Source organism: Barbatula barbatula (assembly GCF_947034865.1).
Source record: "Barbatula barbatula genome assembly, chromosome: 15".
Classification (NCBI taxonomy): domain Eukaryota; kingdom Metazoa; phylum Chordata; class Actinopteri; order Cypriniformes; family Nemacheilidae; genus Barbatula; species Barbatula barbatula.
The window spans coordinates 16,688,663-16,744,308 of NC_136778.1; the positions used below are offsets into that span (position 1 = coordinate 16,688,663).

The 55,646-nt window shown below is 38.4% G+C and overlaps 2 protein-coding genes across 3 annotated transcripts; one reads left to right on the forward strand and one right to left on the reverse strand.

Annotated features, from left to right (window-relative positions):
- The first annotated feature begins 11,647 nt into the window (after nt 1–11,647).
- On the forward strand, nt 11,648–14,059 carry nfkbiaa (nuclear factor of kappa light polypeptide gene enhancer in B-cells inhibitor, alpha a). Its single transcript, XM_079474254.1, has 6 exons — nt 11,648–12,020; nt 12,495–12,600; nt 12,699–12,906; nt 13,006–13,094; nt 13,204–13,458; nt 13,628–14,059. Exons 1-6 carry the CDS (start codon nt 11,788–11,790, stop codon nt 13,658–13,660), a joined length of 924 nt encoding a protein of 307 aa, XP_079330380.1. The 5' UTR covers nt 11,648–11,787; the 3' UTR covers nt 13,661–14,059.
- Nucleotides 14,060–14,292: 233 nt separating this feature from the next.
- Nucleotides 14,293–26,929, reverse strand: psma6b (proteasome 20S subunit alpha 6b). Of its 2 annotated transcripts, none has more exons than XM_079474933.1 (7): nt 26,429–26,929; nt 25,600–25,694; nt 25,428–25,509; nt 25,147–25,302; nt 22,645–22,823; nt 15,280–15,374; nt 14,293–14,878 (listed from the first exon to the last, which is right to left on the reverse strand). In XM_079474933.1, the coding sequence occupies exons 1-7, from the start codon at nt 26,502–26,504 to the stop codon at nt 14,821–14,823; spliced, it is 741 nt and encodes a 246-aa protein (XP_079331059.1). In that variant the 5' UTR covers nt 26,505–26,929; the 3' UTR covers nt 14,293–14,820. The 2 variants fall into 2 exon arrangements, with proteins under 2 accessions (XP_079331059.1, XP_079331060.1); XM_079474934.1 differs by having other exon boundaries at nt 14,676–14,878; nt 26,433–26,585.
- Between the last annotated feature and the right edge of the window lie 28,717 nt (nt 26,930–55,646).

A 55,646-nucleotide genomic window follows, 5' to 3' on the forward strand; every position in this document is an offset into this window, starting at 1 on the left:
CTGAACCGCGGAGCGGACATGCTTTCGAGGGAGGGTCTTCAGCACGGGGAATGGAGGCTTCATCCCGACACAGTCCTGTTAATTTGGGAACGCTTCGGGAAAGCGGAGGTGGATCTATTCGCGACAAGCGAGAACGCACACTGCCCGTTGTATTTCTCGCTGATCCACTCCCCTATGGGGAGCGACGCGCTGACGGGGCGTTGGCCGGCCGTTCGGCTTTACGCGTTTCCTCCGGTGAAGATTTTACCCCTAGTGCTGTGCAAAGTCAGAGAGGAGACGGCGTCGGTGATTCTCGTCGCTCCGTTCTGGCCGAATCAACCATGGTTCCCGGACCTGAGGGAGTTGTTGACGGCACCGCCGTGGCGGATTCCCCTCAGGAGAGACCTGTTGTCCCAAGTGAACGGCACGATTTGGCACCTCAGCCCGGAGTTGTGGAACCTTCATGCCTGGCCGCTTCGGGGATTCTAACTGCACTCCCTCAGCGTGTGCTGGATACTATTTCGGAGTCTCGCGCGCCGTCTACCAGACGTTTATACGCTCTAAAATGGGGGGTGTTTGCTAAATGGTGCAGCAGCAACAATATCGACCCGGCGTCTTGCCCCGTGTCTGATATTTTGTCTTTCCTGCAGCACAGGCTGGACAGCGGCGGCCTCCCGTCAACGCTGAAGGTTTACGTAGCGGCCATCGCCTCGTTTCGTTCCCCGGTTGATGGGCAATCGATTGGTAGGCACATGCTGGTGGTCAGATTCCTCAGAGGAGCGAGGAGACTTTTCCCCCCGCGAACCCCTTCGGTGCCACCTTGGGACTTAGCACTGGTGTTGAAGGCTCTCTCTTCTCCCCCCTTTGAGCCTTTGGACGCGGCTTCGGTAAGAGAGCTCACTCTAAAAACCGTTCTCCTTCTCGCCCTTGCTTCGGCTAAGCGCATAGGGGATTTGCAAGCGCTCTCAGTCGGCGCTGATTTCATTCGTTTTGGGCCAGGCGACTGCAGCGTCACTCTCCGGCCAAAATCGGGTTATGTGCCGAAGTCCATGTCTACCCCTTTTAGAGCTCAGGTCATTTCCTTGCCCGCCTTGTCTTCCGAGTCGTCAGACCCACAGGATGCTGACGCTCAGAGAGCGGTATGCCCGGTAAGGGTATTGCGGGCTTACATAGATCGCACGGCCGGGTTTCGGCAGTCGGAGCAGCTCTTTATTTGTTTTGGTGGGGGTACTAAAGGCCGGGCTGTCTCAAAACAGAGGCTCTCTCACTGGGTAGTGGACGCTATTACCTTGGCGTACGAAAGCCAGGGTCAGAACTGCCCCTTCGGTATCAGAGCTCATTCGACTAGGGCTATCGCCTCTTCGTGGGCCTGGTCTAGGGGCACATCTATTCAGGACATATGCTGTGCAGCTGGCTGGTCTTCTCAGAATACTTTCGCCAGGTTCTACAGATTGGATGTGTCCTCGTTGGCTTCTCAAGTCCTCTCGGTGAGTGCTGATTAAGCTTATCTTCTACCTTGTAATGTATTGTGCTACACAGTTGTTGCCGCATTGCTGTTTACACTGTGCTTGGTGTACTTATATTCGCTATTATATCGCCCGGGTTTCCGTGCTGGTTCTACTGCTGTGGTGTCTGCCCTGTTCAGCGCAGCCCGCTGCATTCGTTGGGTTTGGATATGCAAATTCGACAAAAGACCAATCTAGCAGTTCATTGGCGTGCTCAGTGATCTAGCAGCTCATAGGCCGGTTTCAGCCAATCAGCGGTTAACGCTTGGGGCAACCTCGCGAATGGTTGGTTTGTCTGCTCCGCATACTGTGTACGTGTTATCCCAGTTATCGGGCTGTTTTTGCTAGCTCTCACGGCGGGATTGTACTACCGTTCCATATGCGGTCTCCGCAATGTCGAAGTGACCGCTCTCGAAAGGGAACGTCTCGGTTACTTTCGTAACCTCGGTTCCCTGAGAAGCGGGAACGAGACATTGCGGAGAACGCCGTGTTCGCTGCTTATCTCTGGTCAAGCGTTCTATCGTAGATTCTGAGGTATTGTCGTCTCATGCACTGTATTTATACTGTCTAGATTCGTCAGTATTTGCATACTGTGCATGTCTTGCGACAATTGGCCAGTTTTTTAACTGGCGTTATCCTATAGGACTTCAGGAAAAGTGAAAAAGAGGAGGAGTTTCATATGCGGTCTCCGCAATGTCTCGTTCCCGCTTCTCAGGGAACCGAGGTTACGAAAGTAACCGAGACGTTTCTGATGCCACTATAGAAATAGTGAACATAAATGAAAGTAAGTATACACACAATTACACATTAAACTAGCTCTTTGGTAGTTGATTCGTCTAAAATACCAGTTCTATGAAAGTTTACAGTTACATTCGGCAAATTCAGAGACGAGCAGTGGCGGATAGGCCTTTGGGAGCAAACAGACAGCTCCCTGTAGCCTGGCGACTTGGCCTGCTGACAGAACGCGGTTATTGCTTAGCCTATGTGTAGAACATATAGCAATTTGGCATTCGATAGTCAAGTCATCAATGTGTTTTACGTGCTTTCACGATGCAGCACAATTTGGCCGTAGACGGGGGAGGGGTTGGTGTTAGGGCAAAAGACGAGGCATGTGCTTTTTTTTTCTATACTCTTATTTTGTTTTAAACTAAATTATGCAAGAACATGTTTACAAATTCATTATTTGAACACTGGAATGAAGTTGCTTTACGTCGGACGTTGCCATTCGTGAATTTAGGGACGTTTTTCAAAGTTACATTAATACACGTTTCTAACTTTATTTCTGTCTAATTTTTAGAACTTGTATATGTTGTTCGTCTGTTTGGTTAAGCCACTTAAAAGTACGGTGGGCCTACACATGCACACATGTAGAAGATCAGGCTGGCACCACCTCCGCCTTAATATGAGCCAGGAAAAAATGTATGTATATATATATATATATATATATATATATATATATACAGCAAAACAAATAGAAACATTTACATATGATTTGACAGTTTATTGTGATAAATTTAAAAAGTCAAAAAGTGTACATTATAGCTGACACCCACATGAACTATGTTGAGCTGGTTTTGTGGTCATTCCCTTTAAATGCTACTGTAATTATTAAAGGGACCTTCCACCCAAAAATGACAATTTTGAGCTCTGTATTTCTCCTATACGCAAATTATGGTAGTTTTGGAAGCTTTATGACTCCTCCATGGATGGAAACGCAACCAAACTTCAAAGCGCGCGTTCCCGAGAGCTGTTCCCATGGCACTGTCATCGCCAGACGCATAGCTCTCAGGAAGGCGCGCGTTGGAAACTATCACTGAAATCAAGACGTTTTTGAATATAATCGTATATGACTTTTTAGATACATTACTTTAGTGTTTGGATGCATTACTCCAGTGTTTGAAAACATTTTTCACTCTGGATAGAGTAATGTTTCCAAACACTAGAGTGTTTGGAAAAAAATGTAGTGTTATCTCTGTCTAGTGACTCTGTCTATTTTGATCATACTATGCTACTGTGTTGGAAGAACATTTTGATTCACTACTCTATTGTTTGGATACATTTGGATTCAACCATCTAGTATTTGGATACAGTTTGATACTTCGTTACGCAGAGTTCACAATGTTTTAAACTAAAGTGTTTTATTATATTTTATTAAAACATTCAATGTTTTTGTTATAAAACTGTTTTCAATTGCTGCTGAGCCTAATATGTTGTTTATGCTGCTGTATTTAAGATTAGATTAGATTCAACTTTATTGTCATTACACATATACAAGTACAGTGTAACAAAATGTAGTTTAGGTCTAACCAGAAGTGTAGTTAGCAAGTGCAGGATATACAGTTAGAATAAATAAATAAAAAGCTGCTTTCTAAGTTACACAGTATAAAAACCCCAGGTGAAAAAGTTCACTCCATAATTAACTTAAAGTTCTCTATTTTCGCATATTCTTTTTGTACTTAATATACAAAAAATGGAGATAAGATACTCTTAAGAACATCTTAGTGTACTTAACTGTGCTATTTCTAGACAGCCTAAATATGAACTAAAATGTGCTTTTAACATACTGTCTCTGTATTAAAAATGTATTTTGTGAAGTATACTTGAACACACTTGGGTTGAAATGTGAAAAGTGGTAACTAAATATTTCTTTAAATTCAGAGATAGTATGTTAAAAGCACATTTTAGTTCTTATTTAGGCTGTCCGAAAATTCAGTTAGCACAGTTGAGTACATTTAGCTGTTCTTAAGATTATCTTAAGAACTAAAATAAGTTTTTGTGTATTTAGTACAAAAAGATTACGTGAAAAATATAGCGCTTTAGGTACATTATGGAGGGGACTTTCTGCTATTGTTTTTTTTATTTTGTGTTTTAACATAGGCCAAATTGAAATGTTCATTTCAGTTTAGTAAAGGTTACACTGTACACAGCATTAAAATGTGACACCATTACATTGCAACGTTTTGTGTATTTCTACAAGTTCTACATTTAATAATTTCATAGAAAATAGTACAGATGCAAATGTAAATCCACATTTCTGTCACAGTGTTTGTATATGACTTTTCGGATACGTTACTGTCATGTTTGGACACATTTGGAATTTTGGATACACTACTCTAGTGTTTGGTTATATTTGGACACACTGCTAGTGTTTGGATACATTTACTGTATGTAATGCTCATAAGTGTTTAAAGAGTAATTAAAACATTCAATGTTTATGTTGAATGGATAGCACTTTCTGCCAAGCAATTCTTTACTAATATGTTGTCTATACTGCAGTGTTTAAGGCTGTTGCTAAAGTCACAGTGAAATGTTGCAAAATGTTTGTTGTGGTTGTTATTTTGCGTTTTGAAACATGGAGGCCAACTTCTCAATTTATCGAAGGTTACACATCATAAAAACAAATTGACACCAACAGGTGGGTAACATTATGTGTAACTCCACATCATTTCATTAACACTCTTCAACTGTAGTAGATTATTAAAAAAAGCAAAGTGAAGGCTATTATGCTATAAAGCCCATATGCAGTACAGAGTACAGAACAGAACTCCTTGCATAGCAATCCCTTTATAGTAAGAACGTTAGAACGGAGCCGTTTTAACTAACTACACCTAAAATACTGAATGAGTGGTCGCTAACACATACAAACAAGGTTTGAGACCTTTTCAGGACACCACCTTAATTGTGAGAGTTCACACAGACAGCCCCCTGTAACAAACACAAAACCTTCTTCACACAGCTTTTCCTGACCCTTAACTCCATATGCCTCCTTATGTATCAACAGTCATCAGATTGGTTAGATTAGATCTTTATTGTCATTGAACAAAGTAACAGGTACTTGGACAACAAAATGTAATTCATCTTCTGTAAATTATTTACAAATGACCATCTCTAACATATCTGGTCGCACACCAGTCTGAACTTTCATAAACCAATATAAGTCATCAATAAATTAAATAAATTAAAAAAAGGTAAAACCAAAAAGTCCAAAATATCCAGATAATTTACAGAGGTCTTGAAAATACTTAGAATGTAAAGATATAAAAAAGAAATAGAGGGAAATCTTTAAAGTACTTCTCCTGAATCCCCATTTGGCTCTACTTTGGGAGAGTTAATCTATGTCGCCGCACTTTGAGGGTGGCAAACCTGTCAATGACCCTTTGGGGTTCAATTATTTCAAGCAACTCCTTCTCAATGACATCACAGCTAGGTGCTGGAGTCTGCTTTGGCCTGTGGTCCTCCTGAGCCATGTATGGAGCCGATGCAAGGCACAAAAATGTTTTAGTGAAGGGAACACGAATCTGAACTTTACCAGCCTCAGTCTTGCGCTTCAGTAAGAATCACTTCCACTGACACTCTGGTCCAAACGCCAGGGCGATCATGTTTCCATGACGACTGACCAGAAAAGACGCACGACGTCATGTTTACATGACTCCAGACTGTTAAAATGAGTATCAAATGAACGATAAACTTTAACAACAGAGACACAGGTCTGCAGTTTAGTTGTTTTTGTTTCACGCTCTAGCAGTTAATAAACAGAACTGAATGCGTCTTACGGAAGAACATATTAACCGGCGCAACTTCTCTCCGTTTATGACTATGGACGAGTCACCCCACGTCCTGTGCTACTCCACAGCGGCGGTGACCCGCTGGACTAAAATAGTCCGAAAATAAACACTTACTATAGGTGTACCAAGGTGATTCAGGATACTGACTCCAGTACTCACCGATATGGTTTCGCAATCGGAACAACTCATGTAAAAGGAAAGAAGTGTGATACAGCTTTGGAGCAACTAAGTTGACACTAGGCCTACATGACGCGTTCATCATTAACACATACATTTTAAACAAAAACTACGGAGTATGTTTTGGACATTATTTAACCGTGTAAAAGACGAATTGTTTTAGAATAACAACATTTCTTACTCCAAGTTTTAGGGGTGCTGAGCTTCTTTTTCTTGTGTGCATTAAAACTTATGTCTTCCAGCACGGGTCATGCGCGTTCCGATCCGTGGGGCGAGCGCGATCCGCGCGGATCACAGATCATTCTCTATCCATTTAACCATTATGTAAGATGTGTTGGAATTGTATTATCTGACCTTTCCGACTTTCGTTCACGTGAATGAGGGCAAATGTCTCAATCGACGGCACAGTCAGCATTTGTGGCACCGAATCTGCGTTTTGATTCGGTCCAGTTACATACCGGTATTGGTACCGGGTTTCGGTACCCAACCCTAATTATACGATTAATTTTACGGTAGGCCTATAGGCTACCTTACGTGTTTCCGATTACAATCAAATTTGTATTCAGCATTCTAAACGAACCCTATTTTGCTTAAACCAACAGATGACGCCATTTTACAACATTTTGATCGAGATACAAATTCATTGCAAAGAACGCGCAAATTTTTTTTTTAAAGTTGAGGGGTATGCATACTGAATTCTCTAATGTTTACACGAAGCTACTGAAGAATTTAAAATACTTTTAAAGACAGCATTCACAAAGATCACACATTCCACTGATTTTAATAGCCTCTGTGATCATTATTGTGATGAATCCTGTTTTGTCGCTTTTGTATGTCGCTTTGGTTAAGACCGTTAGCTGCTAATGTAAATATAACGTGAATGTCAAATGTAATTTATTTAAACAGACACAAGTAAAATTAGGGACATTATACATATTTACAGAAATAGCTTCATTAGAAAACACTTGCGAGATCCATTTTTAAAACTTACATATACTCTTTCAGGCTGTGTTCATCAAAATGACAGCAATTAAAATTCAAAATGGTTTATAATCTAATCATTATGGCGAATAGAAAGCGGCATTCTGAAAAACTCATCCCTGCGTTCCAATTCGCCTACTTATACTATCCCTAGGTAATGTTTTTGTGTTGGAATAGTAGGTAAGCCTACTTTCGAGCGCAAGGCAAAAGAGATTGCACCCACTGGGACATCCTAACAAGAAGCGGAAGTGGCCGTTGTTGCCATTAACTGTCACACACAAGGTGTTAATTCATTATTTAATATGTAATCTTTACTGTATACGTTACTTAGTGACGTATCAGTTATATAATTTATTAAAGGGGTGATTCGCCGGAAATACGTGTTATACAGCTGTGGCCTAATGGTTAGAGCATTGGGCTTGTGATCAGAAGGTTGCCGGTTCTAATCTCAGTGCCAGCAGGTCATGACTGAAGGGCCCTTGAGCAAGGCACCTTACCCCTGATTGCTCTGCAGTAATGTGCCACTGTATAAAAAACTACTTGTAAGTCGCTTTGGATAAAAGCGTCTGCCAAATGAATAAATGTAAATGTATACATTTATAGGATTCTTTTAAAGATGTATAGATTCTAAAATCTGTATAATTATAGCAGAATTATTTGATAAATCAGTAAAAAAAGACCACCTTTGTTAAACCAAAGTCTTGTTTTTGAGTAATACATGTTGATTGTTTCATATAACACAGGAATGAGAGAAGCGCAATCCTTACATAAATGCATAAATGGGGTCAAAGAAAATAGGTGTCCTATTAAAATCTATTAGGCTTTATAAATATAAAGAATAATCAAAAGAACTGATGATACACAAATTTTTTAATATATGAAACATATTTATCTGTTTTCTTTTCATGAAAATGAACATTACAAAAGATAAAAAGCTGGAGAAACATATATACCATAATATTACAGGATATTAGGAAATATATCAAATAGTATTCACAGTTTTTCTTCTAAATTTGTTGTCCTTTTCTGTAATTGTGTTCTGTTTTTAATTCATTACAATTCGGTAAAAAATACAGTTTTTTTACAGTGAACAGTATAAAATGGAGGCGTTTTTTATTTAAAGTAACATTAAATTAACATTTACATTTATTTATTTGGCAAACACTTTAATCCGAACCGACTTGCATGTAGGAGACCATATTAACATTTTGTCAACATTGTAACAGTACTGTTAGTTTACAATGCCATCTAGGAGCTTTAAAGCTGAGTAAGCATTGGAGGGAATGAACAACAAGATTTATTTTTCTTTTTTTTGAGACACAAGACAGAGAGCTATTGGTTAGTCAAATAAATGCGGAACAGGTATGTTTTGAGCAGTTTTTTGACAGTTGTGAAGGATGCTGCAGTTCGGGTGGAGGCTGGCAGTTCATTCCACCACATGGGAACCCATGAGAAAAGGTTTTTGCAAGCGATTTGGTGCTTTGTTGTGATGGAACAACCCAGTGTTGCTCATTTTCAGACTGAAGGTGACGGGAGGGGTTGCAGACCAGTGAGTTAAGGTAATGGCGTGGATTTGACGTTATTGTTCTGAAGGCCAGTGTCAGCGATTTTAACTATATTCCCCATGTGTTTGCTGTCCTTTGCGGAATCGTTTTGTATTGCATTCATCTCTTGTGATCCTGTTACCTTGTCATATTGATCCTGTGCCTTGTGTTGGGTCGTGAACTATTATTTTGGTCTTACCTTTTACTAGAAAGGCTTATATCACGTGTTCTCGTTTTTGCCCCATTTTAAACCCCTTTATCCAGTCTTGGGGTAGTGATACAAAAACTATTTTAGCTTGAAAATGACATCCATGATGGCCAGAAACAGGATCTCTGAGAAATTAATGTACTATCAAACAAATGCTTTTAATGATAAACAATGCAGGCTGTTGAGGATAGTTTGACCCCCTTAATGCATTATAGGGTTAAAACAGATTAACCAAATCCAAAAGGATTCTATCTGCTAACTAAATTAATTGAAATGTCTATTCATGATCTATGAATGATCACATTCATGATCTATATAAACAAACTATGTACTTATAAATCTGTTTAATTACTACCAGCACTGAACCTATACACCTAACCCACAGTAAGTGGATACCACTGTTGTATGGGTATAAGTATTGTAAGTGCACATACAGTATACTGCATGTGAAACCAAAACATGGCATTTAAAATCCTATTTAGTAGCAGCAGCAGTAGTAGTACAAAATATCGGATAACGTCTTATAAGATGCATTTTGGAACATTCACAAATCAAATCATGCAGATAACATTGGTTAACTGGTAATGCAAATGCCAGCTCAGGCTTTTCTTCAAGTAGGACAATAGCTGACAACTCATTAACCCTGTGCAGTAGAAAACTGGTATTTCTGCCAATGCATATGGTTTCTTGTTTAGTGAGGTTTATAGGGAGGGGACGGACTTGAAATGTGGGTGGAACCTCATACATCAGGTTCTGGAACAAGTGCATAAGGGTTTTCCAGGTATGTGAATGCTTAGGATTCTTGCTCTTTGTTTGTTTACAGATTTGCGTAATGTGTGGAATCCTCAGAGACACCCGAATGCCACCATGAACAGAAAATTGTTTATGACTCATCAGACTAAAAAAGGTCGACCCAGTTTTAACAACGCATATGCTGATCTTTTAAATGTTTAAAATACTTAGAATAGTAGGTCAAACTATTAACCTACCCAGGATGTATTCCAAATCAAATCTGACCTCCCAATTCTCTTTCTATTCAGAATGGAATTACATATTTGAAAGACCTTATAGTCATGACTGAAAATAATTTGTGTACATAGTGAGTAGCAAGCCTAGACTTTCATGCACATGTAATACCTGAAAGATACTGGGACCAGACAAGTTTAAACTAGTTACACCTCAGGGATTGTTATTTGTGAATCTCCCTTCTCTGAACTCTTAGCGAGGAAAAGTTTGAAATTACTAACCATGGAAACAAGAGTTTTTACTCACTTCAATAATGTATTTCTGATTGCTTCATGAGAAACAGAATATTACAACACGCCACAAGGTGTGATCTCAACACTCATCTTAACGCACGTCACAGTATCGCCATGGTGACATAAGAGTGTATTGTTGTTAGAAACAGTTGCTATTGTTATGCCCCTCCTCCTCTCATTGCAGAAAGCTTTAGTGGATTTCAGTTCAAATGTCAGGTCAAGACAGGTAGTATTACACTCGTTCATGCCCAGTTTATTTCTATAGTCGGAATTCCCAGTAATTATGTGGTCTGCCCCTTACTCTGTTTAAAGATGTGTCTTTCAGAAAGATACTAATAATTTACTTCTTTCACTCTTTAGTGAAAAGCAGGCATTTGACAAATGCAGATTTATTTATAACATGATTTTATAAATTTTTGCAGTAGCCTACCCAATTGCACACAGTTTTTAAGAACATTATTAAAGGGTTGTTCAGAGGGGACAAGCCCTAGGAACTCATGAAAAATACTTTAGATGGCTACAGATAAGATGTCTGATGCTACTAGATGTCTTCGAAGGGGGAGCCCCGGAAAAAAGACGCAGGGGGACTACCATGAACCCCCCAACCCCGCTTTCAAGTAGACGTTTGAGGGGCCTTCCATGTGGGACGTTTCACTTCAGTTTTACATTAAACTGACTCAGCTTTCACCTTCATATTGATGTATTTCTTAATTAATTTTTTTAATTTCCTTTAAGAACTTGCATTTGCTTAAGGGTCACACTGCCGCATATCAAATATAGATTTTTTACTAAAAAGTTATTTTTAATACATAGTTTAGTATTTTAATATATAAATATTGTGGTTCCAATAATAATTTGGACATGTTTGTCACATGAAAAAGGTCATTAAATTAAACAAAATAGCATATAAAACAATTTGCGTTTATAAACAAAAAAGTTTTTTTTAGCACATAAATATTCTCAAGCACTTTTTAGTGGATAAAAGTTCTTCTTCAAATAGGTGTTGCAGTAACCACAGGTGTGCGATAATCCTATTAACAATGTGACAACCACATATTTCTGAATATTTCTTTTGTAAATTCAAGTGTCAAGTATTTTTTTTATGGGGGGGGGGCAGTAGCATTGTGCAAAATAATTGTGCAAAAGCTAACAAAATGTAAATGTGTTGCTGAAAAAAAGAATTCTATACACTCGTAGCTAAATAAAACAAGTGCTGTCTATTTGTAGTATACACAGTGATTATTAATGTGCCTGATTTCCTCTGACTTCATTCACGCTCCCTTTTCATTCATTTTAACCAAAGGCTCAGCGCGGTACTACAAGGTACATTTGAATGTGTAATAGGAAAATACACATTTTCATTCTTACTTCGCGGATTCATGTTGGGGGAAATTCTCTCAATAAAAGCCCGCTTCGAGTTCCCCTTTTCAGAGTAAAGTCAAGATATCTTCACATGGAAATCCCCTCCTCCTCACCACGAAAAGGAGGCACTATAAAAGCTCTTTGCGCCGCCCTCCCAAGTACATTAACTGCTGAGTGCGATAGAGAGCAACAAACGCAACGAACGCAATGGATGTACACAGTGCCGCCATGAGTAACTATATGGATTGTAACTTTGATGAAATGGATTTGAAAAACAGGAAAATGCAACACTGCGAGGATCGCGTTGATAGTGGGGTGGATTCGTTAAAGGAGGATGAGTACAGAAAACTTGTGGAGGAGATGGAGAATCTGACAATGCCTCGTGACAAACTCACATACGATGAACCTTGGAAACAAGAAGTCACAGAGGACGGAGACACGTAAGTTTAACCCTGTCTTATACAAAATAAATGAACAATGCAACATTATCTCCAGGAAAGCGTGAAGGATTCAACTTAAAACAAACTTAATTTCAATTAGATTTTTAATTTGTGTATTGCTTTTCAACTTTTCGAAAGTGCATGCAATTTAGTTAGCTATATTTATACATAATAGTTCAACTTTCTTAAATTGCAACAATTCGGAAGTAAACAAATATCGCTCAAGTGCACTCTGGCGCAGTGCCAAAAGTGGGAGGCGCTTAAGAAACAAAGTGCGCAGGCAGGAAAGTCCCTGGCGCGCGGCCAAGCGCAGATAATGCATCAGATGTGTCAAGCCACACTGGTTGGAAATAACCTTAAAAAATCCATTCTTGCGAAACGCCCGCCTGCTTGCACTGTCTCTGCTAAACCACTTCCTTTGAGAGGTTTCTTTAAATACTGATTTCTAAAATGAACTCCCACCTTTTTTTCCAGGTATCTTCATCTTGCAATCATCCATGAGGCAGAGGATTATGCCATTCAGATCATCAAACAGTGTCAGAATGACTCCTTCCTAAACAGACAGAACAACCAAAGACAGGTAGTTATCTACATAGGGACACTCTAATGGAAATACCAAAGAGTTTTCTTGTTTCCATCTTAAAAGACTGTTTATTAATGTGCGATTTGCATCCACAGACCGCATTACATCTAGCCGTGATCACGGAACAGCCACAGATTGTGGAGCAACTGCTGAACGGCGGATGTGACCCCTGCCTGGTCGATCAAAGTGGAAACACAGCTCTCCACATTGCCTGCAAAAGAGGGTCTCTCGCTTGCTTCTCAGTGCTCACACAGATTCAGACCCAGCACCTGCGATCAATACTCACTTTCCCAAATTACAACGGTAAGTCAAGTTCTAACAATATACAGCTTTTAAAAGTCACATTTTGGCATTTGTAGCTTCGAAAATGCAGTTTGTGAAGGATTGTTATTTTTATCGCAGGACACACCTGTCTCCACGTAGCAGCCATCCAAAATTATCTCTCAATGGTGGAGATTCTGGTCCAGCTTGGGGCAGACATTAATACAAAGGTACGGTATGCAATCAAATTATAGTCCAGCGTCATAAATGAATAGTGTTCTTTGGGTTACTTCTTGTTCTTCTAAAGAGAACTAATTTGAGATTTGTTGTCATATTCAGGAGCTGTGTAGTGGCCGCACATCGCTACATTTGGCTGTGGACCTTCAGAACTTGGACCTGGTGCGAACACTCATTGCTTTGGGAGCTGATGTCAATAGCCTTACATATGGTGGCTACACGCCATACCACCTGACCTTTGGCCGACAGAACTGTGAAATCCAGAGGCAGCTTTTCCATCGGACCGCCCAGGAGCTCATAGAAATGACAGACAGCGAGTCAGAGAGTGACGAAGAGCATTCATCTGAAGATGATTGTGTAAGTTGCCGTCAAATGGAGCTTTCTCAATTTTATTTTTTACGTGAAAAATTGTGCAATTTAGGGGAAATACATTCAGAGTCCATGAGGCCTTACATTTCCCTGTAGTGTTTAGGTTGTAAAGTGTAAAGAACAGATCTCTTATCATTTATCTGATGTTCCTTTGCAGATGTATGATGACATCCAATTTTGTGGGAGATAAGACTGGTTGTCAGAACAACATTACTTAAATGCAAAGCAGCGACAGCCAGAGATGCTGTTTCGGAAAGTTCGAGCTGTGGTATACAATTTCCCAGGAAGCCATTAGGATTGGCAAATCGTTCTCGGATGACATATGATTGTGATGGTGCTACTAAACGTGGAAGAATCCCGGAGATAGCTTAATGAAAATCCTTTTAATAAAACACCTGCTTTTGAAGCCAAAGACATTTTGTATAAAAATATGTATATTGTGTAAATTAAAGATATATTTTTATATTTGTAAATATGTGAAACAAAACACTTGTAAATAATGTTCATAGATTATATAACACTGTGATATTTTTACATTAAAAAATGATAGAAATGAATTCTGAGTCTAATTGTTTCTTGTGCTGATATCAAAATGCCTAAACACTTCTGAGTTGTGAAAGAACATTAGTCCTGGTAAATTACCAGCATATAGTGAAGGTTAGGTGGGAAAGGCTCTCAATGTGTATTGTAAATGGTATCTTTAACTTTTTGTAACTCATGAGTCACATAGATGTGTCACTATATAAAATTCCGTTGGTCTGCTGAAGCAGAGTCATGAATCATTGACTCATGCTTGAAGAGAAATCAAAACTCACTACAATTGTCTGTTCAAACTGATGTCTTTACATCACACCAATCACTGTTGGAACAGTGTTAAATGTGCAGAAGAGGCTGAAAATGCATCTAAATTAATCACATTTACAAACAGAAACATTTTACAAAACAATAAAATTCAAATTCAGTAACAATGCCATTTTGATCTCTCTAACCAAGCAATGTGGATGAGTCACATTATCAAGTATATGCATTAACCACAAAAGAATGTGTTTTTAACTCTCCTTGCGTGAACACCTCTAGAATCTACAATACAAAGTAGGTTTTTATTTCCTGGTTAGGGAAAACACAAGATAAATGAAAATGTAAGGTACACATGTCCGTGATTCCCCTTGCAAAATGTTCGTTTCTCAAACTTCCTGATAAACATGAAAAAGACGGGGTATAAAAACAGCAGGAGTCTTTGAAAATATTTTTCTCAAAATGTTTTAATGGAACGGGGAATTTACATGACAACAAGGGCTCTGACTGGAATTCTACATATTCCAGGACTTCCTGAGTATCACAATGGAGATATCAGTCCCTCTCAGACAGAGAGACCAAGTGAGTGTCCACCTCTGCCTCTGACAAAATTCTAAAACATAGGAAACAATTAAGTCCAACAACATTTCAGGTGCTACAGCCATAAAAATGCAATCTGTAAACTATGCAATTACAGTTCTTTTTAAAAGAGAACTGTGTTTCTGTAGCTATACTGTACTAGCAGCCTTAAGGTCATAAGATCAATAACATTTATGTACTTAATGTACCGTATGCTGCCTATATAAAAGCCTCATAATGCAGAAATGTAGAAATTAACTACAGTACATTACCACACAGTGCCTATGCAACAATTGCATGTGACAACACAAAGAACATTTTATCAACAAATGCATAAATATAGTACATAGTAATATAGTATCGTAAATATCTACAAATGTGCATAACACAGAGACAGCGAATCTCTGTGTAAAATGGTCACTGTATGCCACCCACCTGAATTTTGGATCCTCTGCTGTTATTACGCCTACCTCTAACTCAGAGGGCTTGAAATCAATCGACAGCACAGTTGATAAGCAAGTGACTGCTGTCTGTGGAAAGAAAGGTTATGTTAAAATAGTAATTTAAGTGAGACACCACAGTTAATTGTAAAACAAAACTGGCAAAACTAAGAAATTGTAAATAATTTTTACAGAAAAGATCCCAGATTTTAAAATAGATTGGGAACACCCACGGTGTGTGTGATACATACAAATTGTGTAATCAAAAAGAACAATATTTCAATGAACTTCCCATTTAAAACAAACCAGCTGGTTAAATGCACTGGAAACACATGCTCAGTAAAAAAGTGAAGTTATTTTTCCGAAAATTTCCAGATTACACTTGGTTTAGATCATAAATGCTGTAACATCTGTGTCTTTGTAAATGTATTAAATATAAATGTAAAATGTATCTAAATACAGTTAAGTGTCAGTAGATTGCATTTCCATGCACCACAGAATGCATAAAGTTTAGATATTTAGGATGTATTCACATCAGGGGCCTGTACCATGAATGTAGCTGAACAAACTCAGGGTAATTGGATTAGTTTTGGGTTGACAAAACCAAACCAACGTGATCAAGCTTTGTTGGTACCATGAAGCAGCTCGTGGAGTTTCTTTGTCAACTCAAGCTTTGATCCTGAAGCTAAGATTAGTTTGCGCGCGCGTGCACATGAACGAGTGACGTCAGCATGGCTAAACCAATCACATTATAAATGGATAAAGCGATTTCTACAATATGAACACAAAAATGAATTTCAGCCATAGAGTGATATGTTTCTGCTGTCTACGCAAGAGAGAAGTGTTTCAGAAACACTGCTGATTGCGTTAATGCGCAAGTTAAACGACTATAAAGTACACACATTTACTGTAGTGCAAACAGGATCCGCGGGGTCCTCGGTGGAACTACAAGGGGTCCGTGTCCTTGCGGGCAACTTTTTTTATGTAAGGCATGGGTACAGAAATATTACAACAAATGTTAATTGAAGCTCCCGCATATTGCAATTTTAACCCTCGTGCGGACAAAAAACATCCATTCAGGCAGCAGAAGCAAAAAAGTTAACCTTACATCTGCTTCATCATTTCCCTTCCGAGTACACATGAGAGGAGTTGCGTGCAAATAAAGTTCATTCTCATATATTCTGAACTTCTGTACAAATTTGTTAAAGCTGTAAACGGCTAATTTGACAGGCAAATGACACCACAACGCTTCTGCATTGTAAACTCTGACATCTTACGTGTTTAAAATCAATGAATGCGTGTCAAACAAGTTGCCCAAAAAATAACGCGGACTGGTTGCATGTTGGTCTCCTTTTAGTCTGATATGATGCTCTGCAGGAAAAAAACTAGTTAATTTTTTGCAGAAAGACAACGGAGCTCAGAATTATAAATAGCGGTGTGTTCTGCAACACAGAGAAGCGGAAGAAAATATAAGAATAACACTTAATAAAACGGCCTGCTTTTACAACAGAATGCATAAGCCTTTACCTTCAATAGACTAGTCTTTGCGCCATTAACCAGGGTCAGTCATTTCATTGAAGCCTTAATAAAAACTACGGTTCAGAAAAATGTCCTAATACAGTGAAACTGAAAGTGTTTCTAGATGTTCTGCACCACAGACAAGAATGTAAAAACTGCAATGCAAATACACGTGATACAATAAAAGTGGACTATAAGTAAGTAAATTGAATTTCATGTGAGTGTAAGGGAAAGACAGCAAATCTGTAAAATCAGATTTTACCTATATAGTAAACAATATTTTATTTTATATTTGTAATATATATTTTTATATTAGTATTTTTATTTTATTAAACAGTATAAAAAATAACTAGCCCATCTAACACGCACTGTGAGTCAATTATGTCACCTATATGTTTCTTTGCTCACAGCTGATTGGTCAAACTTCAGTCTGAGATCTCGAATCCAGAACATAGCCTGCCCCGGAGCAGGTTAGCCGTGCAGCGTAAGACACCATGGCGACGAACACCGAATAAAGCCGAGCGACTTTTATGGTACCTAAAACCCAGGGTTGCCACAAACTAAACTGAAACATAGCTGGCTAGCCACCTAAACCAGCTTCATGGTACAGGCCCCAGGAAAGTCTGCTAGGTTACTTTGCTTTGGTCCGGACCAAATGGAATGTTGATTTTTTTTGTTTGGTGAGGTTCGCTTTCACACTGCTCTTTTTGCAAGTGAACCTAAATAGTTAACAAAACCACATGTGTGCTAAGGTCCTCCATTCATTGGACAAATTGTGAGGCAGGGAAAAGCAGGAAGGTTTTCGTGGAGATCTTTTTAAGTGCAGTTTTCAATTTATCAGCTACTAACACAATATGCAGAAACGTTAATAGGATCCTATGGTACAATGTCTTCTATATGATGCTTTAATTAGGATTTTGAAAAGATGAAGATGTGCTGCAAAACTGGGTATCATAGATTTTACAAATACTGCTTTGGTCAAATCGGTGTACTTGTCAGTTCTCTTTCATATTTGTTTATTTTTATGCCAATAAGAAAAAACTAAATAAATAAAGTAACAATACAATTTACACTGCTTTATTTTTAGGGATGTGCCTTTTCAATGATATCATATTTGAATATTCCAGCTCATAAAAATGAATATTCAAATATTTATTCTTTTAAATTAAGTTAATAAAATAGTTTTTATTTTATTGCAAATTCACAGCAAGCTTATAATTATAATTAAATATTCATAACGCACAAATATTATATCCTGTATATGTGTTTTTTTTGTTGAAAAGATCAGCAACGTTAAAAAAGAAAAGAAAAACAGGGCCTACATAAAAACCTGCGTTTAAACCCACGCAACTGCATAAAAACAGAACGTACAAAACAGAGTGTATATTGACAGTCATTTATCATATGGTTATCTTGTTTATAAAGCTTTAAATGTTTCTGAAAAATAAGCATATAGCCCTATTTTGCTCTGGTGAAAGTATGCTGTTTATTAGCCGGTTAAGTCAAGTCAAGTCAAGTCAGCTTTATTTATATAGCGCTTTTTACAATTTTCATTGTTACAAAGCAGCTGTACAAGAAAACATTGACTATAAGTAAAACATAAAAGGTTATGGAAGTCAAAACACAGGTCAAATATCAGACACACAATAAATTCCTATATGCAGTGTTAATTAAATAAGACTATCAAATTCTAGCAGCCCCCCCGGCCAGGCAAACAGTGCAAAACACTATGCAAACGGTGGCGAGGAACCCAAAACTCCATTGGAGGAGAAAAAAAACCTCAGAGGGAGACCAGGCCTAACCAGGGGATTCCAGTTCCCCTCTGGCAAAAACTGCAGCCTCTGCACAAGCTCGACAGTGCTTGCACAACAAGGCAAAATAAAAAACAAAGTTAGATTTAAAATTATATTATTAATAATCTAATAGCGACTGAAGTTTTGTAGAGTCGCCACGTCCTTCGTCCAGCATTTGTCAGGTCTGGGAATGGATTGCGCCCTGCCCGCTCTGGTAACCTTGGACTGCGTCCTGCCCGCTCTGGTAACCTTGGAACAATGAGACACGACTGGCTGAGAGTAGAGTACTGTTCTGCACTCTTTGATGCAACCAATGCATCAGTTGTTATTGTAAGAGTCCCTGGTTTCGGTTGATCTAACTAGTGCACCCTAGATCTTTGAAATATTTATATTATGATAGTCTAGTGTATGCAAGAGTAAAAAGATGCGTCTTTAGTCTAGATTTAAACTGACAGAGTGTGTCTGCCTCCCGGACAGTGCAGGGAAGACTGTTCCAAAGTTTAGGCGCTAGATAGGAAAATGATCTGCCGCCTGCACTTGATTTTGAAATTCTAGGTATTACCAACTGACCTGACACCTGAGAGCGTAGTGCACGTGATGGACTATAATACGTTAGAAGTTCTCTCAATTAGTGAGGAGCTAAACCATGCAAAGCTTTATAGGTAATAAGCAAGATTTTAAAGTTAATGCGATGCTTTACAGGTAACCAGTGCAAGGTTGACAGAACCGGGCTAATATGCTCATACTTTTTTGTACGTGTAAGAACTCGAGCTGCCGCATTTTGGACCAGTTGGAGTTTTTGTAATAGGCCTGCAGGGCAACCACCTAATAGTGCATTACAGTAATCTAGTCTTGATGTCATAAAGGCATGTATAAGCTTCTCTGCATCTGATGGTGACAGCATATGACGTAGTTTAGATATATTTTTAAGATGGAAAAACGCAATTTTACAGGTGTTGGCGACCTGGTTCTCAAATGACAGAGTACTATTGAATATAAAGCCAAGATTCTTAGCTAAAGATGAGGGTTTTATGGAACATCCATCAATAGTTAAGCAGTATTCTTGGTTGTTACGTAGGGCGGTTTTCGGTCCGATAAGTAACACTTCAGTTTTGTCCGAGTTCAGTAATAAAAATTTTTTACTCATCCACTTTTTTATATCGACTATGCATTCCACTATTCGATGGAATTGCTGTGTTTCATGAGGCTTCGAGGAAATATAAAGTTGCGTATCATCAGCATAACAGTGAAAGCTTACTCCGTGTCGCTTTATTATATCTCCTAGAGGTAGCATGTATAATGCGAAGAGCATAGGCCCTAAGACTGAGCCCTGTGGTACACCGTACTGGACTTTCGATTTGCGTGATACCTCATTGTTTATTGCTACATATTGAAAACGGTCGCATAAATAAGATCTAAGCCATTTCAAAGCTATTTCCTTAATACCGACATCATTTTCGAGTCTATATAGGAGCATGCTGTGGTCAATGGTGTCGAATGCAGCACTAAGATCTAGCAGCACCAATAAGGAGATACAACCTCGGTCGGACGCCATAAGCAGATCATTTGTAACTCTAATCAGAGCAGTCTCTGTACTGTGATGTGCTCTAAAACCAGACTGGAAATCTTCATTAATCTCATTCCTTTGGAGGAAGGAGCATATTTGAATTGAGACTACTTTTTCCAGAACTTTAGATAAGAAAGGTAGATTCGAAATTGGTCTGTAGTTAACTAGTTCCCCAGGGTCCAGATGGGGTTTTTTGACAAGGGGCCTTATAACAGCCACCTTATATGCTTTAGGCATATGTCCTAATGTCAGAGATGAGTTAATAATGCTAAGTAGAGGATCTAATATTTCTGGGAACATCTCTTTCAGTAGATTTGTAGGTATAGGGTCTAACATGCATGAAGTTGATTTAGATGATCTAATGATTTTAGAGAGTTCATCGTGATCTATAGTAGAAAATAAACGTAATTTCTCGTTAGAGGCGCTGTAGTTAGTCGTTTGTTCAGCGGGATTCACTTCTGGTTGCATAGTTATAATTTTTTCTCTAATATCTTGGATAACAATCATGTAGACAGTGCCCATCATTTGAGGAAGATATTTACAAATTCTACTGATCACCATGGCATATAAATGTTGTTCTCTTTCTGGTTTCATTGTCAGTGTCTGCCTTATTTAGCTCTGCATTGTATCAATGAATAAAATCAACTAAGGTAACAATACAGCGCGTTTTAAAAAAGAAAAAACATCCATGCAAACTCCTGTTAGAAATTCATTTACTGGTTATAACTTGAAGGCGATGAACCCATCAAAGATCTTAGGAGTTCTAATATGCTCCTTAAATTTAACCTGTGCAACCTCAAAATATATTCAGAAGCAGTTGTGTGAGTGCACATTTTTTTGTGGTGTGACCTGTTTTCATTACTTTACAGAACACGATAATAACTGCACAAAGTATGTGTATACCGTGCTGTGAGCTACAGCAGTGGTTCCGAACCTTTTTAGAGTACTGTACCCCTAAAACACTTTATCTTGTCTGAAGTACTCCCACAAGCTTATGTGATCAGTGTGATTTTTAGATTTGGTGTAAATTTTAGGTTTGAAGTGTAACAATGAACTGCGTCATTCAATACTTCATGTATCTCAGGACTCATTCTCTTAATGGCCAGTGCCTCTCTGTGGATGATACAGTGATTCCACTGAACGTTGGGGTTTAATTTCTTAATTTGTGCTATTAATCCTTTCACCCTCCCAGTCATTGATGCTGCACCATCCGTGCACACATGAACACAGGACTTCCAATCCAGATTGTGCTCTGAGAAAGAGGTGCGATAACGTGAAACACATCTTTACCGGAAGTGCTGCCCGTTAGCTTCTTGCAGAATAGAATGTGCTCATTAATTTCAGAAATGTCTCTGTATCGCACAAACGCAATAAGCTGGGTTTCCCTGCTAACATCTGTTGACTCGTCCAACTGCAGCACGAATAAAACAGAAAGTTTTAACTTTTCCACTACTTGATCGACAATATCAACGGCCATGTCATCATTCCTACGGCACTCTGCGTTATCGGACAATGGTACCGTTTTCAGTGCATCAGCTGCTTTCTTATCAACCAATGTTTCTGCAAGAATTACAGCTGCAGGCAAAATTAGCTCCTCTGCAACAGTAAATGGCTTTTTGGATTTACACCTACAGAAGTAGTGAAACAGCATATGATGCCTCCAATGCTTTGGTTGACACTGCAGTTGCTTTCTTTAATTTGTCTTGACTTCCCTTAAATTCCGATCGTTTTCTTTGAAAAAACTCTGCTGTCTTACCGACACAGGAAAGATGCTTGGTATTCAGGTGTCGTTGTAAATGGGCTGGTTTCATGCTATTATTAGAGAGCACATCCCCGCAGAGGAAACACAGCGGCTGAGGCGGTTCAGTATGTGTGGACGTGAAACCGTAAATGACATACTGTTCATGAAATTGCCGGTACTTTGACTTTATCAGCTTTCTTTCTTTTTTCCATGGGTTCACTTGAGCTGCAGTTAGAATTGCAGCTGCTTGAAACGGCACATTTTTTTAGCCATTGATTCATAGCTAGCTAGCGTTCTAACGTTACTCAAAAAGCTAGAGTCTCTGCCTGTTGCTATGGTGACACTACCACGGACATGTGACCTAGGAATCAGTGGGCGGAATGACAGGGTGACTTAACTGAATTTATCTTTTTTTTTTATATAAACATTTTATGTTTGAGAATCATCCCACGTACCCCCTGGGGACTGCTCACGTACCCCCGATTGGGAAACATTGAGCTACAGCATTACTGTCCCATCGTTTCTGTATGTTAACACGTGCTAGATGGACGGTTTCAACATTCACGCATGTCTTTCGCGTCTGCAGCGCCTCGCGCATTAGTGTTTACGGTGGTTCGTGCTACAGCAACGGACTGTACCACAAGTAAGGTATAGCCAGTGTAAGTCAAAATATATTTACTGAGAAAGATTTAGACGTGTTCAATAGTTATTTTACCCACTTTATATTGACTGGGATTGTACCTCAACTGTCTGCTCGAAGGTCCAATCAAGTTTCTTCTTCACTTTTTTCTCCAGGAAGCTTGTAGCCTCTGTCTGTTTTACACCTGCAGATGTAGCCTTGAATCCACAGTAATAACCTGCTGGGTCACATTTATATACTTGTGGCCCCAACTCCTCATCCAGACCAATTACAATCATGCCTGGAGAAGCAAAAACACATTATAAATACAATTCACTAAACAAAATATGCTTTTTATTAATAAAGTATGATGTTTGCAGTTGTATTTTCAATGCTCTACAAATTTCTCTTCCTTGGACCAGAAGTAGTACCTTTGAAACCACAAAAAAAACACTTTTTTTTTTTTGACAAGAGTCCGAGACTATAACATCTAAAAAAGGGAAAATAACATATGTCATACACATACATTAAACAACTAATAATAAAGTGATAGTCCACCTACAAATGAAAATTTGTCATCATTTACTCACCCTCTTGTCATTTCAAAACTGTATTACTTTCTTTTGCAGAACACAAAAGAAGATATTTTGAAGAATGTTGGAAACCAAACCAAGGCAATACCTATTTACTTTTGTTGTATAAACACAAAAACAATCCAAGTCAATGGGTACCCCGGTTGTACGGTCGGTTACCAACATTCTTCTTTTGTGTTCTGCGAAACAAAGGTCATTCTGGTTTAAAATGACAAAATGGTGAGTAAATGATGACTTTAAGGTTTGTGTGTGCTAAACATTACATGGTCAGCATAAGGAACATTCCGAATTTAATTTAAAGGTGTCATGAATTAAGAAATGCATTTTAACCTGACTTTTTATTACATTAAAGCTCATCGTATTCAAACGAACATCCTGTAAGTGTCAGAACTGAAGACGTTCTTGTTACTGAAATGACAACTTCTATTGACACCAGGCCCAGTGAACGACAGGTCCTGGAATGAGGTCATTAATAGGTTTAACACCGCCTCCACAGAAGAATATCAATGACTACTTCTCTAGTCCCACCCACTGGTTCGCGAATGACTTTAGCCATTTAGTACACACTCCCGCATTTGTGATGATTGACAAACTGGTAACCATAGGGACGTATTTTTCGGCTAAAGATTTGCTTTGTCCCGCAGTTTAAACTAAACCGCTGATATGTTGTGTTGTGTTTATGCTCGGAAGGCTGCATCACACAGAGCTCTTTTGCAGTGTTGCCATGTTCGTTATTAATAATCGCTTTTATGATATGTTGTTTGGTCTTCGATCAAAAAGCCTCGGCACTTAGGTATTAATAAATGGGGAGTTGCAGATTTTGAGAGTCTTTGGTCCTATAAAATGTATAAATAATTAGCATTTTAAGGTTTATTTTCCTCTTGTCGTTGAAGTATATTTTTAAAGACGTTCCAGCATTGAGTGTCTGTACGCTTCATTTCACCGTGGATTCCCTTGTTAACAAGGCCAGGGCCGCTGCTAGCCATTTTGGTGCCCTAAGCATAATTCCATTATGATGCCCCCCCCCCCTTAAAGGTGCAAACTTTTCTTCAGTAAACAGAATAGCAAAACAAAAAACGATCAATGTTTAACAGTAAAATCTCAATTCAGATTGCAAGCTGCACCGAAATTAAAGTTGTTCGCCCCGCTCTGCACGGGCTTCAAACCAACGTCGGTCCGAATGTGAGACAGGCGCTCTAACGAGGAGGCTAAAGCGTCTCTGTTGGGCTGGGATCTGTTGGCATTACAATCATTAGCAGCACTTCATGCACATTTCCCGAATTTAATTTGATCATGCACGGGCATCATCTCGCAGTTTCTTCTTCTTTCTTTTCTCTGATCCTGACTCCTGCTGTCACATTTTTGGTGCCCCCTCAGCACTTGGTGCCCTACGCACAGCGCGTGATTCGCGTGGTGGGAGCGGCGGCGCTGAACAAGGCTCATGTCTATGCTGGATTTGCAGAGAGACTGAGATTAAAAAGCAATGCAGTGCCGTCAATATTGAATCCGACCGGAATCTTATGCGAGTAAACGATACGTCACTATTGTTATAGATCGCTTTATATGTCCTGATTATGTGTAACCTACGTGTCTAACAAAGTTAACAGAAGGTTCCAACTAAGCACGTAGCTTGTCAACAAGACACACAGAAATGTCTGTAGCCTTTTACTTATTTATTTTATGTTTTTGAATGTATAAACCACGTAAACATCATAAGTAGACCTCAGACAACAGTATAAAAGAATAGACCTATAAGTTATTGCTTATGTGTGTCATGATGTTGACTACAACAAACATATTTATAACTCTTTCCTAGTTTATTTACAACTTCAGGCAAAAGTATGGCATGACATGGAAAAGTGAGTACAGAAAGGGGCCAGACAGCCCATAAACACTAAATTACACCAAAAACTTAAGTTAAATCCAAGCACACACACACACACACTATGTATTAACACTTATGGCTACACTTTTGAAACATTTACTGACCAGTCAAAATATGGTAATAAGGTGTATAAACAGTGTCCTTACAGCAGCCGAGAGGCCTCATCTCAGCATTTTGTGTGTAAACCTGAGAGATGTCAGCGATCCTTTTACAAAGCATGTCTACTGGAATCTCATAACCATACTTGTACTTCCAGTTTGCTGCCTCATAGCGAGCTCGTTGCACTTGAGACCTGCTGTCAGCTGAATGCAAAACACAAGATACACATCAACTGTAATAGCATGCTTAATACAGACATCGTATCAGCGTTCTTGTAAGAGAACTGTGGATGTGATGCTTACAAATAATGGGAAATTCAGTTCTGTACCTGTCATTCCTGACATGACGCAGCCGATGCTCTCTGTGATTCTGAATAAATGAGTAACCGTGGATGCATCTAGAAGCTTATCCTGAACAAGAAAGGCATCTCAGTTCACTTGTACCATTGAAACTGAACTTTTCAATGACACCCATATAAATAATACATAAGACAAACTTACTGGGACTTTTTTCTGTGTGACGACTACTGCACAGTCCTTCCCCCGAACAGCGACTGATGTCAGACCACCTTGATTTATGGCCTTGAATGCATATTCTGTATGAATGAGTCCAAAATGTTATTTAATATATTTGAAACCGTTTGGTGAAATCCTCTGTTCTCAAATGACAAAACACACCGAAACCCCACCACAACTTCAACAAACAGTTGAAGTAACATTCAGATACATACAAGTTATATCACAGAGATCTACAAAACCTCTATAAACTTTTATGTATCCACTTTACTTACTATTTATATGGTTGAACACATTCTTATCATCAATTACAGAGCATAAAGCTTTTTATAATATTTGGGGTTGTCATTATAGCAACTGTAGCATTTTGGTGGAAATTGTGGTTACCATGGTTATTTAGTGAGGGAAATAAAATACTGTTGTGATTGTACTGTTGCATTAGGTCATTTGAAATACACTTTTTAAGTTAAATGTTTACATACCCCAGTAAGTAAGCATTTGCAAATCAGCGTTACTCAATTTATTAACGTTAGAATCCCAGACACACATACGTTACTTTATAGCCTAACCAGCCGGCGGAACTCCATCGTTCACATTAGCTACTGCTAACGGGCTATATAAGTTAGCAAACTACGAAATGCTTTAATATTCATGAAATCGAGAACAAAACACATGAAACTATTTTGCTAATATATTCATAGGTGAGATGAATGATAACATGAGCGGCCAAAAATGACTGACGTAAGAGAGTGGATGCAAGCTGCACTGAAGGCGACATGACTTTGCACTTATAAACTGTTTCGTAATTACTCACCTACTTGATAAAGTCTTCCCTCCGGAGAAAAAATTGTAATGTGACGGTCAAAACCCGCGCTAGAACCCCGGGACATGTTTATAAGAAATAATATAACCGTATAAACAGAAAACAGTTACAAGATGGACTAAACAGCAAAATGCAGAATGATCCGGAAACTGTGTTCGGGACGGCCACTGTCTTTCCGGGTCAACAAAACACTGAGAGAATATGTGGGATTACATTTAGGCATTTGGCAGACGCTCTTATCCAAAGCGACTTAAATAGCATTTTCCTACACATTTATTGCCATGTATGTACTTTCCTCTGGGTTCGAACCCCAACCTTGTTGTAGTTAGCACCACGCTCTTCCCACTGAGCTACCTGAAAACTGCAAAGCAAAACGAAAAAAACTTTTAGAAAAAAAACATGTAATTAGTGTACAACGGTAGTCCAAAGTTTATAAATTAGGGGAGACCGGGTATAGTTGTAACACGGGGAGAGTTGTAACAATACCAATTCTACGAATCAGGGATACGATAGGTGTCATGTGACCATTTCAGTTTAATAAGGCTTCCTTTATGATCCCATAGGGAGATTTATCAGTCTGTGCTGCTATCTTTCCAGAAGCTACAGCAGAAAATCTAATTCTGAGGTAAGAAAGTAAAAAAAAAAGATAATATATTTTTTAGTACTCCTACTGTTGTAGATAATGTTGTATGAGTTATATCAGGTCAAACTGTAGTTTCTCTAGTGAAGAATGGTGTATCAACCTCCTGCCAATTTCAAAGCACCATGCTAATACAGCTAGCTAAACAATGGGTGACAGTGGCGGGGTAGGTTGTAACATGTGTTTTGAAAGTGTTACAACCATCCCCTTTCATACAACTAAGAATTTTTTTGAGATTTTAATAATTCTACAGAATGCCTAGAACTTGGCTGAAAAAAAAGATCGTGGAGTCGATGCCAGTCTTTTAAAAAGAGCAGCAGAGGAGGTTAGGACAGGAAAGTCTGTTAGGGCAGTGTCAAAATCCCACCCACTCATGCTGTCCACCTGCACTCTGATGAGATGCCGAGCACCAGTCCATCACTCATTAGGCCATTTCCAAAAGCAGGCCCAAGGAAAGAGACTGGTAGGGATAGGAAGAAGAGTCGCTCGGAAATCCTCACTGATACACCAGTGATGCTGGCATTGGAAGAGGAGGAGCGTCGAAAAAGGGAAAAACATCAGAAAAAAAATCTTGGGGAGTGAGAAAAGAAAAAACAATAGGTAAAAAAACCTGCCGCGAAAAGGGTGAAGGCTGACTACTCCTCTTCAGAAGAGGAAGATTTCTGTGTCGTCTGCATGGAACCATTCAGAAATTCAAAATCCAAAGAAGTGTGGGTCAAGTGTGTTTTATGTAGCTTTTGGGCCCACCAGGCATGCACTCCAGGCCTGACCAATTTCATTTGTCACCATTGTGACTCTGATTAACAATGCTTTTAATTAGTTTGTTCTTGTCACCATTGTGGCTTAAGTATGCATTTAATTCGTTTGTTTTTGTCACTATTGTGACTGAAAAAGAATGCATTTCATTTGTTCATTTTGTGGAGTGGGGGTAAATATGTTTGTTAATTTTCTCTTTCTCTCTCTCACTCTCTCTCTCTAATGTACATGCACAAAAACACACAATATGCTCATGCACTCCCGATATTTTATTGTTGCAGCCATTCATTTAAAATAAAACTGTTGTTTTGGCATATCACCTGGAGTACCCTTAGTTTTTGTGCATTTTGTCTACCTGTTACAATTTACCCCAGTATGTGTTACAAACTACCCCTTGTATTTGTCATCATCTCACAAAGTCTGTGATGTAGTTGAATAAATTTAAAGTGTTGTCATTTGTAGTAGACAACTGTGGGTACTTTGCCTAAAAGTTTCAGATGTGTAGCCTAAACAAAAAGGTAGTTTTAGGTGCTGAAGAAAAAAGTGTTACAACCATACCCGGTCTCCCCTATATAAATAATTTGAAAGTGTTAATTTCCTAAAAATGAAAGAGAATTAATGTTTGATCAATTATAGCTAGTCTCATTCAAAACGACCTTTCCACACATAGTCTTTTGCTAGAGTTAACTGTTAAGTTAATATGTGTGAACAAACAGTACTCCCAATTTACCAGTAATAGAAGATTACCGGCAATTACCATATGAGGCACTGTGTGAATAAGGATTACCGGTAAAAGCGTGCACTGAAATACTGTTCACTTTATTTAAACAATTCATTTTTAACACTATTGTATTTCACTATAAAAACAGCAATAAATCCAATGTCGGAAGGGCAAAAATAGAAGTCAAACCAATATTTTTGTTCGGGTTTAGTTAGAAAGACATTATTTTAAATTAGCATAAATATATTTTAAAACATTAAATTAAGGGTTACTTTCAAATACCAGCAACATTCCGAATGGTTTGAACTAATTAAGACAAATTTAGTGCATCTAGACTACACCCACACTGTATCGCACGTTGCGCAGCAAAATGCCCATAATACTGTTATTTGGTCAGGAAATTTAGTTTTAAGAGTTGTTCAGGCGAGAATGGATCTGTTTTAATTTCAAGTATCGTATAAAAATAGCGTCTATTTGAAAATTAGCTTGGACTCTTCATTTCTGCATTTACTCCTGTATTTCTAAATTTTCTATTTATGCACTTTATTTACACACTTTTTATTAATTAATTTCTCATCATCCATATGAAACTATGCTCTGATGCAATACATGCACAATTGCTGATGTTATTTATGTAATGCGTTTAAATGTATCTAATTCACTGTAAAGCAAAATAGTAGTTTAATAAAAATGCACAGGAAAAAGAGAAAATTCCACTTGGGTCCTAAATTAATCACCTGAAATCAAAGTGCATACCTATGAATTAATGCAGCCTCTTTCTGTGATGTCTGAAGTGGTTCTAGAACCCGGGTCTTCCTGTTGAGAGCACAACCTAACTACCTCCAGACGACTGTTGACCCACGTGCAGAGGAAGAAAGAACCACTTGTACTTGGCATTGCAAACAAAAGGCAAAATCACAGAGCAACTAAAACAAAGGTATCAAATGCAAGAACTCAGGTACTCCATACAATGGGTAGGCTCAAGACTGAACGAGAAATAAAGCACTGGCCAAACTTAAATAGGCAAACATCAGGTGATGCAAATTATAACTAATGAGCCTCGCTTATAGATCGTGGTTGGTGCAACCTAGTGGTTATAGGGTAGAAGTCATGCAGCACCACCTGGTGGTTGGGAGAGTCATTGCAGACAGATCCTTACAGGAGGCCCTCTCTCAGGGACGCCTCCTGGCGTTCCCTCGATCATGGCTGGGGCCTAGAACGGTGGAAGTCTCTTATAAGGTTCGGATCGAGAATGTCTCCTGCTGGAACCCAGCACCGCTCCTCTGGGCCATAACCCTCCCAGTCCACTAGGTATTGGACCTTGCCCCGGACTCGGCGTACATCAAGCAGTCGACGGACGGAGTATGCTGGTTTCCCACCAATGAGCTGGGGTAGGGGGGGTTTCTTTGCTGTGGATGAAGAAGAGCAGACAAAAGGCTTTAAACGTGAACTGTGGAAAGTGGGGTGAATGCGCATGGACCTTGGTAGAAGTAGCCGATAGGATACAGGGTTGATCTTCTTAAGGATCTTGAAGGGCCCAATGAACCGAGGAGCCAGTTTCCGAGATTCTTGGTGGAGTGGAAGGTCCTTGGTTGACAACCACACCCTCTGGCCCTGGCGTAGTGATGGCCCAAGTCTACGGTGCCTATTGGCCTGTTTCTGCTGCCGTTGAGATGCTGATACTAGGGATGTACGTGCTCTCTTCCAGGCCTGATGGCACCTCTTGACTAGTAGGCTTGCGGCTGGTACATAGGACTGTAGATCCTGCTCAGGAAACAACTGGGGAGGAAAGCCAAATTGACACTCGAAAGGAGACATGCCCAAGGATGAACTGTATAATGTGTTGTGTGCAAACTCAGCCCAAATCAGACGGGAGCTCCAGGTGCTGTGATTGTTGGAGGCCAAGCACCTGAGGGTCTTCTCGATCTCCTGGTTGACCCGTTCTGTCTGACCGTAGGACTGGGGGTGGAGCCCAAAGGATAGACTGATGGATGCCCCAATGAGATGACCAAAAGCTCTCCAAAACCGAGATGTGAATTGCGGTCCCCGATCAGAGACCATATCCTGAGGGAACCCGTGGATTCTGAAAACATGCTGCATCATGAGGTCTGCCGTTTGGGAGGCTGTAGGGATCTTGGGCAGAGGTATTAGATGACAAGCCTTTGAAAATCTGTCAACCACCACCAGAATGACTGTGTTACCTTGTGATTTGGGAAGTCCAGTAACAAAATCCAACGAAATGTGAGACCAAGGGCGTTTAGGGATGGGTAATGGATGAAGTAGGCCATAAGGGTGGGCCTTACGATCCTTATTCTGAGCACAAACAGAGCAGGCTGCCACAAAGTTTCTAACATCCGATTGCATGCCCTGCCACTGCAAAACATCAGATCGGACAACCTTCGGAACAAAGAGACGGCCTGGGGGTCCATTACCTGGGTCAGGCTGCCGTTGTTGGGCCTTTTTCACTGCCAACTTAATACTCCACTGGACTCCTGCCACCATATTTGTACTGGGGATAATGGGCTCAGCTCTGTCCTCTCCCTTCAGCCTGTTGAATTGTCTCGAAAGGGCATCTGGCTTTGAATTCTTGGAACCTGGTCTATACGAGAGAAGAAACTCGAAACGATTAAAAAACAAAGCCCACCGGGCCTGGCAAGGATTCAACCTCTTAGCCTCCTGGATGTAGGTAAGGTTCTTGTGGTCTGTCCATATGACAAATGGATGCTTGGCCCCCTCCAGCCACTGTCTCCACTCCTCAAGTGCCAGTTTTATTGCCAACAGTTCTCGGTTACCTATGTCATAATTTCTCTCAGCTGGTGTGAGTTGACGTGAAAAGGCACACGGGTGAAGCTTGTTATCTTTCTTGGAAGTTTGGGACAAAACCGCCCCAACACCAGCGTCTGATGCATCCACCTCTACTACGAGGATAACTCGGGATCAGGGAGGGTTAAAATGGGTGCTGAGGTAAAGCGTTGCTTGAGCAGGCTAAATGCCTTATCTGCCTTGTCAGGCCACTTGAACGGTTTCTGTGTGCCCTTGGTAAGGGCTGTGAGAGGTTCTGCAATGCTGAAATCCCTAATAAACCTTCTGTAGAAGTTAGAAAACCAGAGAAAGCGTTGTACCTCCTTCACAGAGCAGGGTTGTGGCCAGTTCAGGACTGCGTGAGTTTTTCCAGGATCCATCTGAATGTTGCCCTCTGAGATTATAAAACCAAGGAAGGAGACAGTGGGTACATGAAACTCACTCTTCTCCAGCTTCACGAAGAGGTTGTTTCTTAAGAGTTGAGACAGAACCTGCCGGAAGACCGGCCGCACGTACCTTGCTGAAAACTTCAGACAGGTTGGTATACTCCATGGGTATGGCGGATACATCTGGAGATGCTCCAGGAGCACGGGGATCCACTTGTTTTAACCCGGAGACCGCCAACACCTCCATGGGTCGGACTGGTGGCGCAGGCGGACCTTGGAAATTCCTCTGTGACTCGAGAGGGTGACAAAGAGACAAGCCAGATATATCACAATTGGGACCCCACCCCCTTATCTGGTTGGAGGACCAATTGATCTGGGGATTGTGGTGAACTAGCCAGGGGTAACCAAGTATCAAAGGGAATTCAGGAGAGTTAATTATGAAAAACTGTATCTCTTCTCTGTGGGAGTCCACTTGCAAACATAGAAGTGAGGTACACTGGCTTACCTGACCAGAGCCGAGGGGTCTACCATCCAATGCGGTGACAGATAGTGGGTCATGGAGGCTGATGGGTTGAATTCTTAACCTCATGGCCAAGTTACGATCCATAAAATTTTCAGCGGCCCCAGAGTCTATAAAGGCCCTTAACTCGTGCACCTCCTCCTTCCAAGAAAGTGTAACGAAAATCAAAAAACCGGAGGCTGCTGGTTGGGGGTAAGTAATTACTCTCGTCCCAGGCCCCCTCTCCTCGGGCGAGAGTTGCCTTTTCCCACCAGCTGCGGGCAACTGATTCGGAAGTGTCCTGCCTCCCCACAGTATAAGCAACACCTCTCCCTCATCTGTCTGTCCCTGTCATCTTGTGACAATCGGGTCCAGCCCAGCTGCATTGGCTCCTCAGCATTACCCATAGATGATTGGGCTGTTGGTGTATAGCTCCGGGGTAGCCAGGTCTCACGACAGCGCTCGGCTTGGCGAGCTCGGATACGATTGTCCAGTCTAAAAGCGGTGTCGATTAGGGAGTCCAGGTCCGGAGCTGGCTCTCTATAGGACAGTTCATCCTTTAGTTCAGGTAGTAGGGCTTGATAAAAAACTGCCTTTAGAGCTTGTGACTCCCACTGACTCTCTGCAGCTAGGGTGCGGAACTCTATGGCAAACTCTGCCACACTACATGCTCCTTGAGTGAGTTGAAGCAAACAATGATCAATGTCTCTTCCACGAACAGGGTGAATAAACACCTTCTTCATCTCGTCCATAAAGAGCTTGCTGTTGAAGACAAGAGGAGACTCCTTCTCCCAGAGGGATGTAGCCCATTCCAACGCCTTTCCTGTGAGAAGAGTTGTCATATATGCCACTCTGCTGTTCTCTGTGGGGAAACGTTCATGGTTCAGTCTTGCTGTGATGAGTTAAGTGCTCAGAAGGGTCTGAAGTGGTTCTAGAACCCGGGTCTTCCTGCTGAGAGCACAACCTAACTACCTCTAGACCACTGTTGACCAGAGCAACTAAAACATAGGTATCAAATGTAAGAACTCAGGTACGCCATACAATGGGTAGGCTCAAGACTGAACGAGAAATAAAGCACTGGCCAAACTTAAATAGACAAACATCAGGTGATGCAAATTATAACTAATGAGCCTCACTTATAGTTCGTGGTTGGTTCAACCTAGTGGTTGGGAGAGTCGTTGTAGGGTAGAAGTCATGCAGCGCCACCTGGTGGTTGGGAGAGTCATTGCAGACAGATCCTTACACTTTCTTCACTAGCAGGAGTTTGTCTCTGTGTGATCAAATCTGTGCCAATGACTGTATTAATGAATGAATGATGTACACCACTTGCACTTTGGAAAGGGGGAGGCAATGGATAGAAATTCTGGGTTTACTAAAGAAAACCCGCTCCCGACCAGCGTAAATTATACTTACTGATTCTGAGTACAATTTACCTCTCTTTAAGAAATGGGCTTGAGTTACCCTGCTTCCTGATGTTTGACAAACCCTTGCATTCTGAAAGCCCAGAGTTTATCTCATTTCAGGGTGAATATAGTCAGAGTTTTCACTAAACCTCCTTTTTAAAATGGGCCCAAAGTCATACTGTTAACCACAAGAAATATGAAAACTGGTTAAGAGGGATAACATGAGCAGAACAGGGACATCTGGGACACATTTCACATTTATTGGTTTCACCAATAGACCATTTGTTCCTCAATAGCTGACGTGCTGTGGCTCGATAACATCTGCACTCTTAAAGTGATGATGACATTATGTACCAGTTAATGTTGAAATCTTCACTTGTAATAAAGTAAATCCTTGCTCGGAACATGATTAAATCTCAGTGATGCATCATTAAAAGGGGTACAGCCATGTCTGGAGGAATCACAGTCATGTCTGTATTTAAAAGCTGGAAGTCATGATTATTCTAAAGTTTTGTATTATAGCACCCGTGACAAGTTTAATATATAATATTGTAACAATGCAATGTATTTAACTACTTATCTATATTACTTGTTAATTTCTCAAAAAACGAGCGCTGTTAAAGCACATTCACTATGGGTGAATACCAGCCGGAAGTGTTTTAGCACCCTGTGATTTAACCTGAAATAAGGCAGCAGTCCATGCATTGACTCTATTGGAGCTATTTAAGGAAAATTCTGGTTGATTATATCATATTACTGATATTTTGAGACAGCTGTGTGAACGCTGTCTTACCAGTAAATTGACAGAACACCAATGCTTGTGTGAACAGCACATTTGTGCATCTTCCATATTACCAGAATGACGTTAGTAATTTACCAGCATTTCTATGAAAATGGCTAGATAACAACCACGAACTTACCAAAACTGTGCAAATTTTTAGCAGATTGGTTTGTCATGCATACAAAGAGTATATTTGAATATGCAGCATTTCTCGAATGTAGGTTAACTGCTGTGGATGTTCTTTATCAAATCTTTAAGAATGCTCTCTTTCAAAGAAAATTGTTCAAACTTATCTCCTCACTTACTTGAGATTTTGATTCTTAGGAGCATTATGGAGAGAAATCACATTGCTTTTAGGTATTGGGATATAGCAAAAAATGTTTGCACAGTTGTTTTCTAGTTTGAGGTTGTTTATTTTTTCTAGAAATATTATTTGAATCTATGTGTTTAAATTATTTTGTTATAAATTATTGAATGTTTCAATGCATGTTCTGCAAATTATTTCACTTATGTGTTCCAGTGCATTTAGGAAAAGTGGTCACATTTTTGGCATTAGTAGAATTAGGAGGCTCTAAACTAAATTATCCTTACATAACACTATGCGGTTGACTTAGAAATTACCCAACTCCTCCTAAACATCTTAAGACACTTAATATTTGATTCATTTAGCTAAACACAAAACAGTGTTGTGATAATTGCATTACTTCCACTATTGCATTTCAATAAAACTATTAATTTGGTGAAATACATTATTGCAACGCAAACAATACAATGTGGATTGGTCAGGTTCCCGAAAAGAAACTGCATACTACATCGGTCACACTACAAACCAGTTTTAACAACTTTTGATTACAATCAGAAAAGAGGCAAAAGAAGGAAAAAAACTCAAGCTGTAGTGTCAGAATTGGTGAGAAACAGAGCCATTTCTTTTACACCATACCTATCACACTAAAATCCCCTTGACCCAAATCATCTTCAGAGAGTTTAACTGTGGGAGTATGTCAGTGCTGTTTCCTGTTTTAGCAAAGCATTTCCACAAGTACCACTTTATAAGTGCTTACTGCCACCACATATACAGTTTTGTGCTGGACTGGTGGGAGTCTGTATATGTTTAAATACCAAAAAAGCCCTAACAGTGTCCAATGCATGAACTATTCATGGAAAAAACTAGACAGAAAAAAATTGTCTTGTTTAATTAAAAAAATGTCTTATAACTGAGGAAAAGTCCCTGTCACCACTTCCCACTAAAGTCTGAAAAAACTGTTAACGAAGTCATCATTTAATACAAAAATACTACTGACATTTTATAAGGAGTCTGTACACCAATGTTTAGACACAAAAACAGTTTTTTATTTTGTTATTAATTAAGTTATCTACACAAAAATGAACTGTTACACTACATTTCGTTACACTGTACTTGCATATGTGTAATGCCAATAAAGTTGAATCTAATCTAAACACCTGAGACATATCAGTGGCCTAAGAGTGTTTTTATTTTTAGTGGCTGCTTACTTAAGATCCAGCCCTTTTTTTGAAGGCCATGATCTACATCATGCATAGTGATGAGAGTGGCATCAGTATTCAAGACAGTAGTCGAATCCAGCAGTAAAACAACAACAAATAGTTCCTTTAAAAATGCACTTTTAAAGTGCATGTTACAATGTGACAGTCAATATTTTGTCCGGCGCTATTAAGTGCCTAAACACTGACCAATTAGCTCTAACAACATTTGAGATTATGCCTGGAGGTAGTGCAGTTTTTAACATCAATATTAGGACATTTATATCTTACATTAGCTTGTAAACTGAAACTCTTCTTCGATTCTCAAGGGATTTGTTTTTACCATGACAGCAAAATAATTCAACTATCATTGCTATGTTATGTGATCTTAGGCTTTTACTTAATATGACAAATGCTGTTATGCTTTGGTGGAGTCAAGTATGAAGTAACTTTTCACACAATACTGCAATGTGAACGCCTTTATTTGAGAAATGTTTAAGTGAATGTGTTGACATTTATTTTTTTGAAATCCAGTGCTTAGTTGAGGCACCCATGGTGAATCATGGATGTTCCAAAATTCCCCTTACACACTCAACATGAAGTCATTAATGAAGCTGTGCTTGCTGGAATTTTGTGGACTATACATGGACCAAAGTCAACATGCCAAAAATAGGCATATAATCACGTATGTTTGCTTTACTCATAGAGCTATGGAAGGGAAAAGTGGAATTGAATAGAGGGTTTCCTGTCTGTTTGGGTTCGTACTATTGTTCTACCAAAGTTTTCTAATAAACTTTTAAAAATGTTTTTAACATTAGAAAAAGAAACAGCAGAGACGCTTTTAAATAACATTTCCATGTGCTATTCCAAACTTAAAGAACACATTTAAAACATAAATTATTAGTTTTTTGCTGAAAATAAGCATACTCAACAGTATGGTGTAAATAACCTGTACATGCACTAAAAAACTGAGTACTTTTTATTTGTTAATTTCATTTGCTTCCCTTAATAGTCATAGTTCCTCTTGTATAAAATCCCCTGAACTTTCCCTTTCATGTCTGGCCCAGGTGCGTGACAAGCACATCCCAGAATGCATGAAAATCTGCAGAGAGATGAAGTGAAAACACATAGGCTATGTACACAACATTGTGATCAATGGTCTTTTCTCTATTATAATATAAACCAGCACTGATGAAACAGCATAGCTGGTTTTGGATTAGCTGCCAGCTGCTTGCCAGGGCAATTGAGGATTTTGTGCTACTGTCTAAAGGATGAGATGAACAAAGGACATGGAGTGGGGATTTACAAATCTGCAATTGTTCAGCCACTCAGGGGAATTCCCTTGCACGCTCATCTATTCACATTTATGAAAGAGTCTAACATCACAGAACCAAACCTTAAACTGGCAAACACTTCTTCTGGTAGCAACATCTGCTACACATTCACGCCAACAACAAGTTAATATATCAAATGGTTTTTGCATAGAGGATCAACACAATTGACATTAAATTATCAAGTTAAATCAGTAGCAAAACTTGAGCATAGATTTGAATTTGTCCTTGTAAAGTCAGTATTTGTACCTGTTTTCCTAGATTCAGATTTGACAAATTTTTTCACAAATTAGAATCCACATGCTCTCAAATTTCGCTACTGATTTACCTTCATATTAAATCAGGTGGTAAGCATACTTTGGAAGGTGTAAAAATTACACATATCTGAGCTATGGGAATGGGGCTTTTGGTTTTCTTCTAGGAGCTTTTACCACCAAGAGTCTGATGTGGGAACATATTTTCCCCTAATACACGAAACAAGACTCTTTTTTGTGAAACATCTAACAATAGGTAAGCGGAACCATGCTGTCCTAAGGGCCCTTATTCATCTTCTGTAGTTGCATGTACCACAGAATAGATGAGGGGAGTTCTTTCTTTATATTAACATTTCATTAAATCCACAGATAAGAGATTACTTCAGTCGATTTTAATAAAATGTAGTTGACTCTGTTCACTTGCACTAGCAGAACAAAGGTTGTGGGTATGAAACACACATAAAGATTAAATCATACCTCAAATTTGCATAAACTTGTCTGAGTATAAATGTAATTTTAAACATCAAAGCGATTACAAAGTCTTCCTGTCTTGGTACTGTCGCATGCTGTGCAATGGCGGGTCGTGTCAGTATTTGCCCTGATAAAAGCAAAAGGTTAGACAGAAAAAGAAAAGGTAGAGAATATAGTGAAAAAGAACATCCCAGAATTTTCCTTTCAAATTACTGAAGTCACCAGTACTAGTAGAGAATTCTTTACAATGAAAAACTTCCACCATTATTCATCTCTATCTCAAAGCAGAGAAAGCATATCCCCCAAGACAAAACCGCTGACATCCCATTTTCCCCACTGTGATGTGACCCATTTACACAGTCCTTGTGGATCAAAATGGTCTTAAAGACTTAGGATTCTGAAGTATGCATCAAGTCTTTACAAAACCAACAGTGCCTTTAATATAAACAGCAGGGTGAGTAAATAAATCCCTAAAAAATTTTGTTCATATTCACCATTAAGATGATATGACAACAACAATGATATATTTGTAAAACTGTGGTGGAAATGGCCGAAATTTACTGGGAGGGACTCTTGGGCACATATATATTTTTATCCATATATGCAGCAAATCACACCATATTTATGTATTAAATGCTCAAAGAGTTTGGAGACTATCCACCTTTTTTCACAATGCACAAAATTACCCATTCTTTTAACAGGGAAAAAAGATGAAAATCCTCTGCAAAAGAAAAAAGAATACAAAATTAGATTAGTCAGGCAGTGCCATTTTTTGAAGCGACCATGCCTACTCATTTGGGCTTTGTGGTTTACACCCCTACTTTAGAGTTTATCTCCTGTCTTTGCAGAACCTCTCTTACCCTGCACTCTGAGAGCACCAGCGTCTGATGGGGACTTTCCACAGCTCAGGGAGAAACAGTGTTTTCTCTTTAGTACAGCTTTCTCACAGTCTCAACGCAATGCTTATCACATGCTTGTTTGTTGGAGCCTGCAACAAATTGACTATTCATTGTTGCATATTACAGAGTTATAGATTTTTAGACAGAAATGTATTTTACACGTACACAAATGCAATTATCTGATAAGACTCATGAAGTACATTTTTGCGCATGCATACGCTTGTTGTGTGCAGTTGCTATAGGGCTAAGGTGTTCAGGGGAGTTATTAATATGTTGCCAAATTTTTAACATGTTCCTCCTGCTGGTGGTTTTTAGAGCATTGCGAGGTGGGTGTTTACGAACGTTGGCCTATGACTGCTCCCTATAGATATACAGTTTGTCATGATTCTGCTGCATCATGTCATGTTTCTCTTAGTGTAGTGGCAGGATCATGACAGAACCTCATGTTTAATGTGGAGAGAGGCAATTATTATGGTCTTACAGACACTCTCTCTGGTCTCGTCTTTGTTCCCATCCTCTCGTTACCCTCGTTATTGATTAATGCCCTACACCTGTTTCCCTCTTGATTTGCTCCCTTACTTAATGCCCTTGTGTCTTCTGTCTTGTGCTGGTTCATTGTGATTTGGTTGGTGAGTTCATGTCTTGTCAGTTTAGTTATTTGTAGTTCATGTCAAAAGTTAATTTAAGTCTTGTTTAAGTGTAGTTAGTTTTAGTCATGTTATTGTATCCCTGTTTTGTTCTGTTACCCCCACGTGGGTCTATGTTTTATTATTTATTATTAAAATATGTTAACCCCTTACCCGCTGTCTGCACCTGGGTCCTCTCTCCGTGTCTCACCACGAGAATCATGACACAGTTAAACCAAAAAGTATTCAGACATCAGATATAATTGTCGATATTTGTACTAATGGGTACTGGACGCTATAGTTCATCTATGGGATATATTATTCCCAAAAATTCTGCATAAAGTTGTCTACCAGTGAAACTGATAACCCTTTATACCAAAATTATTTAGACAGTTTGACCTGACCATGTCTTGCTTTTTTTCACTTTAGGCCTAATTGTGGCCGTTTTACACCACATACTGAACACAATTAAGCATTGCTCTGTAAATTGGTTGCCCTTAATCTAATTGTATACTTATATTCAACCTAATTTATTACTTTGTATCAAAGATTTGAATTTCTGAAATTATCAAGAAAAATTTGTTCTGACACAGTTTAACTGAGTTCTTGTCATATCTAATTTCATTTTCTAAACTATTGGGAATGCACTATGATAATGTATGAAATGTTGGTGTCTGAATAAATTTTGTTTTTACTGTAACTTAGGTCTCTCCTAAATGCAACTTGGAAAGTAAGAGCACAACTCTTCTCAAATAGTCCAAAAATCTAATTCCTGCATTGAGAACGACTAAATACCAATAGTACACAAGTTACAGTTGCGTCTTTTGCGGTGGAAAAGTCAAGGATTTGTGGTAATGTTTATTAATGATGAAATAGAGTTTGGTCAGTTCTGCAGTCTGTAGTGAAAATACTAATGATTAGGAAAAGTCTGTGGCTTTGGTCTGCGGAAAGAGGAGATCTGGGTTTTTGGGCAAAGCAACAGGAAAGACGATGGGTGGTGGAAATCCCCATCACAGAATATCTGTGCCGGCTAGCCATGCTGTATATACATGAAGTCAGGCTGCAGTTTTTAACGGGTTAAGAACCAGTTTTTGTGGTTTCACCAGTACAAGCGAAGCTTTGGAATTTGGCAGTTTAGTTTTCTTTTTTTAACGTTTACAATTTATGTTTATTATTTCTGTCCACGAACCAGAAAAATCTTGAGGTATTTTTGAATGACAAAGTCAGACAGTTGTTAAACCCCATTGTTGAATCAGGACAAGGATTTGAATAAAAGGAAGTTGGTCCTAATCATGCATTAAGGGCCAGTGGCTATGCAGGTCTATATTCAGCACAGACTCAATGCTGAGCATCAATGTTTGTTCCTAGTTAAATAAAGACGCGCCCACTTTAACACAAAGCCACCGCGGAAAAGGTGAACAATCTCTGATGTTTGTAGAGTCTAGATGGATGTTACAAATAACACAGAATCCCCCTAGTTTAGAACCTAATCTTTATGTGGACAAAATCACAGAGGACGGGGGATGTGACATGATCTATTTTTGGAAGTTACAGTGTGACAGTACGGGATACAGTTGGTACAGTGGGGGGTTAAAAGCCTACATTCCCATTAACGCCTTTGATTTCAAATATAATTTCTTTTTAAAAGAAAAAAACTGGATACAAAATGAATATTTGATTTCCAAAGTAAATTTGATACACTGACTATTGTACAAAATGCCAGATTTCCTCACTTCCATTGAGGCATACAAGATGCTCTTTAAAACATTACATGGGATAACATGGATCACCAGGTTTATATAACCAATGGAGTTTCATTCGTTACAAAAGCTTTTCAATGGCAAAATCTGTAAGATTTGAACTCCCTCTAATGGATATAAGATATAATGCACTCAAACTAGTTTTGGGTCATGTTCTCTCCAATAGCATCTGGCTGCAGACAAGATGCACTGTCAGACACATGCACGCTCAGCCGCGCATGCGCACTCGTCACATGCACGCTCAGCAGCACATGCGCACTCGTCACATGCACGCTCAGCCGCACATGCGCACTCGTCACATGCACGCTCTAATGTGGTGAACTGTAAGATTCATTAATAAAATGTAAAGGTTACTGCTTTTTAAGAGTACCGTGAATACTGGTGGTTCAGGTCAAGGCCAGGTATTTATTATAATTATAGCTGAAATACATTACTGAACATCTACACTAATAATGAAAATACATTACTAAATAAAACCTTTTCTTGTACACGTATTCTTCCGGCCTAAAATTATAAACAAACACACATATATACATAAATGACTCATTCTACAATAAAAAGGTGCTTGTTAATCAATGGTTTAATGATAAAGTTTTATTATGTAGACATACTATATATATATATATATATATATAAAGAGCAGGATGGCTCACATCTGTTTTTTGCGAAATAGAGGCTTCCATATCAGTTTTCAATGCATATGTTGCATAAAATCATAACACAAAACAAAAAATGGACAACCCTGTTCAATTTTGTACTTGACAAAAGACTCTAAGATGCATTTTGTCCACCACATTCTATAAAAATGTTTGCATGTCCTGCATAAAAACAAACATCAGAGGCGTACACTATCATGTTCTATAAAATGTGTACTGAAGAACTGTTCCAAGGCCTCTGCAGCTTCATCATCCTCCATGAACTGAGCCAAGAAGATTCCCAGAGAGTCAGTTGTGATCAGAAGGTTGCTGGTTCAAATCTCAGTGCCAGAAGGTCATGACTGAAGTGCCCTTGAGCAAGGCACCTAACCCCTGATTGCTCTGCAGTAATGTGCCACTGTAAAAAAATAAAAAATTACTTGTAAGTCGCTTTGGATAAAAGCGTCTGCCAAATTAATAAATGTAATGTAAATGTTCACCAAGCACCACTGACTGGCAGTTTTAAGATCCGTCATGACACGTTCATGACATAACAATGTAGAAGATGATAAATAAAAATATGCTGAACAATAATGGCCACAACCTCTCTAACAAAACCTACTTTTCGTGGAGACTGAACCACCTGCTTCTCAGATGAAAAGATTGGTTTCATCTACCTAAAAAGCAAATATTAATTTTAGTTACCTTTAGGACTACCTTTTAAGGTTACTGGTACTTTTCCTGAGGAGTTACCTGAGAAGTTACCTGTCCGTCAAAATGCTCTTCCTGTAAGGGGAGAAAATACAGCCCATGTTTACCAAGTTAGTCATGACAACATGCCATTCTTTACCTTATGATTAGTCTATGCTTTTACCTGAGAGATTTATTCCAACTAACGTTTTGCAACCTAAATACAGGCTGCTAATCACCTCTCAGGAAGGCTTTGGACTCCTCTGTATAGTGGGCAAACAATTTTACATGCCTGGAAAATAGTGATTGAATGTTAGATAATTCCTTTCTCATAAAAGCTTTAAATATTCAAAATACAAACAATTCCATACCGGTCCAGTCCAAAGTTCTCCCTTAACATGACGCACCACCATTTCCTCAGCTCTACCATGTTCTGCTGCTCAAAACATAAAAGTCAATGCCCTTTGTCTAAAAAAAAGTCTCAAAGTTATTGAAAACTGTACTAATACTTACAATTGTGTAGTCAAATGGGGCATCCAGCACAATGTACAATGCAGACTATAAATGAAAGAGACGTCAGTATTATGGCAAAACAATATAATATTAACTACAAACATAATGTAGGCCTACTTACCATCAACATAAACACACCACAGTCGTTGCCATATGATTGTACTGGAAAACCCTTAAATATAATGAAAGGAGGGAATAAGCAAAATTTCATAGAAAGATAGATACATAAGACTTAAAGAGATGGATGGGATAGATAAATGGACGATAGGATACAATTTAGATAGATAGATTTGAATAGACAGACAGATATATGGATGGATAGATAGCCAACCTTTCAGTCCATTTTACGGGTTTTAACCTATGTGCAATGCCCCTGTCAAAAATGCAAAAAACAAATACGTAAATAATAATTGATGTGTAGAAATATAAGGCTGTACAAGCTTATACTGTATGTACAAGGTTATTGAATATATAAATAATCCGAATCATCTGAATATTTAGTTTTCAAGCAACTCTACAAAATTAATTTAGATAACGTTAGTTCTTCAATAAATTACTGTATGAAGAACAGGTATCGTTACACAAGTATCATAGATGCGATAGATCTGGTATCATTATAAGGATTAAGTTAGTTTTCGAAAACAACATCTTAGATGTAAAAGTATTGTTTTAATATATATCTAATACTGTATGAATGAAATCAATATACTTACAACATTCGTCTGATAATGTTAAAGAACGTTTTCGATTACATGTCAAATAATTCAATAACACTTTTACTTCGACTTAATCTTGTTCGAATTGAATATAGTTAAAACAACACTTTCACTTCGACTTAATATTGTATGAGAATAAATACATTGAATATTGAATAAATATACTTACAATTGGCCTGTAGGTCCATTTGATTCACAAACGTGTCTAACAGTGCATTTGTTGGAGTGCGCATGCGCTGCTGAGACTGCATGTGTTGGAGTGCGCATGCGCCGCTGACAGTGCATCTGGCCTGAGAGTGCATCTGGTCTGCAGACAGACCCTTCTCGTTCTCTAAGTGTATTTTCCTGACAGAACCAATAAATCCCCTTTCAGCAATTTTTTTTCAAAGGATTCCATTGAAATCGAATATGACACAAAATACTATAGACTATTTTGTAACGGTTTAATAGTAGCCTAAATAACTGGTGGTTTGAAATGATATGAAACATTATGGCCCTATAATGAATGTTCAGGGCGAGTCGGATACATTTGCAATTCTCTCTTTAATGGTAGAACACAAAGATATATCAAGCAGTAGCGGGTAAAGATGAAACAGCATGCAGGGTATGGCAAGCCATTTTGACATAAAATACGCCTAGCTGTACTAGTCATAATTTAGTTTTGACTAGTCAAAATTCCAATTCCAGATATCTCTTCTGTAATTTTGAGTCGTCGCAATTGGAATTAGTATATCTACAATGTGATTATTACTAGTCATAACAGGCAATGAAGATATCTATAATGTTATTCTGGCTATTCATAATATACATTTGAGATATCTACAATGCTGTTTTGACTAGTCATATTCTTCCATTGACTTCCATTGAAAAATATTTTCAGATATCTACAAATGTGTTTTGACTGGTAGAAACTGCAATTAAAGATATCTATAATTCATTTTGTACTAGGCATAATTCCAATTAGAGATATCTTGAACTAATTTTTACTAGTGATAATTCAATTAGAGATATCTCTAACTGAGTTACCACCAGTAGAAATCATAATTAGAGATATCTGTAACTGGTCTTTGACTAGACATAATCACATTTAAGATATCTTTAATGAATCATTTTTAAAGATATCCAAAACCACATTTGCAGATATCTGAAAGCAACTTATTACTAGTCTTATTTTAATTGTAGATATCTTGAATTGGATTTTCGACTCGACAAAACTAAATTAGAGATATCTTGAATTGAAATTCTTCCTAGTGATATCTCATTTAAAGATATCTGCAATTTAATTATGAATATCTCAGTCTGATTTGTAACTAGGAAGATATTTCTTTGGATATATCTTCGCTTGGCGATAGGAAGAATTTCAATATAGATATCTGGAATTAACATTCTAACTAGTCAAAATTACTTCATAGATATCTAAAATGAATTCATGCAAATACACTTTTTCTAAGCCCCACCTTAAGCGTTTTTAACCAATCCTTCCTTGGAAACTGTTGTCAGCTGCCATTTTGTCAAATAATTATATAATAAAGGTCTTACATTTTGTGTCATTCAAACTGCTTCATACAAAAGTCCTTTTATAAGAATGAAAATAAAAACTTAGCATAAGGTATGCAGAGGTATTAGTAAAATATCGTAATGTTGGAGATTTGTGCTGTGGATTAAATAGTGTTTGCCTTTATTCCAAATGAACACATTTAAGATAAACATCTGTATAGGCATCATGTCTGGTGCAACAATTTGATTCATTTGTAAATATTTAATTGCACTGGACTCATCACTGAACACAACAGAACATCACCATCATTGATCTCTTACTATAATATAATACAATACTCCCACCTTGTGTGTAACTACCTAAAGACACAACTTAACCTGCATTAACAATACATACTGTATGGATAACGAAACATACTTATAAATGCCATTAATGAATGTTAAACTATGATTCACTTGTAATCTTCTTCAAAAAAAGTTATATATTTTGTATATATACAAAATAAATTACAACAAAACAAGCAGTTTGCTGATCTTTGTATTTATTGAACATTACACATTGTTTGGTCCGCTTTGTCACATGACTGCAATTAAAATCTCAGCGCTATCCAGACATGCATGCTGGACATCTTTTACCACATGAATGCATCCAAATATTAATTAATAATCACGTAAGAAGCATACTTCATTCGGTTCTTTTCTCTCCTTGACAAGTTACAAACGCTGTCTACTGTTGTTAGCCGTTAGCACTAGGTATAAGGAGGGTTAACCCTTATTTTAGTTAGATGGAAGGGTCTTTAATACATCCAACTGGAGAAAGCGAAACAGCTAACAAACCCATTGACATCCATTTTAAAAACTAGCCTGTTGTCTCCTTGCTGTGTTCCGATGAAGCTAAGGTGATAGCATTAGCCGTTGCGCTTTTGGCTTTTATGGCAAGCCATTTTGACATAAAATACACCTGGCTGTACTAGTCATAATTTAGTTTTGACTAGTCAAAATTACAATTTCAGATATCTCTTCTGTAATTTTGAGTCGTCGCAATTGGAATTAGTATATCTACAATGTGATTATTACTAGTCATAACAGGCAATGAAGATATCTATAATGTTATTCTGGCTATTCATAATATACATTTGAGATATCTACAATGCTGTTTTGACTAGTCATATTCTTCCATTGACTTCCATTGAAAAATATTTTCAGATATCTACAAATGTGTTTTGACTCGTAGAAACTGCAATTAAAGATATCTATAATTCATTTTGTACTAGGCATAATTCCAATTAGAGATATCTTGAACTCATTTTTACTAGTGATAATTCAATTAGAGATATCTCTAACTGAGTTACCACCAGTAGAAACAATAATTAGAGATATCTGTAACTGGTCTTTGACTAGTCATAATCATATTTAAGATATCTTTAATGAATCATTTTTAAAGATATCCAAAACCACATTTGCAGATATCTGAAAGCAACTTATTACTAGTCTTATTTTAATTGTAGATATCTTGAATTGGATTTTTGACTCGACAAAACTAAATTAGAGATATCTTGAATTGAAATTCTTCCTAGTGATATCTCATTTAAAGATATCTGCAATTTAATTATGAATATCTCAGTCTGATTTGTAACTAGGAACATCTTTCTTTGGATATATCTTCATTTAGCTTGGCGACAGGAAGAATTTCAATACAGATATCTCTAAGTAACATTTTAACTAGTCAAAATTACTTTGAAGATATCTAAATCGTGAATGCAAATACACGTTTCCTAAGCCCCGCCTTCCTTTATTTCACAAATCCTGACGTGATTCCTCCTGGACTTCTCTGGACGCTTACAAGTAGCCTCGGACTTGTTTCGATCGATTCTGGTAAGTTAATCACTATAAAAATGTGTCCAGACAATGATTTTTCAGTTGTTTGTCTTGCACGGTAATGTGCAGTTTATTATAAGATTGTATATATTTACTCCTCATGAATTATAGATTTAGCTTCGGAGCAAGATCTGAGATAGTTAAAAGTCATGACAATTATCTATATTTGAAGGACATCACTTGAAACCATAGTCGGAATTTAAATAAAGAAGCGTGATTACAATGAAAGTATAAAATGTGAACAAAACTTAGATCTGCCAAGAATACCAATCACAGACTGCCATCTTGAGCTACTGAATGTAATGGCCAATCAGAGGCGTTTACATTAGTCACCTGTTCAGAAGAGCCAGCCTTTTTCGCGCGCTGACTGACCCAACAACAAAGAACAGTGTGCAGGTAAGATGTACGTTACATAGCAGACACACTAAAGTATAATAACAGGCGCACATTTAGTAATTTAGTAATGAGTGAAACGGCAAATAAACGTTCCTATACGCTTAACGGTTTGTTTAGTCTGTGTCGTAGTCTACAAATATGGAATGCATGTTCGTAGACTACTGCAATAACAATTAACATATTCAGTTTATTGACACTAATAATCATGATAACAGTACCAAGGGAATAATTCCAAGGGACCAAGGGTTCTAATGTAAGCTTTGCTGAAATGAGCCATCATGACATCGTTTACTAAATGTATATTTTTACATATTTCAGAATAACAATATAATGATACGTTATGCGGTCCAAACTTCTTCTATAAACATACAAAATATGACATTTAGATTTATCGTGTTAGGACACAAAACAACTATACCATGTATACGGCCTAAAATACTCTGTATTTATGAGAGTGAACTACACTGTCTTTATGTTCATAGTTCAATTAAATTTTTTTATTGTTATTTTAATAAGGATTTTGTCTTCATATTATAAGTGTCATGTTTCTCTCATTTTGTTACAGCATTCACCTCTTTGAAGATTGTTGGTGCCAACAATGTCATCAGAACACGAGCCTCAGTCAGCTGTATTTGACAGAGTTTTCAGTAGCATCTCAAGAGCCAGACGAGAGCTTTCAATTAACAGTCAAGACAACCTACTTTCTTCAACTAGACGCCTCTTCCGGCGTCACATTACGTCCCCCACAATAAGTAGGGGTGTGCTATGTTATCATCGACAGGGTAACCTTCACATCAATCCTCTGGGTATTGGTTAGCTCTGTGTTTATGTGTGTATCCCAGGACCACCGGGAAGGCAAGAAAATGCTGTCTGGCAGATTCACCTTTTTCTCCTACCCGGCCCAGATATTGAGGTTTTACCCTCTACATCAGCACTTGATCGATTTGGAAACCTAGGCCTAGGTAAATGTGTAGTTGAAACAGATATCAGAGCTATCAGAAAATTATATTTTTTAATTAACCTAACTTGGTAGTGATCTATGTTTCTTTTTAAACTTGTTACTTGTTTCTTATGTGGACTTTAATTTTATAGGTAGACCAGTGCAGGAATCATCAGGGACAGGAACCCAAAAGTCAAAAATTCAGCTAAACTGGACTCCGACTGAATTTAACAACTTTGTCTGCCAAAGCTACCCAAATGTAAGCTTAAACTTGACAGGTTTCCATCTGGCAAGAGCAGGCAAAGGACGCAAAATCGATAAAGTTCATGTAGATTCTGTGAGGGACCTAAAAAAAGCAATCGGCAAAAGCAGGCTCTATATTGTCCCACAAGCAGAAGTGAAAAAAACTTACTTACTTAATAATATCCATATTAGAACTACTCTTTTTGTTTTTTAAATAACCTGATTTATGTTGTTCAGTTTGCGGTTTGCTAGTATGAAATCTTATCGTGATGTTTCTGCACTGAACATAATTCTTAAGTTAAGTGACAGTGCAGGTTACTTAACAGTGCAGGAAGTAAAAAGTATTTTTGGCATTGCTATACTTGAACATTATTATACATAACGATTTTTCGTCTAGCATCAGGAAATGACACCATCCCCATCCATATCACAAAACATCCAAACATCATGTACTGCTGCAGCACTGGATGACACCTCCTTAGATGCAGAGATTATGGAAGCTGTAAATTTTGATGTGAGTTACGTTTGCTATTGTGAGGTTTTTGAGAAGTATTTATTTGTAACTGTATTGTTTTGTGTGGATGTACTGTAGTCCCTGCAGGAATGGCGAGCAATGCGTTCCCAGCAAGATGAAGAATTTAATGCTTCCTTGTTGGCAGATCAAGAAAAGGTCATTTAAAAAAATCACTGAATGCTCACTGTGATGCAACGAAAATGTATACAATTTATTAAAATGTATTCTGGTTTTACAGGACAGGAGGAGACTGTGCTATGAGCTTTTGGAAGAACAACGCAAAAAGGTAAGTGCTTCCATTACATTTTTTCTTGTAACATGTTTTTTTTTTAAATGTTAATGTTTTTAAGGTCATTGAGGAAAGACGTCAGAGAATGGCTGCTCGTGTGGAACCCCTTGAGGGAGAGTTTTTGAAATTCAAGTATCCAGATGGGTATGTGAACAAGAGAAAATTCATCATGTCTGAGCCAATTCAGGTGAGAGAATCCGTTTAAGAGGACAACGTGTTTTTCATAGGTTTGCTTATTTTTTTATTGACAATTGCCATTATGTGTGTTTGCTTCCAGGTCTTATTTGACTTTATTGGACAAAATGACATAGCCAGTGAAGTTTTCCAAGTTCAGGAAGCTGCTGCTTCAAAAGCTGTTGAGAGCTCTTCTTCTGGGTCAATTGCAGATCATGGCATAAAGTCATCCTCGACTTTATATGTTCTTTGGTTGTCATCTTTAGATGATCTGGTACGTTACTGTTGCAATATCACAAGCCAGAGTTCTGCTGTAGTCTTTATGACACCAATGCTTATAAAAATATACCTCAACAGACCGATTGTGTGACATTGCTTTTAGACAGCAGTTCTCCAAAAGCAAATGTATTTAAAAGCCAGCATGGTATATGGCATATGTTATACATTTATTCAGCGTTTTTTTCCCTGATATTCTTGCCCAGCCGCCAGCAGCTCCATCACCCACCCAGCCTTCAGTTGCTACGCCCCCTGTTCAACATCCAGTAGCTCCTCCTTCTGCTCTGCCACCAGTGGCTTTGCCCTCTGTCCATCCTTCAACGAGTCCATCTCCTGCCCAGCCTTCAGTGGCTTCACATTCTGCCATTCCCCTAGTGACACTGCCCCTATCCAACATCCAGCAGCTGCTTCTCCTGCCCAGCCCACAGCAGCTTCATCTCCTGCCCTGCCTCCAGTAGCTCTGCCTTCTGCAGCTTCAACTTCTGCTCTTCCCCTAGTGGCTCCATCTCCTGTCCAACATCCAGTGGCTCTGCCAACTGCCCAGTCCTCACTGGCACGGTCTTCTGTCCAGCTGCCATATGTAATATTTGAAGCACAACCATTACCCTGCTGTCCTTCTGCACAGCCAAATATTATTGACCTTGATATGCAGCCTACACTTGATTTGCACCCTCCATCTCCCCAGGCATCAGTTATTGATCTTTTAGATGATGCCCCTTCTTTCCACCAAGAATCCCCTCTACACTGGGAGGCACCTGTCGATGAGTATGTTCCTCTTCATAACTATAGTAACTTCACATAACTATAAGTACTTTTTTAAAAACTTTTAACAGTTCAATGTTCGTTGACTGAATGACTTCTTGGTCTCTTGCAGGGTTGACCTACAAACCATACTTAAAAAATTGCTCTGCAAAGTTGATAAAAGCTTTTGCCCAACAAGTAACCAAATAAATGTATGCAGAGATAACATACTACAGTGTAGCCTGCAAGCATTCAAAAGGCGGCGGTTCAATCCAGAAGCAAAACTAGATATAGTTTTTGTCGATGCTGAGGAGAATGGTGAAGGGGCAGTGGATGAAGGCGGCCCAACAAGAGAATACCTAAGGCTATTGATGCGAGCCATCCATCAGTCAAGTATCTTTCAGGGCCATGAGAAAGATCAGAGTTTGGCTCTTGACACTCAAGGTCAGGATGTCTACTAATGCTTTCATTACAAAAATGTTATGGTCCTGGATACTGATCAGTTTATAGAAGTGCTTCATTTTAAACACCCAGCATGGTCTTTGTATTACTGAGCAGCTCCTGTGCAATGTTATTCTTGTAGTCGTGATCTGTTAGTTCACATGTCAAGGATTGTATCTATTGAAATAATTAAGCTGAATAAGCAGTTTATGCTAGTGTGCCATTCTTCACCCATATACATTACAAATGTAAAACTCAATCCAATTTCACATTAATTTAATGTTTTTCACCTGTAATGAGATCAAAACTCCAGCAGGTGGAATTTTAAGAAAAATAAAGCCAGAGGTTTTTAGAATGATTTAATTCATTATGAGAATGGAGAAGGTTCTGATGTGGATGTTACTCTGTTTGTTTTCCTTTAGCTTTACAAACTAGGTTATACTCCTTCGTGGGCAAGATGATTGCTGTTTGTGTTGTCCATGGCGGAGTGTGCCCACATTTCTTCTCTGAAAGGCTTTTTCATCAGATCTGTGGTGTGCCGACATTCCCTGCCTCTGTGGATGAGGTTGGAGACCATACCTTTAGGGAGCAACTAATCAAGGCGAGGAAGTACTCTTGAGAATTGAATTGATCACCACATGCATGATTATTTTCACAACTATAAAATTGTATTCTAATTGCTGTTTTAGATACAGGAAGCAACAACTGTTCTAGAGGCAAACTCTGCCATTGCAGAGGCAGCAGACAGCTTAAGCATTATAGGTGCTTTAAGATACATATCAAACTTGACAGAAAAGAACTCTCTTGTACAGTCAGCTGTAGAGTTTTTTTGTACACGGAAGACTGCAAGCAGCCTTAGACCAGTGAGTGACATTTTATACCTTCTTTCCTGATCGCATATAAGAATTGTAATGACCTAGAAATTTATATTGAATGCAATGTCTGTTCTACAGGTTTGTAGAAGGGTTGCAAACTCTTGGTTTGCTAGAAGAGATGCAGAAGAATTCTGCACTGTTTTATGATTTGTTCGTCAATGAAGAAAAGCCCCTCCAGGCAAAGGACCTCTACAGTCTTTTTAAGGTGAACTTCTCTCCGCAAGGCAGCAACAGAAGATCTAGAGAAAATAAGAACATATGCCACTGGAGAGACTGGTTAATAGATGTGGAAGGTATGTCTTGTTACAGTTTTACAGTGCTTTCACGATACATTATAAAGTAGTTAAAGTAATGCTTATAAAATAGTGCTAGTAGTCATCTGAAAGAAAAGACAGAACTAAGCTTGCAGACTCAGAAAACACATACGATGTTTTTTGTAGGAGTCAATGCCAAAGAACTGCACTTTACAAACCAGTATTTTCTGCCACACTTTAATAATGTTGTATTAGCTAACATGCACCAACAGTGAACATTATTTCCTAACATTAATTAATCTTAGTTCATGTTAATTTTCTGTATTTACTAATAAAAAAAATTTTTATTAAAAGTTGTAACCTAAAAAGTTTTAATGCGTATCAAACTACCAAGAACAATTGGCTTTAACCAATGAATGAATAAATAATAAATGCTGATAAACAATATTGCTTATTGATATTTCATGTTAGCTAATGCAATAAATAATGTTAACAAATACAAACTTGTTGTAAAGTGTACTTTTTCTTTTATGTCAGAAGGAGAGTGTAATGCAATCACCCTTCAGATGATAATGGAGTTCGCCACTGGTGCTTCATCAGTGCCGCCACTGGGTTTTCCCTATTCTCCACAAATAGAGTTCCTTCATGATCATGGAAAAATCTTTCCAGAGGCCAATACTTGCCTTGTTGTACTTCGGCTGCCAATACACGCAGAATATGAAATGTTTAAAAGGTACATGACAGATGGAATTGTGCAAAGCCCAACTTTTGGTGTTGTCTAAAGTTAATTTTAGATTTTTTACTGACGGATCAAGTCAGTTTAAGATCAGTGTTTCTGAAATGGTGTTATAGCCGTTCCATTGTGGCGCGTTGGCATGCTGTATTTGTTAAAACAGTTAAATAAAAAATACATTTGTCATGATTTACTCATGTAATGTTTCACTAATGTATTTAAAGTTATATTGTTAGATTTTAAAATATATAAAGGGATTTTAGATCCAGTCTTACACTTGTAGCATTTGGTGGCATGCGCATCCCAAAATAAAGCTCATGGTTCCCCATTATGTGTATTCATGCTCATTGTTTGAACAATTTACAATTTTATTGATTGTCAGGGCAAGTTCTTGAATTTTTCTACATTTACATACAGGTGGTTCTGATTCGCTGTCATTCTCCAATACATATTTAGTATTACTGTGTGCTTTAAGTTCGTTACATCTGACATTAAACATTTTTCAAAAAGGTGCATATAAACGTATAAATGCAAAGAAAGGTTTGGGAGCACAACAAAGTTGTAGTTAAATATACATAAAACAAAATACATATTACAGTACAAAACAATACATGCATTTGATAAAACATTAGCAATTTCTGCACAGCATGCCTGATACTTCATCTGCAAATCTGTTATGTGGTCAATTGCATGTGAAACAGTCTCTAGTTGTTGCTGGGTGAGATTTATTTGAGGTTGGTCTACTATTACAGCTGGGATCTCTTCATTTTCAGCTGTGGGCAATGATTCAATGCCATGCTGAGCAAGGAGTGCATTCAAATTTTCAGGTCTGTAGGGATTTTCTCCAAACACATTATTGATGGCTGTCAGTTTCCATTCTTGAAAGCATTCCTTCTGTCCAGATTTGAGTTGGGGTTTTATTATTTTCTGTGCGCAGAGAATGGTTATTCCATGCCTCTTTAAAATGCTGTAGTTTAGCTTGAATTTGTGGAAGAAAAACTATTCTGAGTGAAACTTTGTGAATGTCATTTCCTGGTTCTAGAAGTTCAAAATCCTCAAGAGTGTAGAGAGTATTGTAGAATGGTTGTAACACATGTAAAAACACATCCCTCCACAAACGCTCTATTCTTTGATTGTGGACTGATTCTCCTGTGATGTGACTCCGGCGTTGCAGTCCTAGGACAAGATTCATGAAAAGGGCGACTTGTACATTCTCACCACCATGATCTGACCTGACCCTGGAGGGAATACCATAATGACACGTTGCTTGTATAAACTGAGACAGGACAGTGCTGGAACGGTTGTCAGTGTTGCAGTTTAAATATGTGATGAGCCGTGAATTCCCATCAATGGCGCCGTGAATAACGAATCCCCATCTAATAGGTGAACAAAAAGAAGTGCAAGTTATTTGTTAAAAATATTTAAAGTATACTTGAGCACTAATTCATATTTAAAAATGAGCAATTAATGAATATAGGCATGGTCTAATCAGGAAATTATGAAGTGCTTGTGTAACAACCACAATATACTGTACAGACTATTATGGTAACAACAGCCAACTTAAATTTCAATATCGCTTGGTATTTAAAAATATACATTTCAATGTATTAGTAGTTAACTTGGGTTTGCACTTAGTTTATAACAACTAACCAGTCTGTGTGCTTATTTCCAATTGGTTAATGTATTAATTCACAAAATACATAAACATTTGTACCGTCACAATAGTGTTACCTGTAAATCGTAAACTAACCTAACCTTCTAAATTATCATATGCAGGTGATAATGAAGGTTCCAGCTAAACACCTTGTCATACCATTTTATGGTGCATTAGCAGAACTAAAGGCTACCCCAACTATTTTTAAACTAACCTTATGAGGCGCATATTTCCATCAATGTGCCAAAGACTGTTGGGGTAGGGCACATGATACACTCTTCTGGCCACTGTGCTACTCCATCTCCTCGCAGCAGCTGCTGGGTTGATACGGACCAACATCTCACGCACCCTTTGCCGTGAAACACTCAAACCTTCTGCAATGAGTAAGGCTCGCATAATCTAAAAGGGGTTTAATAAAAAGTTAATTCAGTCTGAAAAAACTAAAATAACAGATTTTATAGTGAGACCACCAAGGCTTACCTCGTTCCCAGAATTTGGAAACTCTACATGGAGTCGTCTAACTACATTTTCAAGCTCCTCCTCATCCACTGCTGCCATTCTTCTCCTGATGGGAACACCAAGCAGCTTCGTTCTCTTGTACAGAAATGAAGCAGAGCACCCCAACATTCTGGCCATTCGTCTGACAGTGTGACCTTGCTTCATTAAAAATTCTATTTGGTCACGAGTTATATGAATGGCTTGTCTACCTCGTCTACCTGAAATTGAAAAACTTAAGAACTTATTTGTCTTGCTGAATTTTAGCTCCTAATAATAACCAACAAATCATAAGAAAAACACAATTTATCATATGTATAATGTACTGCTGAAAATAATATCAACAACAGAGAATTTGGGGCTCTTGGAGTCACTCTTTGTGTTATTTTTAAAGGTGGAGTGTGATACAAAATATAAACCATAAGG

What these genes read in the sequence shown, in the direction of transcription:
- psma6b (XM_079474933.1), bottom strand. Translation starts at nt 26,504, where the DNA reads ATGTCCCGGGGTTCTAGCGCGGGTTTTGACCGTCACATTACAATTTTT. An exon ending in TCACACAGAAAAAAGTCCCA is followed by an intron (nt 25,510 to 25,599) that starts GTAAGTTTGTCT and finishes TTTCTTGTTCAG; the next exon opens with GATAAGCTTCTAGATGCATC. An exon ending in GCAGAGGATCCAAAATTCAG is followed by an intron (nt 14,879 to 15,279) that starts GTGGGTGGCATA and finishes CCTATGTTTTAG; the next exon opens with AATTTTGTCAGAGGCAGAGG.
- nfkbiaa (XM_079474254.1), top strand. Translation starts at nt 11,788, where the DNA reads ATGGATGTACACAGTGCCGCCATGAGTAACTATATGGATTGTAACTTT. An exon ending in CACTTTCCCAAATTACAACG is followed by an intron (nt 12,907 to 13,005) that starts GTAAGTCAAGTT and finishes TTTTTATCGCAG; the next exon opens with GACACACCTGTCTCCACGTA. An exon ending in GGGCAGACATTAATACAAAG is followed by an intron (nt 13,095 to 13,203) that starts GTACGGTATGCA and finishes TGTCATATTCAG; the next exon opens with GAGCTGTGTAGTGGCCGCAC.